General features: G+C 43.1%; 2 protein-coding genes across 3 annotated transcripts; both read left to right on the forward strand.

The window, feature by feature from the left end:
- Positions 1-13,567: 13,567 nt before the first annotated feature.
- Positions 13,568-33,002, forward strand: GMEB1 (glucocorticoid modulatory element binding protein 1; the record flags this gene model as incomplete). Of its 2 annotated transcripts, none has more annotated exons than XM_084242015.1 (9): positions 13,568-13,695; positions 19,441-19,553; positions 20,245-20,369; positions 21,356-21,459; positions 24,878-25,035; positions 26,663-26,794; positions 27,762-27,899; positions 29,682-29,804; positions 32,302-33,002. In XM_084242015.1, 9 exons carry the CDS (start codon positions 13,568-13,570, stop codon positions 33,000-33,002), a joined length of 1,722 nt encoding a protein of 573 aa, XP_084098141.1. The 2 variants fall into 2 exon arrangements, with proteins under 2 accessions (XP_084098141.1, XP_084098142.1); XM_084242016.1 differs by having other exon boundaries at positions 19,471-19,553.
- Positions 33,003-50,522: 17,520 nt separating this feature from the next.
- YTHDF2 (YTH N6-methyladenosine RNA binding protein F2) lies at positions 50,523-56,193 on the forward strand (the record flags this gene model as incomplete). Its single annotated transcript, XM_084242253.1, has 4 exons — positions 50,523-50,549; positions 51,021-51,045; positions 51,623-51,702; positions 54,529-56,193. The coding sequence occupies 4 exons, from the start codon at positions 50,523-50,525 to the stop codon at positions 56,191-56,193; spliced, it is 1,797 nt and encodes a 598-aa protein (XP_084098379.1).
- Between the last annotated feature and the right edge of the window lie 15,716 nt (positions 56,194-71,909).

Below are 71,909 nucleotides of genomic sequence, written 5' to 3' on the forward strand. Positions count from 1 at the left end.
AATTGAGAAGCAGCTAGTCTCAGGAGACTGGGGAGGTCAGGCGATAGCATTTACCAGCATTTACCTCCACGCCTAGCCCCTACCATGTGGGCAGTGAAGAAAGCTAACACTTAAAAAGTTTAGAGACATGGGCCTCCCCAGTGGCGCAGCGGTTGAGCGCTGGGTTACAAAGCTGCCCGCAGCCTCTGCAGCGCCAGTTCGATCCCCGGCTGCTCCCCGGCCACCGGAGGAGGGTCCCACATGGCGCACAGACCTCTCCTGCCACCCGCTGCTCCCCTCAGCAGTGTACTTCGGTCCTTCTGCCTGCTCTGCTCCCCGCTCTGGCTCTGGTGAATTCTCTCACCCTCCCGCGCTTCTGACTGTACCCGTTTAGAGATAGTCTGGCCCTCAGTTGGCTTAGCTGTGTCTGCTGCCCTGCTGCTGTCACCTGGCAAGGGGTAAATGCACTCAGGAGCGCGCAGAGATGTGGTTCTCACACGGCTGGTCATGACAGTTATCGCAGGGCAGTGTAGAAAAGATTCATGTCTAGGTTCTGCCCTTCTGAGATCCCACCTGAGTTCATCTGGCTGATATGGATTTTTTTTAAAAAAAGATTTATTTGTTTGTTTGTTTTAACGATTTATTTATTTATTTATATAAGCACTGGGTACAGTCAGAAGTGCGGGAGGGTGAGAGAATTCACCAGAGCCAGAGCAGGGAACAGAACAGGCAGACGATGAAGTACACTGCTGAGGGGAGCAGAGGGCGCAGCAGGAGAGATCTGTGCACCATGTGGGACCCTCGCCTGAGGCCGAGGATCGAACAAGCGCTGCAGAGGCTACGGGCAGCTTCGCAACCCAGCGCTCAACCGCTGCGCCAACGGGGAGGCCCTAAAGATTTATTTATGCATACAAGAACTGGGGTGCAGGCCAGAGGTGCGGGGGTGGGAGGATTCACCAGAGACAGAGTGGGGAGCAGAACAGGCAGATTGACTGAAATACACTGCTGAGGGGAGCAGTGGGCAAGACAGGAGATGTCTGCTGTGCCATGTGAGTAGCTCCCTAGCTGGGGATCAAACCTGCTACAGTGGCTGCTGTCAGCTTCATAGTGCTGATACTTACCCCTTGCGCCACCAGGGAGGCCCATGGTATGGGTATTTTTATAAAATCTCTCCTAGTCTTTTTGTATGCAGCCAGGAGAAGGAGCTGCACAGTGCAGCAGAAATGAGGAGCACGGGCCCTGCAACACAACCGCCTATGTTCAAATCCAGCAGCCTCTAAGCAGATGTGAGGACTTGGGAGCTAATAACAGGACCTGGGAGGCGGTACAGATGCAAAGGGCGTAGCACAATCCTGTGCAGTAACCTGCTATCAGCAGGCCTGGGCATCACCACTCATTTCTCCGCAGTTTCCAAATCGAGTGCAGCCACCGTGAGCCCATGTCCTGTTCACACCCACACTCTCCCCCAAGGGGCCTGGATGCCTTGAACACCCCACATTGAGGCCTCGCCTAACTCTGCCAGCTGCCCCCAAAGTTATTTTTGGACCTTCTGCTCTTCAGCTGTTTTACTCACCCAAATGACTAGAATTATCTCCCAAACAAAATTGTCTTCAGGAATCACAGAGACCCTAAGAATGCTATAGGGGAGGATAGAAACAGACTGTCCATTTCACTCTCATTTAAAAAGGAGGAGGTGGAGGAGCAAGGAGAAGAAGGGAGACTGGTGGCAGAGGGAGATAAGGGAAGGAAGGGAAGAAAGAAGATGAATTGGGCCTCCCTGGTGGCACTGGAGGTTAAGGCACAGCCTATGAAGCTGTCCACAGCCGCTGCAGCAAGAGTTCAAACCCCGGCCAGGGAGATACCCACATGGCGCAGCAGACGTGCCCGCTGCTCCCCTTAGCAGTGCTTTTCAGTCAATCTGCCTGTTCTGTTCCCCGCTCTGTCTCTGGTGAATCCTCTCACCCCCCACACCTCTGCCTGGACCCCAGTTCTTGTATGCATAAGTAAAAAAATCTTTAAACAAAAAAAAAAAAGAAGAGGAAGAAGGAAAAATTCTTTTTAATGTTTAGTGGGGGTAAAAATATAACAAGGAATTGTATATTCAAGATAATTCATCCAGGTAAAGGAAAGAAAAAATGCATAGAAAAAAGATTGGGAGGAAATATGCCAGATGTTAAATAGAAGTGTTCCCCCCCTCAGCTTCTCCATTCTTTTATACGTGTTACAGTTTTCTACAGTAAACGTGTAATTACAGGAAAAATAATTAAGTGGAGAAAAAGTCTTCGTGACTTTTTCGCCTCCTAAAATAATCACCTTATTGCCTTATGCCTTAGTTCCTTTTTTTTGGATGAAAACATTTTAAAGAATTGTCTCTACTCACTGTGTCTGCTACTTCACTTTCTGTTTACTATTTGATCCACTACAATTTGGCCTCCTTTCTCACTCATGAAGGATTGGCAATGACCTCTTCGCTGCCAAGTCTAGTGGCTTCTTCTTTTTCCTTGCGAGCATGCTCTGTAGTGTCTGATGTTGTTGGTACCATTCCCTCCTTCTAGAACTTCTCTGCCTGCAATCTGGATTTTCTCTTTCCCCTCTGTCTAGGGGCCTAGCCCTTCCGATTACTTCCAGTGGCCCCTAAATTTTCCTCAAGGCTTCATGTTCACCAGGGCTGGGCCTGTAGCTCCTTCCCTCTGTACACTCTCCTTGGGTAACATCATCTACGACTGGCCTCTGTGGTTCTAACTACAGGACAGGGCTCACAATCCAGCCTTGGCCTCTTGTCTGATACAGGTCAATCCAGTTCCTTTCACTACACTTTCATTTGGATGACTCTGAAACACCTCAGATTCAATAAGCCCAAACCAAATTGTTTCTACTTTCCCTCAACCCCCCGCCAGTTCTTTCTGCTTGTTCTTCACTGGGGTCAACCTCAGCTCTTTCTTTCTCACCCTCCACATTCAGCTGGTCACTAATGCCCCCAGGTTCCAGTTCGGAACTATGTTTGCTGCCTTTGCCGACATGCTGTGGCTCTGCTCTACCTGAGGCCCTCCATCTGCCTGGATAATCATAGAGCGTCCCCCACATGGTTTTCTTTCTCTGGCCTTTCTCTTTCCAGTCCATATTTTATAATTTTTCAGATCATTCATTCATTCAACAATCATTTGCTCTACATATGAAACTCTGCTCCAAGTACTATGTATGTAAATGAAAGACCGGCACAAAATAGCTAAATGAATAATATTTTTTTATTTTTACATAGAAGAACTGGGGTATAGGCCAGAGGTACAGGGGTAAGAGGATTCACCAGAGACAGAGTGGGGAATCGAGCGGGCGGCTTTACTGAAATAGACTACTGAGGGGAGCAGCAGGCGAGACAGGAGAGGTCTGCTGAGCCATGTGGGTCAGGTCCCTGGTCAGGATCCAACGCGGGTCATAGTGGTGATAGAGCAGAGACTTAACCCCTAGGCTACCAGGGAAGTCCTAAATAAATAATTTAAAGGGTTTCAAATTGTGGGGATTGTTAGGAAGGTAAACAGGGGGACATAAAAAGTAAGTAGGGCATGAGAAGTAGAGTTTTCTCAGATGTGGTATTTGCTCTGAAATAGTTCCCCAAGTGAACTGACAGGTGCCCTGATGGCACAGGAGCACCGATGATATGAAGAATGTGGCTGGTCACCGATTTTAGGTTGGGAGCCAGGAAAGGCCAGTGAGGAATGAAGAATGAGAATGAATTCTGAATACCTAAGGAAGGAACTTTCCAGATATAGGAAGAACAACTAGTGGCAAGGCCCTGGGGGGCGGGGGGTGCCTTATGGTCTTACAAACTGGCCCCAGGCATGTGGAACGCTATGAGGAAGGGACAGAGGAGGGCAGAGGGAGATTATGCATGGTGGCCCAGATGAGAGGTCTGGGTTTTATTGTAGGAGTAAAGGAGGCTATTAAAGGATTTTTTTTTTTAAAGGATTTATTTATTTACACAAGCACTGGGTATAGTCAGAAGCGTAGGAGGGTGAGAGAATTCATCAGAGCCAGAGGTGGGAACAGAACAGGCAGACCGATGAAATACACTGCTGAGGGGAGCAGTGGGTGGCTGGAGAGGTGTGCTCACCGTGTGGGACCCCCGCCCGTCCGGCAGCCGGGGATCGAACTAGCGCTGCAGAGGCTGCGGGCAGCTTTGAAACCCAGCGCTCAACCGCTGCACCACTGGGGAGGCCCTATTAAAGGATTTTTTAAAAAAAAGATTTATTTTTATTTATACAAGAGCTGGGGTACAGGTCAGAGCTGTGGGAGGATGAGAGGATTCACCAGAGACAGAGTGGGGAGCAGAACAGACAGATGGACCAAAGCAGCGGGTGAGACAGGAGAGGTCTGCCTCGCCATGCGGGATTCTCCCTGGCTGGCCGGGAATCGAATCGGTGCTGCAGAGGCTGCGGACAGCTTCACGGCGTTGCGCTCAACCTGCTGCACTACCAGGGAGGCCCAGGATTTATTTTTTTTAAGATTTATTTATTTTTATACAGAGCTGGGGTACAGGCCAGAGGCATGGGAGGGTGAGAGGATTCACCAGAGACAGAGCAGGGAGCAGAACAGGCAGACGATGGAAATACACTGCAGAGGGGAGCAATGGGCAAGACAGGAGAGGTCTGCCAAGCCATGTGGGAATCTCCCTGGCCGGCCGGGGGGGATCTAACCCGCTCTGCAGTCTATGAACAGCTTCACAGAGCTGCACTCAACCCGCTGCGCCACCAGGGAGGTCCTATTAAAGGATTTTTAATAAGGAAGTCACAGGGTTCGACTTTACCTATTTAAAAAATTACTAGTTATGGGCCTCCCTGGTGGCACAAGGGGTTAAGCACAGCACTGTGAAGCAATCTGCAGCCTCTGCAGCACAAATTCGATCCTTGGCTGGCCAGTGAGCAACCCACATGGGGCAGCAGACTTCTCTTGCCTCGACTGCTGTTCCCCTCAGCAGCGTACTTCGGTCGATTTGCCTGTTCTGTTCCCCATTCTGTCTCTGGTGGCTCCTCTCACCCCCCACACCTGTGGCCTGTACCCCAGTTCTTGTATTCATAAATAAATAAATAAATAAATAAATCTTTAAAAAAAAAAGATGTGGTATACGTACACAAAAAGGAATACTACTTAGCTATAAAGAAGATGTAATTCTTTCATTTGCAATGACAACGATGGACCTAGAGGGTATTATGCTTAGTGAAATAAAACAGATGTAGAAAGACAAACACTGTATAATTTCACTCATATGTGGCACGTAAGGAAAAGAACAAAGAAATGAGCTAAAGGAAACAAAAATAAATCTTTAGACTGTAAGACCAAATTAGTGGTTATCAGAATGAAAGGGGGAAGAGGTGTGGGTCAACTGGGTAAAAGGGGTAAATTTTATGGTAAAGGATAGAATTAGACATGTAGTGATAAGTTGTATGTAGTACAAACATTAATTTCTAATTAATGAAACTTATGTAATGCAATCTTACTTCAATAAAAAATGAAAAACAACAACAAAAAACAATGTATGTCCTGAATATAATTCTGAAGAAATGAATGGAGAGCTTCTTCAAGGCAGGGACAGGGTTTTGGGAAGTGTTCAGTGTATGATGTGTAATTAAAAGACACAGATGCCCCCACTGCAGAATAGTTCACGTGTCGAGTCCAATTCTGACCTGCGCCATTATATTCAGAATTATCTGAACAGACACTACATGAGTATTGACTCTCCTCGTTTCATCCTGGAAATATCCCTGAGAGGTGGGCACAATGGGAAAATCATTTCTATTTAAAAAAAAAAAACCGAGAAAATCAAGGCTTATGGGAGGTGTGCCGTGGCCAACATCCTCAAGTGCCAATGCCAAGCCTGGAATCCAAATTGTCTCCCCCACCATCCCTCATCCAGTTCATTGTTTACTCTGGCCTGTCCTTGAACCAAGAGAACTTCCTGTCCCTTCTTCATCACAGAGTGGGTAGAGAGCAGAGATGTGAGTCACAGGAGGAGCCAAGATGGGGAAGACAGTCTCCTTCGCCTTAAAACTGCTGTCATTTGTTCTTAATAACAATGCCCACCATCCTACTAGTTATAACCATGGACACTGGAGAAAGAAAGGCCTCAGTTTAAATCCTAGTTACAGGTTATGTGATGTTGAGGGATTAGTTAACTTTTTTTGGCTTTTTTTTAAGATTTATTTTTTATTCATGCATACAAGAATGGGGGTACAGGCCAGATGCGTGGGAGGGTGAGGATTCACCAGTGACAGAGCAGGGAACAGAACAGGCAGACTGACGAAATACACTGCTGAGGGGAGCAGCAGGCGAGACAGGAGCGATTTGCCGCGCCATGTGGGTCTCTCCCTGGCCTGCTGGGAATCGAACTGGCGCTGCAGAGGCTGTGGACAGCTTCACAGCGCTGTGCTCAACCGCCTGTGCCACTAGGGGAGGCCCCTCTTCGTGTTTTTTTTAATCCATAAAAGGATATGAAAATAAGCTACTTAGAAGAGTCACCTTGATTGCAGAACACAAAAGCATCGTAAGGCCTGACCATAGAAAGATTTTGCTGATTATTATAAAATGGTTCAGGAACTTTCCTAAACACTTTTCCTGTACCACCTCTTTTAACACAACATCATGCCTTAGGCGGAAACAGGGGCTTAGAGCTGTCAAATAGCCCCCAGGGAAGTTGCCCCTGGAACTGGGAACCTCACTACCAAAAGGCTTGGCAAACAACCGAGGATCAGAGAATGGCAGCAGCTTGCTCAAGGACTTGACCAGTTACTGACGCCACACAACCAGGTCTTTTCATTCAAAATGGACAGTTGGGTCATAACTTAGCAAGGTCTGACAAGATGTAAGTTTCATAAAACAGCATTTGGAGAGGGAAAAGCGACTCCTGAGGAGCCACAAGACCTGCCTGTGCCTCCCATTGAGGATATTGGGCCTCATTTTCCTCATCCACGAGGCGGAGGAAGTGGAGTTATTGGGAGTTTAGCGTCCTTTCCAACACTGATTTTCCAGGGCGCCAGACCCAAGCTAAAGTAAAGGCCTAAGTCCCGCGGTTCAGGTTAGTCCTCCAGCGGGCCGGCAATAGGGACGCGTCCCCTTTAAGGCGCCAGCTCGCTGGCGGCGGCGGCCGGAAGTGTTGAAGCCCGGCCAGGCGGCGGCGGTGGCGGTAGCTGCCGTGGCGGCCTCTGCGCATGCTCCGTCGCCCGCCCGCCCTGGCCGCTCGCCGCCCGCCCGCCCGACGGAGACGGTGAGGAGGGGGAGGGGTGGGCGCGCGGCGCGGGCGCGGGGTGGGGGGGCGGGCGCGGGGGCCGCGAGGCGGCCGGCGAGGGCGGGCGGGCGCGCAGGGGGCGGGGGGCTGCTGCCTCCGCGGGCGCCTCCCCACGCCCTGTGCGTGCCGCCGCCGCCGCCGGGGAGCGAGCGGACGTCGCGGCGCCGCGGGGGGGGTGGGGGGACGCTGCCGCTGGGTCCGCCCGAGCAGCCGGGCCGCCCCCAGCGCGGCCGGCCGCGCTGCCCGGGCTGGGTCCGCGGCTGAGGGCGGCGGGGGCCTGCGGGCCCGGTACTGAGGGCCCCCGTCGCCCCCGGACCGTGGGGCCCGGAAGTCCTCGGCTGAGGGCCCAGGAGGGGCTGGAGCGACTCTGGACTGAGAGGCCCGGACTCCCTGAACCCCGAGGAGGGATGTTGGGATCCTGGGGTATCCCCAAAGGCGGGGTCGGGGGAGCACCAGGCCCTTCTCTGAGGAGCTGGGGAGAGGCCTGGGTCCCTCTCAGGGCAGAGGGGGGTGAAAGGTGAGGGAAGCCTGGATGCCCACCCAGGAGGAGACCCTCAGAGACTTGACTGGGGAGGGCTGGGGTAGGGCGAGCAAGAGCAGAGGGGGACCTTGCCGAGAAAAGGAGGGTCCTAGCTACACCTGAGAGGCGCGTTAGAGGCCTCGGCCATTGAGTTGGGGGGGGAGAAGAAGCAGGTGCTTTTCCCAAGGCGTGGTGACAGGTCTGGGCAGTGAGATCAGGGAACAAGGAATAAAGCGCAGGGAGAGCTGAAAAGGCCCCAGCCTTCTCATAGATGGCTGGGGGGAGGTGCCTCCTCGGGTAGGAGTGAGAAGGGTCTAAATCTGTCAGGGAATGAAAGATACTTGCGTGCTCCCTGATATATAGGCCGAAAACAGGGTAATCTAGTATGTCAGGGAATGGGGAAACCCATGTTTTTGAGGGCTTTAGAGAAGATAATTGAAGGGGAGAAGCTTTAAGTACCCCTCCTTTTTTGAAATCACAGGGGAATTGGCCAGGTACCTCATAATTGAGGAGCAGGAGAGATGTGGGCAGAATCTTAACCGAGGGACCTGGAGAGAGATCCCCCCAAACTAAGATGTTGCCAAACTGTCCCGGGAAGCCCTGAATTTTCTCAAAATGTGAGATACCTCAACATCATTACCTAGCTGACAGGCCTTGATTGGTGTCCTTTTAGGCGAACCAAGAAACGGGGTTTCCTCCTTAGAGAAAGAATTTGGGAAAGGAATGATCAGGTACTTCTAGTCTCACAGCGGGGCTCTTTCCTCCCCCCTTGCCTCTGCTAATGGTTACCAAAGTGCTTTTGGAGGAGACTTCCTCCTTAAAAATTCGAACTGTTTCCCCAAAGATGTCACCCTTTTATCAGTTTTAAAGTCTACTGACTTGATGACCTCTTCATTAGTTGTTAGCCACTTAATCATTTATTTCCACAAACACATTGAATTGCTAACTTGTGTTCAAGTTAGTTTGGGGTCTGTCTGGGTCTTATCCTGAGATGAAATTCCCTAAACTCTATCTAGTAGGATGATCCTTCAAATATTTTCTTTTTCCTTTGCTGCCCCAAACACCTACATAGTCTCCAGTTCCCAACTTCATTCCCTGCCTGTTTCCCTCACTGTGGTCCTTTGTAGCCTTGTTAACTTCATTACATCTGGTAATACTCCAGATCACTTACTAAATGCATGAGAAGGAGTAAAGAAGAAAAAGGAGTTTTGCTTCAATAATAAAATTTTAACTTGGAAATTGCTTAATAGGGTGCACAGTGTACAAAAATTACAATGGAATAAAATACATTTGGAGTTAGAAAATTTCAGCACATCTAGTATTTCCTTCTCACCTACAAACTCTGATATGTTTGCAATCATGTGATGCTAATGTTTACATCTTGCAATGTTTTAAACAGCTTCCTGGACCAAATCTCGAGTAGGTCAGATGTCATTTGTTAGTTTTCCAGTAGTTTATGTGAGCAGTCATATGCTTACTTTCAAGGTGTCTTTGTCTTTGAAAATAACTACAAAGTTATTTTAATATATATTATCCTTTATGTGTCTTCCTCTAGAATTACAGAGTGTTGTGTGATTCCACAAGGAATACTCTAAGGCCCCTTCCATGAAATACCCAAAGGATCAACTCACTCATCTTGCCTCAGGGGTTTTTGTTGCTATAAACAAGAGTCACTTTTCAGTTTACAGTCAGCTCAAAGAGATGATCTTGCATTTAACCAGTATAGTCTGTAGAGCTGGTTTCTGGTTACCAGCTAGGAAAATGGTATTTAGGGTAATAAGAGATACTCGACCCAAACTTGCTTTTCTAAAGAAAGTAAAAATTACTATGTTGAATCAGACCTGTGTATCTGACACTGAGGAATATATTGTGTATGATTATAATTGTCTTCTCTGATAAACTCTTAGAAGGTTAAAGAACAAACCAGAACATTCTGCCTGAGTTCCAAGGAGTAGGAGTAGGGTAAAGAGTAAAATATGAGTTCCCTTTGAAAGTTTTAAATTGATAGTCAACCACTTACTCAAAGTGTAGAGAGTACTCAACCTGTGAGTAGAAGGTCGAAATACAAGTATTCTCCTATTTCTGGTTCTCTAACCACTAATTTCGGCTATTTAAAAAAAATTAAATCATCTTTTGGGAATAATTTCTATAAGTTTGTTAAGTGCTAAAGTATTACTTTTAAAAATTAAATATGTATTATTGTAGTAAGAGAATAGTGCTTGACAGTAAATAAGTGTCCAACAAATGTTGGCTGCAATTATTTTAATTTACCCTACATTTTTATGGTTCAAGCTTTGAAGCTATCCATTGATTCATTTATTCTAGGATTTATTGGTGATTATATGCTTCGTCATGTCCCTTTTTGACTTTTTCTACCTCAGGAGTCCTGCTTGTTTCGGTTTTCAGAGGTCCTAATTTGTTTTGTTTTTTTTTTTTTCTTTCTAGTTTTAAACCTTTAATTTACAGAAGTCCGTATTATATACTATGATTGCTTGCAATTACTTTTCCCTTCTAGTGAGTGCCAATGCTAGGCATCTCTTTCCCATTAGTAGTTCCTTACAAGCAGATACTGTCCCTATTTCTTTCCAAGGAACCTAACTTTGTGTCCAACTTTGTGTGGAGTAGAGACTAGTAAATATTTGTTGAACTGATTATAATTATGGACCATAAAGCAAGGCAGCTGAGCATAGCTGCCCAATCAAATTTATATCCCCTAAATTAGAAAAGTATAAACTTCTAGAAGTCTTTTAGGGCAGGGCGAGTCACTCATTGCATAAAAGTTGGTTACATACCTGCTATATACCAGCTTTCCTGAGAAAATTTTAGGTAGCAGTTTTGTAGATAGAAGTCTGATATCTGAAAACTGTTTATTACACTCCCACGTCCTGGATGCTAATCTAGACACGGGAAAGCTGTTGAAAGAGAAAAGCAATCCTTGTTCTCCCAGGATGTAGCCTGGTGGGGATAGATTGAAAGTGGGATGATGGTCTGACCGGGGTGCTGCAGGTATGAAGGAGCAAGAACACAAAGCTCAAAACCCATCAAGGAAGTCACAAAAGGAAGTGATGTTTTTATTAAGTCACACAACTTTACCACTGACTAGTCAAAGAAGAAGGAAAAGAATTCCAGGTAGAAGAAACCATTCTGAAAGGCCAGGTGAGGAAAATGGCATGTTTGAGAAATGGGAATAAATCAGTGACAGGAGCCCACAGTGTGAAATGAGATTAATAGGGTGGGTGAGGTACAGATTTGGAAAATTTTGTAAGCCCTGGAAAGGGTTTACATGTTGTAAAGAGAACATGTTGTAAAGAGAATCTACTGAGGATTTTTAAGTGGGGAAATGGCCTTTAATAAGACACTTTGCTCTGTAGAGAACGGATTGGAGAGCAGGACCAGAGATTAGGCTACTGATGAGAAACAGCTGGGAAAATCTAGGTGGTGGCATGTGTGGCTCAGAATATGGTGGTGGTAGTACAGATGGAGACTGGGGTGGGGGATGTTTTCAAGAGATATATAACTGGTCAGATGGATAGGATTTGGTGTTGATTGGATTTAGAAAGAGAAGAGAGCAGTCAAAAATATCTTCCAAGTGTCTGAGTTGAGAAAATAGGAAGGTATCATTTACCTAAGTAGGAAGTAGGAATAGGTTTGAAAGGGATCATAAGCTCAGTCTAAGGTGCCCACAACATATTTTAAGAGATTTTTGGATATAGAAAGTGTAAAGTTCAGGAAAGAAGTTTGAATTTGAGAATCAAAAAACATAAGTTAGACATGAATTTTAACTAGGTCAAATATAAGCAAACCAGTTGAACCAATACTTGTCAGTGCCCATGGTGAGCAGGACTGTGGGAGATAAAAAGTTTTTTAGGTAATTAGCACCTAACGTGATGGAGATAGGTATCTATTTAGTTAACTGCAGGACACAGTGCAATAAACACTGGAGAGCTGCAAACCAAGTACTGGGCAACCACAGAAAAGAAAATGATTTGTGAGTGGCTCCCTGGAGGAGTGGGCTTTGAACTGGGCCTTAACATGAGAAGATGGGCCTTCCTGGTGGTTTGGGAGTTAAGTCTCAGTGCTATCACCACTATGGCCTGAGTTCTATCCCAGCCAGGGAGCTAACTCACATGACAAAGCAGGGCGCTCCTGTCTCGCAGCTGCTCCCCTTGGCAGTGTATTTCAGTAAATCTGCCTGATCTGCTAACCACTCTGTCTCTTATGAATCCTCTCACCCTCCCTACCCCCACCCACCACCTTTGGCTTACACCCTGGTTCTTCTATGCAAGAAAAAAAAGAAACGAGAAGATGAAAAAGAAGGGCATTTGGGGCTTAGGGTATAACAAAGGTACAGTACCTGAAAGTACATATATGTTCAGAGTACTGTGGGTTGTTGATGTGGCTGGAGTGTGGCTTATATCGCACAATCTAGTTATGCTTTAAGGTATTATAGTTGCAGATAAGTATTTTGGTGTCAAATGAAGGAGACATTCAGTGCTATGTATGTTATAGGCAAACAACTGCTGTGGCAGAGCTGAGATGTGGATTTGGTGGTCTGACATCAGTTACATTTTCAAACATGCATCCTTGCATGTCTGCTCTGTTCAGCACAGTCTAGTCATAGGTCTAAGTAAATACAGTGTTCTTACCTATACTTTTTTTTTTCAAGATTTATTTTATTTATTTTTGCATAGAAGAACTGGGATGTAGGCCAAAGGTGTAGGGGGTGAGAGGATTCACCAGAGACAGAGTGAGGAGCAGAACAGGCAGATCTACTGAAATACACTGCTAAGGGGAGTAGCAGGTGAGACAGGAGAGGTCTGCTGTGCCATGTGGGTCAGCTCCCTGGCCTGGGATCGAACTTGTGCTGCGGTGGCTGCTGATAGCTTCACAGTCCTGAGACTTAACCCCCTGCGCCACCATGGAGGCCCACCTATATACTCTCTTAAGTGGCTCTCCTTTTCAGCTGTGAAGACTAATAGCAGCAGAATATCCTGGGGCTCCCTGGGTTTTCATTAAATTTGGACAATGCTTTAGTGGCTTTAGAGTCTGGGAGCATATGGTGCTAGATACTGGTTTCCCTAATAGCTCTGCAAGGGAGATGTCAGGCGAGATCATCTTTTCCATTCAACCTGCGGGATAGAGTTACTAGGACGTTCCTAGAGGTCACATAATTGGATTTATTAAACTGCACAGTGAAAGTGACCTTTCTCTTCCTGCACAGTTTAGTCCTGTTAACCAGTAGATACTTATTAAGTACTCAGAAAGGACAGAGCAGTGGGTGCGGTATAATGACTGGTCACAAAGCAAATAGACTTGACTCCTACTTTCTAGGCGCTTACTATTTGGAATGGAGTGAGTGGTGTGCTATAAACCAGCTCTTCTAGAAAAAAAAAAATACCCCGACTTGTGGTGCTTGTCAATACTCTCGCCGTCACTCATTTCAAGCTATGAATTTGATGTCACTAAACTTGGAGTTGGGAAGAGATGTGCACAGTGGGTTCTTGGGAGCTGGTAGAGCTGGCTCCAGCACACCATGGGATGAATCATACATACTGAGAAAGCCTACAATAGCAAGTTGAGTACTAAGGCATTTCTGGAAAGATCAGAGCCTCTCTCAATGCCTTTTCGCTTCCCATCCTTTTCAGAGGGCAGTGATCCTCCAGGGTGCCCTGGGAATGGGTGGTCATTATCTTGTTCTTCCTTTCTTATGGTTGCCATCCTTTCAAACAAGTGAAGTTACTGGTGTTTTTTATTTCTGACAGCAGCCCCAGCTATCTGACTTCATGTGAAAGATGGCTAATGCGGAAGTGAGTGTCCCAGTGGGGGATGTGGTTGTGGTACCCACTGAAGGAAATGAAGGGGAGAACCCTGAAGACACTAAAACCCAAGTGATCTTGCAGTTACAGCCTGTGCAACAAGGGTAAGTGACTAGAGATTTGGATATTTTACAAAATTTGGGAGGTTTAAAGGGTGGAGAAATTACAACATTATGGTTGCTCAGCACTATGAAGCATTCGACATCAATCTCAGCTGGTAGTTTTTATCTCTGTAATGTATTGTGTGCTATATTCATAATTTTATTATTAGCCGTTTCCCTCTTCTCCCTATTCTCTGCTGTGAGCTCCTTGGGGGTAAGTTACATAGTTCCCACATCTTATTTGCCTGCACTGTCTAGCACAGGGCTTGGTACATGTTTAGCAAATGACATTGTAGTTAGAGTCAGAGGAGATTAGGCAAGGTAACTATAAATAGTGCTACCAGAAACTCCTTGGACCCTCATGGATGGGCAAATTATCAAGTTTAGTCAAAAAAAAATATATCAACCACCTACTATTATACAGTGTATTATAAAAGTGTTGAGTGAAATATAACACATGGGTCCCACCACCATGGAACTTACTGTCTAATTGTGCAAACCCAAAATATATACATGTAAATAAAGAAATTGCTTATATTGCATGATCTGGGTGTGCTGTGTGGTATGGGTAGGAAGCACTTTTGAATTCAAATGAACACGATGAGTTTGAAAGGAGAGATATGGCTTAAGAAGTGGTCTTGAAGGTTCAGTAAGATTAGAGCTACAGAGAGAATGGGGAGTAGTTGTTTGTATTGGGGAATCTGTAAAAGATTTTTCACAGGCTTAGAAATGTTCTTGGACAAAAATAATTCCATCCTAGTCTAATAATGTAACCTGTGTTAAATACTCTGGAGAAAGACATTTAACATCTCAGTAATTTTTTTAAAAGATTTTTATTTATTTAGGTATACAAGAAACCAGGGTATAGGCCAAAAGTGTGGGGATGAGAGGATTCACCAGAGACAGTGTGGGGAACAGAATAGGTGGATCTACTGAAATACACTGCTGAGGGGAGCAGTGGGCAAGACATGTGGGTAGCTCCCAGGCTGGCCCAGGGTCGAACTCATGCTGCAGAGGCTGTGGATAGCTTCACAGTGCTGTGCTTAACCCCTAGCACCACCAGGGAGGCCCCGCAGTAATTTTAAAGCCTTTTTAGTATGGAAAGTTTCAAATATATGCAACAATAAAGAAAAACTGTAATGAACCCCATAAAAGCACCCATCAACCAGCTTCAACAATTACCAACGCATGACTCGTCCTGTTTCTTTTCTACATCTTCCCACTCCTGATGTTTTTTGAAGCAAATTTCAGACATTAGTATATATCTGTAAAAGACAAGAAATTTTTAGTTGTTAAAATATTACCCATAGTTTGCTGATATTCTGAATATTAAGTATGAAGGAAATATTCTAAGACCTATAAGGGACAGTTGTTGCAAATAATCCTTCACATATAATTAATAGAAATTTTTTTTTTTTTTTTAGTATTTACAGATTATGCATACTTATTCAAATTCATTTGTTTGGAAATGTCACTTGTTATACATACATGTACTTGAAAGTTGTTACCACAAGGTGCATGAGGAAGAATCTAGTTCTCAGCAGTTTTATTTCCTCATGGAGTCATTTCTATCTTTCCTAAAGTGCTCCAGTGGTCACTTTTTTAAAAAACATTTATTTTATTTACTTATGCATTCAAGAGCTCTGGTGTAGGCCAGAGGGGCGGGGGGGGGGGGGCGGGGGCGGGTGAGAGGATTCACCAGAGACAGAGTGGGGAGCAGAACAGGCGGATCTACTGAAATACACTGCTGAGGGGAGTAGCAGGGGAGACAGGAGAGGTCTGCTGTGTCATGTGGGTTCAGTTCCTGGCTGGGGATCGAATTCAGACCACTGCTGTGGACTGTAACAGTGATAAGGATGAGACTTAACTCCTAGGCCACCAAGGAGGCCCCATTTTACAGTTTTTTAAGTGTTATGTACATGTTTTCAGAAATACATTACGAAGCAAAAGTAGTCTTTGGTAATGGTCTCCCCATATGACCACACAGAACCTGAAACAGGGCCTCCCTGGTGGCACAAGGGGTTAAGATGCAACCTATGAAGCAATCCATAGTCACTGCAGCACAAGTTCAATCCCTGGCCAGGGAGCTACCCATATGGTGCAGCAGATCTCTGTTATCTCGCTGGCTGCTCCCCTTAGCAGTGTATTTCCATAGATCTGCCTGTTTTGTTCTCCACTCTGTCTCTAGTGAATCCTTTCACACCCCCATACCTCTGGCCTGTATCCCAGTTCTTGTATGCATAAATAAATAAATCTTAAAAAAACAAACCTGAAACATTGTATCAGCTATTTTCATAATAACACTAAATTGACTTTAAAATATATACACATTTAATTTTTTTAAGACTTAGATACTAAGGTATCTAGAAGGCTATTAATTCTAGGAACTCAATATAGAAGATTTGTTTAGCATGTGCTTCCTTAAAAAGGAAAAAAAGAAATAGTTATTAACTTTTTCAAGTGGGCGCTTATAGAAAGTTCTCAAGGGGAGTGAAGGAACTAGGATTCCATCATCATTCTTGACTTTCCAATTCATTTTGTATTCTTAAGCATTTTTAGCATAACAGGATAGGGACTGGTGATTTTATTTACCACATAAATTTTCTCACTGTGCTGACTTTATGCTTTTTCTTTAGAGGACATTCAGTCCGCATGTAACAGAATAGTTGAGTTTGAGTAGTGGCCCTACTTCTTCTTTTATGTTCATTCCCCCTCCTTAGCAGAAAGTTTAAAGTCTTAAGGGGGGTATATAACCTTTTTCAGATAATTAGGATACCCCTTGCTTTATGTTATAATCTTATGCAACTTTGTGTAAATCAGACTCTTTCCTTAACATGCTGGTTAAAAAATATCTTAACCTGTGAATTTTCAGTTTTCAGAGCAGAGAATTAGAATACAATAATGGAGATTTAATGTTACAGTTCTAATAAAAATAATTTTACTTTCTTTTGATAATTCATAGACATGTATCTTATAGTGCTTTAACATTTTGAACCTATATTATGATTTTTTACTATAGTTGTAGGTATAGCGAATTAGGCCTAGTCCTTCACTATTCTGGGTTGCTTTAGAAATTTTTTCCTTCACAAAAAACTTGTTTACTAATTAAAAATATAGACTCTGCCCCCTACTTCACACCCCAAGTGCAATTTACTAGTTGTTGAAATTATGTACAAACAAAAATATATTTTTTAAAGAGATTTGGTCACCTTAGAATGTTTACTAATCTTAACTTGAAGTAGTGGTTTCTCATGTTTATCATAGTCCTCATTCATTCAACATTGTCGTGTTCCACTTACTGTACACATAACAGTCATGAAATTAAATAAATTAATAAGACAGTCTCTGCATTCCAGGCCCTCTTAGACTATGTCCAAGGGAGACAGTTAAACAGAATATAGTATTAAGCAGTATAGGTGTTGTGACAAAAACCCCAAGTAAAATTAGGTCACAAAGGAGAAAGTGGGTGAGTATACTAGAGGGATTGAGATGGAAGGAGGACCATCATAGAGGCTACTTATTTAAAAAAGAAATAAATGGGAAAAGGGCCTCCCCGGTGGCACGGCGGTTGAGCGCTGGGTTGCGAAGCTGCCCGCAGCCTCTGTAGTGCCGGTTCGATCCCCGGCTGCTCCCCGGAGGGTCCCACATGACGCGCAGACCTCTCCTGCCGCCCACTGCTCCCCTCAGCAGTTTACTTCGGTCTTTCTGCCTGCTCTGCTCCCCGCTCTGGCTCTGGTGAATTCTCTCACCCTCCTGCGCTTCTGACTGTACCCAGTGCTTGTATAAATAAATAAATCTTAAAAAAAAAAAAAAAGAAAAGAAAGAAGTGGGAAGGGATGTTTTTAGAAAAAGAGAGCAAGATAGAAAATAGTAAAATAAGATGGCAATTTTGGGAGCCACAAATAGTTTGGTGTGACTGATGTTTAGATTATAAGATACCGGGGAGAGTTGAAATCGGGCTTGTCTCAGAGAGATAAGTATCATATTTAGGATTTGCACTTTTTTTTTAACAGGAGGGAGAGGATTCTTGAAGGGTTTTAAGAAGGAAGTGACATGAACACTCTGGGGGGAATACAGAAGATCAGGTAGATAAAAAGGGCTAGTTCAGACTAGAGATCTAGAGATGACTTAGTCTGAATTAAGCTGGTAGCAGAGGAAATACAGACAGGGAGAGTGGCTGGTTTTAAAGAGGTACATCTGGTAAGATTTGGTGACTGAGTGTGTGGGAGTTGAGGAGGAGGAAAAGGGAGAAATTGAGTGTAATTTCCTGGCTTCTGTCTTAGGCTACAGTGTGCTGGATGATGCCATTGGCAAGGATGAGGATTATAGGAAGAAGGGTAACTTGGGAGGTGGGAGAGAGAAGACAACTTGGTTATTTTAGACATAATGAATTCAACAAAGTCCTGAGGGACATCCAAATGTATTTATTAATTTAGCCGTTAACTGTGTCCCGGTGTGAAATACAGAAGGGAAGTTGTGTTAGGGGTGTCAGCATGGGGATGGGTAGTCATCTATGTAAAGGAGATTATTCAGGCAGTGCTTTCAGACAACAAATTGTAAAAATTAACATTAGATCTATTATAGAAATTAAAGAATATCAGTGTATCTTATTAGGTTGTGTGAGCCCATTTTTAGAAGGTAGAAACATTTTAGTGACACATTTTCCCTAAGTAGTACCTCTAGTTATTGCTAGTTACTTTGTGCAGTTTCTCTCTTGCATTTTCTGATGAGACTATGCTTGTGTCAGTAGTTTCATCATAGTACCTTCAAAATGCTATCATTTCTTAGGGCCTCCTTGGTTGCCCAGAGGTTAAAGTCTCAGGGCTCTCAAGCTGCTGTGCCACTACGGCATGAGTTCAATCCTTGGCCAGGGAGCTAACCCACATATGGTACAGAAGACCTCTCCTGTTTCTCCGCTGCTCCCCTACACAGTAAGATCTGCCCACTCTGTCTCTGGTGAATCCTCTCAACCCCTGGACCTCTGGCCTACACCCCAGTTCTTGTATGTACAAATAAATAAAAATAAATCTTTTTTTTAAAAAAGTGCTATTAAGCCTCCCTGGTAGCACAGGGGTGAAAGACAGCACTATCAAGCTATCGCCAGCCACTGCAGCACCAGTTCAATCCCCCACCAGCCAGGAGCAACCCACATGGCGCAGCAGACTTCTGTCTCCACTGCTGCTCCCCTCAGCAATGTATTTCAATAGATCTGCCTCTTTTGCTCCCCACTCTGTCTCTAGTGAATCCTTTCCTCCCCTGTACCTCTGGTCTGTACCCCAGTTCTTGTATGCCTAAATAAATATAGCTTAAAAAAAAAAGTGCCTAGATTCCAACAAGGGACATCAGTTTCTATGACCAAGTCCTCCCTGCCTTGAATTGGCCAGTGGTATTTTAGTTTCATCAGGATAATTCTAGAATGTGACTTAATCTTATACTTGAAGGAACACTTTATGTCATGAACTTTTGAAGTTCTGAAAGTTATGAAAATTCTGATGTAAAACAATAACAAGTGTGGTGTAAATACAATAGCAAGAAGATCTTTCCTTTAAGATGAGGAAAGTTGTTGATTCATTTCTATGGTTGTAGCTCTGAACAGCCTTGGGTAGCTTGGAATATAAATACAATGGGGAACTAATCAAAGCACAAACATAGATTTGTAAAGATATTTATTTTATTCCTTTTGCGATAGATTAAAATAAATTTCTTAACCCCATGCTGTGAATATTAATTTTTTCATGATTTATATAGTTTGTTTTTCGATGGACACTTTTACAACAGGATTTATGAAGCTGGGTCGGAGAACAACACAGCAGTTGTGGCAGTAGAAACTCACACGATACACAAAATTGAAGAAGGGATTGGTAAGTTTTTCTGTGTTATTCCAGTACCTTTGACCTTAGCTTCCTTGGTTGAGATTTCTTGCTTTTTGTCCCTACCAAGTGTGTTCTACTAATGCTGTAGTCATCATTTAGAATGACTACTGACTAAGATGCTAGGGCTGTCAGTTAATTCTTTAATATCAGTTTGCTAGGGTTACTGAAAGATTTTTCATCTCTAAAAACCATGCAAAGAAATTGGACCCTCAAGGTTGATTGTTGTTGTCAAGGAAGTTGCTGATGAGGACGAGGACTGATAGGTATTAACTGAAAGAAGTCACTGGAAAGATATTGAAAAGAAACTCTGAAATGAGATAAACCTGAATTTTAATCTTGCTTTATCTCTTTTTATTGATAGTTGTATGCCCTCAGGAAAGTCGGTTCACCTTCTGAGTCCTACTTATATGCATGTAATACATAGGCAGCAGGCACTCCTTCGATAGATTCTTGTAAGACTAAATATGTAAAAGCATACAGCAGTGTCTGGTGTAAGAGTAAGCAGTGTCTTGCTAAGAGAGCTGTTATGCCAGACTTCTTCCAAAGGATCTCTGAACAATCTTAGTCTTTATGAAGCAGTTTATATAGCCCCTCAGAGGACTCTGAACACTAGAGATACTGAATTTAAGCCTTGGGGAAGATATTTCAATAAATAACTGGTATTTTTTTCCATTTTCAGATGCAAGCACTATAGAAGCAAATGAGGATATGGAAATTGCTTACCCCATAACTTGTGGGGAAAGCAAAGCCATTCTCCTCTGGAAGAAGTTTGTGTGTCCAGGAATTAATGTAAAATGTGTTAAGGTAATTGTCTTCTCTCTTTGCTAGGGCCTATTTGGGGACTCCTTGTTTTTAACAGGGTGTGGTTTCTGGGCCTCCTCTCTCTTTCACCACATCAATGTTTCCAATTTTGTGGCTATACTCTCATTGTGTCACAGCAGAAAAAAATAAAAACTTTGGAGTGAAATTGGCCCGGATTCAAGTCCCAACAGAATATAAATTCTGAGAACTGAGAACTTTTGTGTCTTGTTCTTCAGTGTATCCCCAGCATGTAGAGTGATGCTTGGTGTATTTATCAATAAATCTTTGTTGAATGAATGAATGAATGGGGTCCCATCTTTATCTCTGACTAGTTGGGTCATCTTATGCAAGTTATTTAATATTTCAGAGCCTCATGTCAAAATACAAATAATCATTTACATACATTGTAAGATTGCTAGAATATAAGATGAGATACCTTATACTGGTGGAGTTTATTGAAAATTATTACTGATAATAATAAATAATCTCACGATGAAGAAATAATTATTTATAGTCTCTCCTTTGGGAGCCACAGCTGTACCCATGGATAGTTGTGTCATTGAAGTGGCATCACCCTAGAATTTGTCAGGATTATAGAATTTTGGGGCTCTTTAGTGCTTTTGGTTTCTACCATACTTATTCTTTCTGCCACAGCCTGAATCTTGACATAAGGGCTGGATAGATTACTTCAGTTTAAACAGGTAGTTGCACCTAATTGCCTGGCTAAGAGCATACATGGACTTTAGGTGCTAATCAATATACTAATCACTGATCCTCCTAATGTGTTCTGTAGGTTTTTACCAGAACAGGGTACTGTGTTCAGAGATGGGTCATCTTCTTTGGCACAACAGGGCAGGAGACTGTATCATATAAAACTGTGACAAGATGTTGGCTGGCTACTTTTTGTACATAACGAGTTACTGTTTTCTTTCTTTCTTGGCCTGCCTAAATTTACATTGCATTATTTTGGACTTTTCTTTTTACTTTAGTTCAATGATCAATTGATTAGCCCCAAGCATTTTGTTCATCTGGCTGGCAAGTCCACCCTAAAGGACTGGAAGAGAGCCATTCGTCTGGGTGGAATTATGCTCAGGTGAGCTCAAATAGTAAGCACCTTTCAACAGATTTTGGGATACTCAATCATGATAGGTTCCAGAGAATCCAGTCTTTTCTTTTTTTTAATTTTAAGTTTTTATTCTGTCTGAAGGATTAGCTTGAGCAATCCATGCATGATTATCCTGGCAAGCATAGTGTAGGCTGACTGACAAAGCCTGGTAATCTGGTAAAGTAGAAGTGCGCTATGATAAGTAACACTTAGACAAGTGAATACAATCCTTGCCATCATTATGCCACAAAATAAATTTCAGTATTTGCAATATCCCTCATCCCTTCTTTGCAGGTTGGTTTGCTATTGTAATATTTTTCCCATCTGGTAAAGATTAACATTAGTTGGTATTCCTTGAGTACATACCTTTTTTTTTTTTTTAATACAAGCACTGGGTACAGTCAGAAGCGCAGGAGGGTGAGATAATTCACCAGAGCCAGAGCAGGGAACAGAAAAGGCAGAGTGGGGGTATAGCTCAGGGGCAGAGCATTTGACTGCAGAATAGGCAGAGTGATGAAATACACTGTTGAGGGGAGCAGCGGGCGCAACAGGAGAGGTTTGCGTGCCATGTGGGACCCTCGCCGGGGATCGAACCAGCGCTGCAGAGGCTGTGGGCAGCTTCACAGCCCAGCACTCAACTGCTGCGCCACCAGGGGAGGCCCTAAAATTTATTTATTTATACAAGAACTGGAGTAAAGACCAGAAGTGTGGAGGGTGAGAGAATTGGCCAGAGATAGAGCGGGGAGCAGAACAGGCAGATGGACCAAAGACACTGCTGAAGGAAGCAGCAGGTGAGACAGGAGAGGTCTGCTGTGCCATGTGGGTTATCTCCCTGGCTGGCCAGAATCGAACCTGTGCTCCAGAGGCTGCAGACAGCTTCACAGCGCAGCGCTTAACCCACTGCACCACCGGGGAGGCCCTAGTACTTACCTGTTGATCGAAAATTTGAAAATTGGTCAAGAATTAAAACTTTTGGGCCCCCTGATGGCCTAGTGGTTAAAGTCTCAGCACTACCACTGCATTGGTTGGTCCAAGTGACCTGAGTTTGATCCCTGGCCAGGAAGCTAACGCATATGGCACAGCAAACCTCTTCTGTCTAGCCCACTGCTCCCCTCAACAGTGTATTTCAGTAGATCTGCCTGTTCTGTTCCCTATTCTGACTCTGGTGAATCCTCTTACCCCCTGCACCTCTGGCCTATACCCTAGTTCTATGTAAATAAAATAAATAAAAATCTTCTAATAAAATTATTCTTTCAAAAAAAAGAATTAAAGCTTTTTCTATAGACATATTCTTAAAATATTTTAAAAACATCTTACCCTTTGTCTTTAATTTAAGGAACCTGTCTTAAGAAAACTCCTTTGTGCCTGTGGAGATCAAACATAAAACTGTTCCTTGCAACATAATTTATTATGTTATAAATTGCTGTCTGCTTTAATATCCAATCAAGGGCTATCTAAAGTGAATTATGACTTTTCTAAATATTCCTGAGTATATACTCTGGGTGTTATGCAATCATTAAAATATTTCTGAAGGGTTTTTACCTGGAAAAAATGCTTGTAATGAAATGTGAAGGAAAAAATATATAAAGTTAATTGAGTAGTGTGATTTTAGCCATGTTAAAAATATACATATGTTAGTATAATTTAGTAGAAGAAAATATGCCAAAATGTTGACTTTATCTCTATGTAGTGGGATTTTTTTACAGGGTTGTTTTCTGTATTTTCCATGGAAAATGTTATTTTTTTTTTTCTGCACATACTATTTTTATAGCCAGAGACACATAATTAAAAAAAATTTGTTCCAGATGATTTGTTTGTAGAAATCAGTAGTTGAAATTGGGAATACATCTAACTTTCATTTTTTGTTGTTTTTGGCCTGTTTTACTTGCCCAGGAAAAACAAACACGGGCCAACTTTTCCCAAATATGTAAAGGAACCAGAATGTCTAAAAGATCTTTACTAAAAGTCAAGTAACATTATAACATAGACTTTACTGTAATTACAATACTCCTTGGTTTGCTTATGGGCTATAATAACAATGTCTTGTGGATCCCATTATAAGGATATTTTATAGTGGGGGTGTAGTATAATCAACTTTGCTCAGAATTTATAGGAGAGTTGTTATCAGTTTTTTTTTTTTTCTTAAGGGAAAATTTGCTGACTTTTTTGTCTTCAAAAGTGGCAATAAATCTTGCTGCTCTAGGAGTACTAATACATCAGAATGTCATCTCTATAGTCTCACTCCCCTATAGCATTTCTGTTTTGCTTTTTTTTTTTTTAAAGATTTATTTATTTATGCATAGAAGAACTGGGTGTAGGCCAGAGGTGCTTCACCAGAGTCAGAGTGGAGAACAGAACAGGTAGATCCACTGAAATACACTGCTAAGTGGAGCAGTGGGTGAGACAGGAGAGGTGTTCTGTGCCAAGTGGGTTAGCCCCTGTCTGGGGATTGAATTCAGGCCATGGAGATGACAGCGCTGAGACTTAACCCCCTATGCCACCAGGGAGGCCCCACCCCCTACAGCATTTCTCAGTTTTGCTGGACTGTGAGTTAGTCTTTCTCCCTTTAGGTTTGGTTTCAATGAGACTCTGTGGGGAAACTTACTTTTTTTGTCAGGGATATATAACTAAAGCTCAGTGGTAACTGAAAAATGCTCATAATGAGTAGACTAGAGGTGAAAGAGGAGCATTTTTTTTGTTTTAAGATTTATTTATTCATGCATACAAGAACAGGGTACAGGCCAGATGCATGGGAGGGTAAGAGGATTCACCAGAGACAGACTGGGGAACAGAACAGGCAGACTGACTGAAATACACTGCTGAGGGGAGCAGTGGGCAAGACAGAAGAGGTCTGCTGCGCCATGTGGGATTCTTGCTGGCTGGCCGGGATCGAACCCGTGCTGTAGAGGCTGTGGACAGCTTCACAGTGTGGCGCTTGTCAACCGCCTGCGCCACCAGGGGAGGCCCTAGAGAAGTATTTTTTTATTTTTATTTTTTTATTTTTAGAGATTGATTGATTTATACATACAAGAGCTAGAGTACAGGTCAGAGATGCGGGGGGTGAGAGGATTTACCAGAGACAGAGTGGGGAACAGAACAGGCAGATTGACTGAAATACACTGCTGAGGGTAGCAGCGGGCGAGACAGGAGAGGTCTGCTGCGCCATGTGGGTTTCTTCCCAACTGGCTGGGATCAAACCCACGCAACAGAGGCTGCGGACAGCTTCACAGTGTGGCGCTCAACTGCCTGCGCCACCAGGGAGGCCCAACCTAATGACTTTTAATGCTAGTAGGTTTCACTAATCTACAGAAAAGACTAAGCAATTTTTTCTCTATTTGTTCCTGAGGCTGGTTTTCTCTAGATGGAGTACAGTCTAAACTGCTACTTCTTGTCTCCCTTTGCATAGAAAAATGATGGACTCCGGACAGATTGATTTCTATCAGCATGACAAGGTTTGCTCTAATACCTGCAGAAGCACCAAATTTGATCTTCTGATCAGCAGTGCAAGAGCACCAGTGCCGGGACAGCAGACAAGTGTGGTGCAGACACCCACTTCGGCTGATGGTAGGGGGTAGGAAACCACCTGACAACCCACTGTGTTTTTCAGTAGCACTTCCCCCTCACTTCTTATTTGTGTTTCTTAATTTCACTATTCATGAGCATTGATGTCCTGTAAGCTATGGTAATCTTTGATGGGGTTCTTCTATACTTTAGAAAGTGATCTGTGTTTTCTCCCAAATGATTCCTATTGACCAAACCTCCTTCCTGTTTCTTTCTTAAAATGCATTTTCTTTAGAAAACTTTAGTAAACATTAGAAGATAGTTCAGTAGTTATAGTGCTTATGCAGAGTCTCATATTAATGCCTCTTGGAATCTCTAGGCTGAAATTAGACTGTTTTGAAAATCATTTCTTCTCTTAGTGATCAAGGCAGGAATGTGGATTAAATGATGAATGGTTTTAGCCCTTGAACTGAGATGTATCAAAGACAAAGTGTTGCTGGCTGGGATAGGCTCTGGAGACTATGCTGTAAGGATCAAAGAGCTTTACTTGAAAGGGATCCAGATAACCAAGCTGAGCCTTCCTCACCAACGAGACAGAGTGGCCACACACTTACAGCAGTATTGCTGAGTTTGGGACTAAGGATCCTAGCCATGCAGGAAAGATAAAGCCACATGATATTATTATAATGGATTCAGTTAGTCCAGTTATATAGAATGTATGTCAGTTGCTTCTGGAAGACGTCTAAATATGCCTTACAGAGTTGCAAGAAGGCTAAAGAAAATAAAGGGTTAGGGAAGTGCTGTGCTTTAAAAATGACTTCTTGAGGTTCATTTTGGTCAGCCCTAATATTCTGTGAGTAACTACTGGGTGAGTAGAAGCCAAATTTCTTGAAGCCTAAGTCCTTTTCAGGAAAATATAAAATATCTAGTAGTTTGAATTTTCCATTATGTGGCTCTTTCACATAATGAAAAGTAAAAAATAATATGAATTATTTACATCTTTTTTATTTGGCCCAAACTCCTTTACTTGATCATCTGTATTGATATTTCTTTTTTTATTTGATTATTGATATCTTCCTGTATGTAGCACCCAGAGTTATCTGTATTTCTGTCTTTATTGGTTTGATTTTTCTCAATTCTTTAATAATCCCAATGTACAACTGATAGGAAAGGCTTTTTTCTTCTGTGAATCTGCTGTCCATGGATCTCTTCTAAGCTGATTTTTTTTTTTTTTAAATCTCATTTTTCTTACATAGGCTGACAAATAAGCTACAACTTCAGATATCCTAGATGCTGAATATCAAACATACTGGTAGTAGAGCTCTTGGCTAAGCACCATACTTTTCTCTTAAATTACTTCAGATCAGACAGCCTGGCAATCATGTACATCTTCAGTCTCTCAAAATCATACCCACTCTGGAAGCAGATTGATCTTTTATAATTTTATAAATTATTTCTCACTTTCTGTTTGGAGGAAGATGAAAGCATTGTCTTTTGAAAGGCAAGTTTTCTTTAGAAAATCCAATATTTATCTTGGCCTACCTTGGATTCTAGTGTTTAATATATGAACCTGAAGGCAAAAGGCTAGATTGCTAAAATAACAAGGTTTCTTTGGCAGTGAGTATGTGATAGAGAATAGTTATGACTTCTTCATAAAACCATTGGTCTGACTTTAATGGGCTGATTTCAGGTAGCATCACACAGATTGCCATCTCTGAAGAGAGCATGGAAGAGGCAGGGCTGGAATGGAACTCAGCTCTCACTGCTGCTGTCACAATGGCTACAGAGGAGGGTGTAAAGAAAGACTCAGAGGAAATTTCAGGTATTTTTCTGTGGGTTTCAGATATCTTGCAGGGGTTTGTGACTCTTATCACCATTATGATTAGGGACATAGAAGTCCTCTTAATTATGTTTGCTGGCTGTTCTTAGGCTTAGTAATTACTAATTATGGATGTGCACATCTTATTTTAATCCGCGGGCAATCCTTCAAAGTCACATTTTACGTGTGAAGAAATTGAGATTTAGAAAGGTTCAGCATCTCACCATAAACCTGTAATATAACAAGTGTCAGAGCTGAATCAGCTGTTTGATTCTATAGTCCATGCTTTTCATCTGTTAAACTGCCTTCAACTTCAGCACATTTCTGAGATAAACTAAACTGCAAGATGTAGAAGAAAAAGTTAGGTAGCAAGTGGTGTAGAGGATGGTGATTAATGTTGAAAGAACAGAGAGGCTTCATGTCATCCTTCATTCATTAATTTATATAAAAAATATTTATTGCTGCCTGTTTTTAGTTGTCAGGGTTCCTAGATGCTAAATAGACAGATGAAAAGCCTCTGCCCTCAAGGAATTTATAACACCACCTGTTCAATTGTTGGTTTTAAGTATAGAACTGGGGAGGGAGGGGGCTGTATATTTAATGTATTTATTATTTAACTTTTAAAATAGTTATATTATTAAAAATATTGAATATTAAATTTTAAGTTAAATTATTTAAAGAGTATTTAATATCTTTATTAGAGGAATATTCTTGTTCCTTATAACCAAAGCCATGACAAGTTGAGGTCATGCTAAAACAACCAAGACTCTATGCTTCTGAAGAAGCCAAATCATTATGTACCAACCAATGTAGCAGTCAGTTTGTGTTCCAAGAACTTCTTCCCTTTTCCTTGAAATGACCCAATATGAAATCCTTTTGAAATGAAATTATTTTGAATTTAACACATTGTACAGATGTGCCTCAGTATATATAACATCCCTAGTTTTTTGTCTTATTCCTTTTGTGCCAGAGGACACGTTGATGTTCTGGAAGGGAATAGCTGATGTAGGACTGATGGAAGAGGTTGTCTGCAATATACAGAAGGAAATAGAGGAGCTACTCAGGGGGGTTCAGCAGCGGCTCATTCAGGCTCCCTTCCAGGTCACAGGTAAGTACACAAACCCTAACAGTAACCATCATTTATTAAACACTAACAATTATTGCCAGATCCTATTAGCTTCATGAAAACACTGTAGTATAGGTATTATTATTTCTATTGTACAGTTTAGGAAATGTAGGCTTATAAGAGTTAAGTCCAAAATTCATAACTGGATTTTGAACTCAGGCCTGGCCATACTTTCTTTTCCACAGCTAATTTTTGCTTTATGCCCAAGAATGCTCTGTGTGTGTGTGTGTGTATATGTGTGTGTGTGTGTGAATAAAACCTGAAAATTGGAGAAGTACATGTACACCTGGGTTTGGAAAACTCTTTTTTTAAGATCTACTCTATTAGGAAAGCTTCTAGAACCATTGTTTGTTGTCTTCACTTATAGCTGTTTCTGAATACTTATGGGGTGCTTGCTTCTATGCAGAAGGTAAAAGGATGTTCTAATCATCTGATAGAAATGGGGTTATGATCAAATTTCATAACCTAATGTTCAGTGAGTTCTTCTTAGAACTTATACATTATGTGAATATACTTAAAGTGTACAACAAAATCATTTTACATGCATGGAGTTTAAAAAAGGCAAATTATATAGAAAGCAGGGGTGACTATTTTGGTATTGGTCAAGGAGGGTCTCTCTAAGGAGGTCATTTAACAAGAGACCCAAATGGAAGGAGCTATCCATGTGATGTACTGAGAAGGAACATTCCAGACTGAGGGAATAAAGATCTTGAAGGGGCAATGTACCTGCTGAGTTCAAAGAATTACAGAAGCACTCATATGACTACAGTGAAAGGTATAAGGAGAATGATAGATGATCAGGTTAGAGAGGAAAAGAAGGGACAGTTTGGATAAGTGTTGGTCAGAACTTTGGATTTTATTTTATGGTGGTAGTAAGCCATCTTAGTGATTTCGAGCAGGGAAGTAAAGTGATAAGAATTATTTAAATTTTTTTTTAAAAGAATGTGTAGAGAGTAGACTCTATGGGGCAAAAGTGGAAATAAGAAAACCTTTTGGGAGACTCTTGAAGGAATTAGTCCAGACAAGAGACGGTGGTTACGTGGATTCAAGCGGGTTATGGCAGAACCGGGAAGAAGTGATTTTAAAAATTTTTAAATGCGGGTCTTCTTGGTGGCGCAAGGGGTTAAGATGCAACCTATGAAGCAATCCGCAGCCACTGCAGCACGAGTTCGATCCCCAGCCAGGGAACAACCCACATGGCACAGCAGACCTCTCCTGACTCGCCCGCTGCTCCCCTGGGCAGTGTATTTCAGTGGATCTGCCTGTTCTGTTCCTCACTCTGTCTCTGGTGGATCCTCCCACCCCCCACGCCTCTGGCCTGTACCCCAGTTCTTGTATGCATAGATAAATAAATCTTTAAAAAAAATTTTTTTTTTAAATGTGGGCTGGGCCCTCTCTGGTGGTGTAGGGGTTAAAGTCTCAGTGCTATCAAGCTTTCTCAGCATGAGTTTGATCCCTACCAGGGAGCTACCCACATGGCACAGCAGACTTCTCCTGTCTCACCTGGTGCTTTCCTCAGCAGTGTATTTCAGTCAATCCACCTGTTCTGTTCCCTACTCTGTCTCTGGTGAATTTTCTCACCTCCCTGCACTTCTGGCCTATATCCCAGTTCTTGTATGCATAAATAAATAAAATAAATCTTAAAAACATTTTGTTTTACATACAATGAGAATAGTCCTATCATTTCTAGGTTTATTAGCAACATAACAGGTAGCTGGTAAATATTTGTTTTGATTTGACAGGCATGTGTTTTGTTTTAAATAGACGCCGCTGTTCTCAACAATGTAGCACATACATTTGGCCTAATGGACACAATCAAGAAGGTTTTGGACAACAGAAGGAGCCAAGTAGAGCAGGGAGAAGAGCAATTTCTCTATACTCTAACAGGTGTGTGTGCATAACTTCTCTCTCTTCTTAGGTGATATCATACCAAAACCCTTGAGTCTTTTCATTTCTTTGTTGATTTCTGTTAGAACTTCAGAACTGTCTATTTCTTCCTTTTTTTCAATTCACGTAGAATCAGATTTTGCTTTTTTTTTTTGTATCCAGATCCAGGTGAGGTAGAGTAGTGGGAAGCAGAGGAAAAACAAAGGAAAACAGAAAGAAGCCAATAGCAGGGCCCTTTATCCCTTTCACATTACTGATACTGCATCTTTTGATAGATATAAATTTAGCACTTTATCCATTGTTTGCAGTAATAAAGAATTATGATATACACGGATAATTTAACTCTTTTTATCAAGCACTTACTTTTGTGCCATTGTCGAAACTTTCCGAAATATGATATTGAATAAGACAGTCCCAGTCTTTTCAGAGGTTTCAAGCAACTCAAGGGAAAGCAGACAGAAATAAGTGCAAAGGGCCTCCCTGGTGGTGCAAGGGGTAGAGATGCAGGACTATGAAGCTATCCTTAGCCACTGTGGCATGAGTTTGATCCCTGGCCAGGGAGGTGACCCACATGGTGCAGTGAGCCTCTCCTGTCTTGCCTACTGCTCTCCTCAGCAGTGTATTTCAGTGGATCTGCCTGTTCTGCTCCTACTCTGTATCTGGTGAATCCTCACACACATCTCAGGCCTGCACCCCAGCTCTTATATGCATAAATAAATAAATCTTAAAAAAAGAGAGAGAGAAGCTGTAGAGGAGGTAAGGCCGATGAAAGATATAAATCAAAGGTGGTAAGTGGGCCTCCCCTGGAGCGCAGGCAGTTGAACGCTGCGCTGTGAAACTGTCCGCAGCCTATGCAGTGCCGGTTCAATCCCAGCCGACCAGCGAGGGTCCCACATGGCGTGGCAGACCTCTCCTGTTGCGCCCGCTGCTCCCCTCAGCAGTGTATTTCATCAGTCTGCCTGTTCTGTTCCCCACTCTGTCTCTGGTGAATCCTTTCACCCTCCCGTGCATCTGGCCTGTACCCCAGTTCTTGAATAAATAATTAAATCTTTAAAAAAAGAAAAAAGGTGGTGAGTGTCAGCTTTTGAGTGATATGAGAAATATTATAGTCAGTCATGAAGCCAAGAAGTAAGAACAATTTAGGTTGTTTTTAACTTATTTTTATATCAAATTTATATTTTAAAATTTAGATACCTGCGTATTCTTAGTAATGGCCCTTTTTTTTTTTTTAAAGATTTATTTATTGGGCCTCCCCGGTGGCGCAGCGGTTGAGCGCTGGGTTGCGAAGCTGCCCGCAGCCTCTGCGGCGCCGGTTCGATCCCCGGCTGCTCCCCAGCCACCGGAGGAGGGTCCCACATGGCGCGCAGACCTCTCCTGCTGCCGCCCGCTGCTCCCCTCAGCAGTGTACTTCGGTCCTTCTGCCTGTTCTGCTCCCCGCTCTGGCTCTGGTGAATTCTCTCACCCTCTCGCGCTTCTGACTGTACCCAGTGCATGTATAAACAAAAAACCAAATAAATAAATAAATAAATAAATAAACATGCCTCTATTAAAAAAAAAAAAAGACTTTAAAAAAAAGATTTATTTATTTATTGTATTTATTTATACAAGCACTGGGTACAGTCAGAAGCGCGGGAGGGTGAGAGAATTCAGCAGAGCCAGAGCGGGGAGCAGAGCAGGCAGAAGGACCGAAGTACACTGCTGAGGGGAGCAGCGGGCGGCAGCAGGAGAGGTCTGCGCGCCATGTGGGACCCTCCTCTGGTGGCCAGGGAGCAGCCGGGGATCGAACTGGCGCTGCATAGGCTGCGGGCAGCTTCGCAACCCACCACTCAACCGCTGCGCCACCAGGGAGGCCCAGTAATGGCCCTTTTTTATTTGTTCCTCTTGAGAATGTTGGGATAGATCCCTATAAAGTGGATGTATTAGAACTCTCATTTTTGTAATTCTTAGGGATTTCCCCTATAACTTTCTGTAGACTTCTCTGGTTGCTGATGGCACATTAGCAAGGGCCATTTGGGTCACCAGCAAGGTAATCCTCTTTGTAGGACCGTTTGAGAATCACTGCTTTTCAGAGTGCCCACTATAACTTCATTGTAGTTTCATGGCAGTTCCAGGGAGATTGTGCAGCTATTATTTTTATCTGTCGACCCGGGCAGGGCATATAATGTTTCTAGACCAACTGGAGACTTTTGGTGATAGAGTGTGAGTCACTTTTGGTGACAGAATACCACAGAGGCTTTTAAAACGTTGAACGTAGTAGAATCACAACCTGAAAAAGGCACCTGTGTTTTTGCCATGGCTATTATCTCAGAAAGAAATGTAATTGCTGGAGGGATTTTAAAAATCATCTAGTCTATGTTATTCATTTAGAAACAACTAAGTGACTTGCCTGAGGCTACATAGTAGCAAAACTAGGACAAGACCCTAAGTCTGCTGATTCCCAGTTTACTCTTCCCAGTATTATATTTTCTTCCACACAAAGTCTGTTTTTTTTCCATAGATTTAGAACGCCAATTAGAAGAGCAGAAGAAGCAAGCTCAGGATCACAGGCTGAAATCACAGACGGTTCAAAATGTGGTACTGATGCCTGTGAGCACTCCTAAACCTCCAAAGAGGCCCCGGCTCCAGCGGCCAGCCTCCACCACCGTCCTGAGTCCTTCTCCTCCTGTCCAGCAGCCTCAGTTCACGGTCATCTCACCCATCACCATCACCCCAGTGGGTCAATCATTTTCCATGGGCAATATTCCAGTGGCCACCCTCAGCCAGGGCTCCAGTCCTGTGACTGTCCACACACTGCCTTCTGGGCCTCAGCTCTTCCGCTATGCCACAGTGGTCTCCTCTGCCAAGAGCAGTTCACCAGACACAGTGACCATTCACCCTTCGTCTAGCCTGGCCCTGCTAAGCTCCCCTGCTGTGCCGGATGGGAGTACCCTGGGCAACATGACCACCATGGTAAGCCCTATGGAGTTGGTGACCATGGAGTCTGGCCTGACCTCAGCAATCCAGGCTGTTGAAAGCACCTCAGAGGACGGGCAGACCATCATTGAGATTGATCCAGCCCCAGACCCAGAGGCTGAGGATACTGAGGGCAAAGCCGTCATTTTGGAGACAGAGCTGAGGACTGAGGAGAAAGTGGTGGCTGAGATGGAAGAACACCAGCATCAAGTCCACAATGTGGAGATTGTGGTCTTAGAGGATTAACGGGGGATCTTGGGGCCAGGAGATATGTTTTGGTTTGGAATTTTAATTATTTGTTTATTTTTATCATTGTCCTGCTCATTTCCATATAGGGTCCCCCCCCCTTTTTTTAAAAAAAAAAAAAGAAGCAAAATCTCATTGTTGTAACTGAAATGTTGGGTCTCTCCCACCCCATCATTGAAAAATGGACAAAAACAAGCTGCCCTACCGGAAGTTGAGAGTAGGTCACTCAATGTCTTAACCCTTTTACACCAAGAAAGTTATTTCTTTTAGGGGAGGCATTAAGATAACCAGAAATCCCATCCAGAAAGCTGTTTTCAGACTAGTCTGTGTGCGCATGTTGTTTTATTCTTGTAAAGATGCATTGACCAAACTCTGGAACACACATCTGACACTGGAAGGCAACCCATTCACATGTGGATGCAGAAGGATACTTTATTTTGTATCCTGGAAAGGGCCCTCAGAGGCCAGTACAAAACTCTGAAACAAAAGGAAATTGAACTCTGCTTGGAGGGAAAGGTGGCATACCAGCTTAAAAAGGGAAGTGCTTTGACCAGGATGGGGCAGGAAATTATCTTCCAGAAGTGCAACTGATGCCTCTTAAGATCTCTGAGGGATGTTACCCTGGGTGCCAGGAGAGGCCAGTGATAAGTGGAAAGGTGCATCTCCACAGAGCAAGTGGCACCAGGAACCAGTGGCTTTATAGAAGCAGACATCCAGGAGGTCACAGCTATGCTTTGGGATTTGAGATGGTAACCCAACTTGTCCTCCGCTTTGTCAAAGCACTTACTCTCCTAAACTAGGATCAGTCCATTCATTTGCAAACTGTTATGTGGTATAAATTGCTCTGGTTCTTGGACTGTGGCTGTCGTGGGGGTGGGGCTCCAAGGCCATCATCTGTGTTGCATGACTCTAGGAGCCGTGGAGTTCCTCATCCAGATCAGCTGCCTTTTTTTGGTGGGGCCCTTTTTTGGCTTTGGAACCAAAAGCATCCACTCATTTGGTGCTTCCTCTTGTTCATCCTCCTCCCCTCAACTGTTAATGGCATCTGTCTTCTGGATCCCACGCTCTTCAGCTTTCTGGCTGATTTGGAGAACAGTGACAGGTGCCTGCCTGCCTTCATCCCCTTTTAGATTCATTTATACCACAGATGTTTCCGTGAAATATTGAGCTCATAAAAAAGCCTTAGGCTTGGCAGGAAGACTCAACACCCCCAGCCTATCCTGAGGCACCGAGTAGATGTCTCCTCCTGAGTGAGCTGGACTCCCTGGGAAAGAAGCATTGTCTGCAACATTATATTATAGGAAATGTACCAGGAATGTTAATAATAATGTCTTTGGGGGTGAGGGGGCTTTCTTTTATTTCTTTTTCTTTTCAAATATTGTTTGTATATTTAGAGCTGGGCCATTTTTCATGCTGTGATTCCCTCTCTGACCATTTTCAGTGTTTGGGGGAAGAGTGGATCTGTTTTGTTGGTTTTTTTTTTTCCTTTGATTGCATTGTTTATTGCACTAGTAAAAATATAGGGAAACTTAAAGGATAATTAGGTCCAAAAAAAAAAAAAAAGAAAAAAAAAAACCTTAGAAGTGGGAGGTCTTTTTTCTTTTTCTTTTTTTTAATTAAAAGCAAAACTTTGATCTGTAGCTTCCCCTTTTTTTTTCAAAGGCACCCACCTGAAGCCATGTTTCTTCCAACAGGTGTTGGAAAGCCTCTTGTCAAGCAAGTGGAACCCATGCTGCCATCCCTGGATGGCTGTGTATCGCTAGAGGAGCCTTCTGACTTGGGAGGGATAATCTGGAAAACTTTAGAGTGACATTTCTGAATCCCACACAGTTGTGGTTTTCATCCTTGAAAGTTTTCTGGGTTGTTTGTTTGTTTCCCTTTTCAAAATATCTGATGTGGCAATCATCTTAGAACAAACCTTTGGCCCTTTATATATCTCTAGTAAGGAAGGTGGCTTTTATTTCTTGCTTTCTTTAGGTTTTCTGTTGGTACATTAACAGAGAAAATTTTATCTAAGCCTAAAACTACTACTTAAACGTAGAAAGGCATGTGTCATCTCAACTGTGGTTTTTAGGGATACTTCTAAAAGTGACTCTTTTCCAGAGACGAAAGGCTCAATTCAGGACAGAAGAGCCCTAGAGAACACCTTCAGGCTAGCTCAGGTTCCTTTCTTTCCTCCGTCAGAGCTGTTGCTAGTGTTTTCAAGTAGCATGAGCATCATGCTTCCAAAACCAAGAGATGTTCTTCTAAAGGCTGAGTCTGTTTACTCTCACTATTTGATTATTCTGGTTGGTTAAAATACATGAGCTTTGTTTTCCTGGTCTTCCAATAGCCTGTCATTATTGCTAGACACTACGGCACATGTTGTTCTATGTGGGTTCCCTTACAGCACTGGTTTAGAAGAACTCAGATGGGGCAAAACCTATGCAAGCCATTGGATATATACATGAGGTTGCAATGAATCGTTCCTCAGACTGGCTTAGCAATAGCCATATACCTTTCTGTTCATTAATTTAATAAACATTTATTAGTATCCTCTATGTGCCAGGCTTTATGCTAGGCACGGGCAGTATAGAGACAACACAGCCCCTGCTCTCAAGGAATTCATACTGTAGAGTTTGTCTCGAGTTAAGAACTATATTTCAATATAATTGGTCTCAGTTGTAATCCTATATATTTTCCCATTCATTGAAAATCATTATCCCAAGAATTAGTCCATAGGTTTCAGCACACTACCAAAGGCACAAAGAGGTTTAGCCCTTCTCTGGTGAGATACTGGAAGGTGTCATCATATTGGGGTAAGTGCAGTGATAGTACTATTGTCTGGGAGTTGAGAGAACAAAAGGATGAAGCAGTTAACCCAGGCTGGGAGCAAATGGTCAGCAAATATGGGAGTACTTCCTGGAGTGCTTCTGCTTGAGTGGAGAAGGGCATGTGCCATCAGCACTTAAGCTGATGTTGGAGACCATTTTTTTGGTATTCCATTTTTAAGTAATTGGGCTTGTTGATATCAGAAGGAAAAGATTCTCAGTCTCCCACTGCTTCTGCCCCAGAGCTAGGCAGAGAACAGTACTGGCAATCTCTCCTGAGAGTATCACAGTAAAAAACACAAGTCACTTTCCAAGTTTCCGTTAGATGAATACAATGCAGGAGTGGAGTTTAACTGGTGGAGGATAGATGCTCCAAACCTTCTTGACGTGGTTTCCTCAAAGGCCTCAAACCACTGTACAACTCCTTGCCCATGTCCTTACCCCCACCCTTTTTACTCCCCCTTTTTAGCTTCCAGATTCCTTCTCTGCCCACCCCCAAACAAAACAAAACTCCCAGTCATTCTAAATTAAAAAATGGACAATAGACTATTCAGTCACTTCATGTGAAGTTTCTTTCACACCTCTATCCACCTTAGGGAAAGAGGACCGATGATAATCCAAATACCTTGGAAATTAATATTCAGTCAGGTAGTCTGATACCATTCAGTAGTGGTATTTTATGTCCTTTTCCTGAAAGGCACTAAAGGTAAGTCTATATGATGGGAAGTATTGGTTTTAATAACATTTGATTATAAAGAAAGTAAAATCAAGCAGAGATAGTAGAATTACTAGTTCGTTGAGTTATGACAGGTCCAGGTTTTAGGACTATAAAGAAGGTAGAAAGGATAAAGGAAAGACTGGATTCTGAAAATAGACTTAAAGTTGTGATTCATTCTGGGCAACACTCCTAAGGAGTTGGTCCCCTGAGACAAAAAGATAGTTGGTTAGCTCCTGCATTTTCAGATAACCTATTAACAGTTGATCACTGATCCCTCACACCTAGGTTAACTCCTCCCTGGGAAATCCTTGCATTCTGTAATGTATCACAATAACAAGAGGTGGTTACATGAGACAAGGGATCGGTTCTGCTAGATTTGGATTCTTTGCTTCTGGAATTTCTTCTTAGGACATTTTCTTCTTGGGACATTTTCTTAGTCCTGAGCTATGTAATGACTTCTTTAGAAAGTTCTACCCTCTTCAAAATTCCTATCCATATTTCTACTTCTCTAGCCCTTGCTAGAGAAATAAGATTTAGTTCCCAAAGACTACCCACTTAGTAACTCTACTTTCTGCCCTAACAGTAACTTTAAGCTCTTTAATCATCTCTTGTCAAGGTACCCCAACACCCAAACCTTAGCATACACTAGAGACTGAATTAAAGCACATTTGGGATATGTTTAGGCCATGACTATATGTAAGCTCCACAAACACATGGAGTCTAAAATCTAGTTGTTTTTTTTTTAAAGATTTATTATGCATAGAAGAACTGGGGTGTAGGCCAGAGGTGTGTGTGTGTGGTGGTGGTGAGAGGATTCACCAGAGACGGAGTAGGGGCCAGAAGAGGCAGATCTACCGAAACACACTAATGAGGGGAGCAGCGGGCAAGATAGAAGAGATCTGCCATGAGGGTCAGCTCCCTGGCCAGCAAGTGAATTCATGCGGCAGTAGCTGGCAATAGCTTGATAGTGCTGAGACTTTAATCCCTGCACCCATCAGGGAGGCCCCTAAAATCTAGCTTTTGTACCCAGTTGATTCTCTACCTGTGGTCAGTGGTGTAGGCTAAGACATTCCTGTTTCCTGGATAAATTATTTCAGGAAATATTGTGATTCCCACAAATACCTGAAATTTCTTTTAGTCTTAGGTGGCTTCTTAACCTAAGGACTTCTGATGCCCACTCAACCTTACAGGACACACGTGCTTTGAAATTGCTCCGGGTTCTCCTACATCTTTGGTTTCCAATTCAGTATCTTTACCAATAGTTATGGCTTGGAATATGGTATATATATGGTTTCATTTTTCGAGTTTGAGAACAAGAATGAACAATAGTATTGGATCACATATAAAGGTAAATGTTAAGCTGGGTTAAGACCCAGAAGGATGGCCTCCCCTGGTGGCACAGCGGTTGAGCGCTGGGCTGCGAGGCTGCCTCTGCAGTGCCAGTTCATTCCCCGGCCTGCAGGTGAGGGTCCCACAAAAAAAAAAAAAAAAAAAAAAAACAGAGGGAAAGACAGTCCTTGTCATTGGCCTTTGTCAGGGCTTCTCTAAGGAATGCATATACAGAAGGCGTTTACCTACATTCCAAGGTATGGTTTTCTATTTTTCTCTGAAGAAATATATGTGTCGGGTCTCTGTGGCGCAAGGGGTTAAGCGCAACACTGTGAAGCTATCTGCAGCCTCTGCAGCAGGAGTTTGATCCCTGGTGGCCGGTGGCCGGCCAGGGAACTACCCACACGTGCAGCAGACCTCTCCTCTCTTGTCTGCTGCTCCCCTCAGCAGGGTATTTCAGTCTGCCTGTTCTGTTCCCCACTCTCTCTGGTGAATCCTCTCACACACAACCCCCACCCCCCGTACCTCTGACCTGTACCCTGGTTCTTGTGTGCATAAATAAATTAAAAAAAAAAAAAGAAATATGTGTCATCATGCAAATTGGAAGTTCACACCCATGACTCACTTGGACATTTATCCTTATTTTTGTTTCATTTTAACTTTTTATTGAGGTATAAAAGCATATAGGAAAGTACTCAAATCATAATTGTACCACTTAATAAATTTAATAGACTGAATACCTGTGAAATCAACTTCCCAGATCGAGGGGAAAAAAACAGACTAGCAGCTCACCCAGCCAAGGTACCCCCTATCTACCTCTCTAATTACCATAGCTTAATTTTGCCTTTTTTCCAAAAGGGCAGGTTTACTATAAAACAGGAAGATAAAGGATGCTTTCACAGTCACAAGTGGGCAGAAAGTGCTACCCCTGAAAGGGACGGGTTTGGTAAGAGAGGTCTGCTTAGTCACAGGCAGGCAGCCTTGGGAGGAAGCTGTCTCTGCTGCTTTGCAAAGGGAGAAGGTTGGTGAAGAGAAGCATCTGCACAGGCACAGGCAGGCAGGAGAGCAGCCAGCTTTACCTTTTTGAACTCTAGCAACTGGCTGTTTTTCCTTCAACATTCTGTTCACCTATAGTTGTGAAGCTGTAGCTGGTTCTTCTCACTGCAGTACAGAAGCTGACTGTCGCAGCTCACTCATTCTAATGATGGGGCTATCATGAATAATGCCCCCAACATTCTTGCACATGTCTTCTGATGAACGTTTGTATACATTTATGCCCGTATAGAGTTGCAGACCTTAGGACAGTTCACATGAAATACTCAAGGTACGTTTTTTTCTTAAAACATCTATTAGTGGACCTCCCTGGTGGCGCAGGGGTTAAGCACAGCCTCTGCAGCAAGAGTTTGATAACCAGTGGGTGGTCAGGGAGCAACCCACATGGCACAGCAGACCTCTCCTGTCTTGCCCACTGCTCCCCTCAGCAGTGTATTCAGTCTGCCTGTTCTGCTCCCCACTCTGTCTCTGGTGAATCCTCTCACCCCCCACACTTCTGGCCTGTACCCCAGTTCTTGTATGCATAAATAAATAAATCTTAGAAAAAACAACATCTATTTGACAACACTGGACCACATTTCCTCAAAGCATCACCTGACTGGAACTGAGGCCTGCCCGAGATGGGGCAAGGCAGCTTCACAATCTCTGCAAGTCCCCATTACAAATGGAGACCTACTTATTTTGGTAGCTTTATTCAATCGTCTTAGAATACTCTTCCCCCAAGTAACTACAAAGCTTATTTCCTCACTTCCTTCAAGTCTGTTCACATATTACCTTATCAGAGAGGGTTTCCTTGACCATCAACCTCATAAAAAATGTCAACTTCCCCCAGTGTTGTTTCCTATTTTCCTTTGCCTTGCTTTATTTTCTCTATTTTACTGACATACATTTATTTTCTCCCCCAAATAGAAGGGAAGCTCCAAGAGAGAAGGTGCCTTTACTCTCTTAGCCACTGCTGTTTCTACAGTCTCTGCAACAGTGCCTGCATGTAGATGCTCTATAGATACTTGATGCATGGATAATAATACTAGCCTGTACTTATGGAGGAATAACTATTTATGAAACATTGTTTTAAGCACTTTGCATGTGTTAATCCATTTGATCTTCACAGCAATCCTATGTGATAGATGGCATTAATCTCTCCATTTTCCAATGAGGAAACAGTTAAATTCTACTCCAAATAATAGCTACACTTGACATATAGTGTAATGAATTCATTAAACAGTCTTGAATGTACTTAGAGGGACTTGATACCTAAGAGAAACTTTCAACAAATCATTTTATAATGATGGTATTTTATTTGGTAATATGTTTAGTTGCTCCTTAAGTTATTTTTTTTAACATTCAACTTTTAGAATTTTTATTTAAAGATTTATTTATGCATACAAGAACTAGGGTACAGGCCAGAGGCGAAGGTGGGGATGAGAGGATTCACCAGAGACAGAGTGGGGAGTAGAACAGATGGATCTACTGAAATATTTTGCTGAGGGGAGCAGCAGGTGAGACAGGAGAGGTCTGCTGTGCCATGTGGAACAGCTCCCTGGCTGGGGATCAAACTTTGCTGCAGTGGCTGCAGATTGCTTCATGGTGCTGAGACTTAACCCCTTGCCCACCAGGGAGACCCTAGAATTTTCAGTTGTAGCTGGGCCTAGATTGGGATGCAACCAACTTACCTGGAATTTCAGAAATCTGGGGCAGCGGTAGCCGATAGGTCTTGCTCTCTGTGATGGGCAGGGAGTCCCGTTCACCACTACTCAGAGTCCTGGTAAGGGGATACTGGAGGAAATGAAAGTCTACTTACCTAACCCAGCTCATCTGTTCATCACAGGAAGTACAGATTTATTCCTTTGCTAGTGATTTTGTTTGAGATGAAACTGATGTAGGGCCCTTGTTAGAACTCCTTCATTTCTTTGCTAAGCTCCTACTATGTAGACTCCTACTGTTCAGGGTTTTACACATGGAGCCTCCTCCGAGAACATTGCTAGTATGGCAAGACCTTTGTCAATTGAGTAAAAGGCAAATATTAACACCTCCCCCCTCCCCACTACCATGTTCCAGAAACAAAAATGGAACTTCTATGATTCAGAAAAACGCCAAGTTAATACTTGTATTGACTAAGGTCAGCTTAAGGACCACAAATAGCCTAAGCACACATTTATTGGTTTAACTATTTTTCCTTGGCACAGATTTAAAATCAAACTAGTCTTTCCAGTTATATTCTTCATTTTCCCCTTGAGACTATTTCCAGAAATTTTTTTGTGTGTTCTTTTTTTCTCTCCAGCCCATTGTCTTAGCCTGAGACCTTAAACATTTCCCTAGCACAGTGCTTCACAGAATTTTAGAATACATGTATCAATAAAGAAGATCAAAAGAAAGAAAGAAACAACCTGGGGTTCTCCACATATTTTACCAAATAAGGATTTTTTTTAAGTGGCCAACTCATTGGAATCATTTGAAAAGAAGGCATTTTTACATAAAAAAGGTAAGCAAGAGTGGGCTTCCCTGGTGGTGTGAGGGGTTATGACACAACCTATGAAGCTGTCTGCAGCCACTGCAGCAGGAGTTTGATCCCCAGCCAGGGAGATACCCTCATGGTGCAGCAAACCTCTCCTAACTTGCCCACTGCTCCCCTCAGCAGTAGATTTCAGCAGATCTGCCTGTTCTGCTCCCCACTCTATCTCTGGTGAATCCTCTCGCCCCTCACACCTCTGGCCTGTACCCCGTTCTTGTATGCATAAATAAATCAATTTAAAAAAAAAAAAGGTACGTGAGAAATAACCTCAGAATAACCAATCTCCTATATTGAATAAGTTTAGCTTTATGAAAAACTCATTACATTATCATTACCTTTTTCACTTCCTAGAGAACTGGTGAAAATGTCTGCTTTCACTTCTAAACTCAGTTGAATCTTGAAGGCTCATTTACTGCCAGCTCCTTCTTGGTTCTTGTTCTGTTCTGCACTGTGTCTCTAACAGCAGCTCTTGAATATACACAGCTGTGAATTGCTAGTGTTCTAAAGCCACCTGGCCCAGCTGAAGTTCTTTTCTTCCTTGAACCTCTTTCTCACATTGCTCTTTTCATACCTCCATTCAGCCATTTAAAAAACACACCTGCCTGTTAAAAGCCAGTTATCATTTTATCTTGGGATTTTCAATGTCTTTATCATTCAATTAAGCTAGTTAAGTCTGCACATCTAATATTTTAATACAAATGTTGGCCCTATCAAGGTTTCATTAATAAAATGGGTGTTGACATTAGAAGAGAGAATTTTGAAAATGAGTAGGAAAAATTAATCAAATATTAATTTAGTTTTGGATTATGAAGATTATAATATAGACTGTCCTATAAACAGTCATAGATTTATTAGAGAGACAAAAGTCAAGCTAGTGATTGGTTTTCTTTTTTTTTTTCCTTCTTCTTTTATTTAATACAAGCACTGGGTACAGTTAGAAGCGCAGGAGGGTGAGAGAATTCACCAGAGCCAGAGCGGAAAGCAGAGCAGGCAGAAGGACCGAAGTACACTGCTGAGGGGAGCAGCGGGCGGCAGGAGAGGTCTGCGCGCCATGTGGGACCCTCCTCTGGTGGCCGGGCAGCAGCCGGGGATCGAACCGGCGCTGCAGAGACTGCAGGCAGCTTTGCAACCCAGCGCTCAACCGCTGCGCCACCGGGGAGACCCCCGTGATTGGTTTTCTTAATCTGGGGTCCATGGGAGGGATGGGCTTGGGGTTAGGGGTGTTTCATGAGATAGTAGGTACAAACTTGGATGTGTGGGCATTGTTCTGAGAAGATTCATTTTTCTTCACTAGATTCTCAACTAAATCCAAGATTTCCAAAAGAAATTTTGATGTAAATAGTTTTAGTACACTGAAATAAGTTACCATAAGGAAATACACCCAATAGTCTGAGAAATTATTATGAGATTATGGTGAACCAAGAATAAAGCAGCTTCTTTCTTTTAAGGGGAAGAAATAAGTTGATCAGAATCTTGAGAGACAGGAGTTGAGTGGGGGAGATGACAAGGGAATTTGAGGCAGAAAGAAATGCATATGCAAAATCATGGGTTCCGGAAAAACAGATGTATACATGGGAAGATGTTTGGTGTGACTCCAACATGGAGTGCAGGGCAAGAAACATAAAGGGTTAGAGAGAAGCAGACTTTGTACATCTTGTGGACTACAACAAATAAGCAGAAATCTTTAAAAATAAAATGTTTACTCTCAGTTGTATGAAGTATATAAGCATTTCTCATGGCAGGTCTTTTCTATTCCTGCCTTACTTTCTATTGCCTGACTTGGGCAATGAGGTCTACTGTGCCTGAAGGCTGGGTAGCTTGAAACTAGAGCTCTAGGACCCAGTTCAGCCTATGGCAAAATTCTGAAGAATATGCACAAGTATCTTCCTCTCCTATTTCTGGTCCTGTTTTTCTCACCCCTCCTTCGTATGTCCAGAAGGATCTCTTTGAATTCCACCTTCCAGAGGGCTAAAATGATGGAACTAGAAAGGACTTCAGAGGTTATTTTGGTCCCACTTCCTCATTTTGCAGTATTGAAATGGACTCCCAGTGAAGAAATCATTGATGTTACTACTTGTCTCTCTTTTAGTCTCTCTGGTTAGATGCTGGGCCTTTTGCTATCTTCTTTTCTGAGAAAAAAATCAGATTCCTTTGGCTTTATCTAACATCCTTATACCAAAGTCTGCAAAATTTGTGTTCCCAGCCTTTAAAATATTTTTAAAATTTTTAAAATTGAGGTAACATTAGTTTACATCTCTTCTGAGCAAATCTCCCTGTCTTCTGAGGAAGTTTCAGACTTCTTTGGCTTTAGCTAACATCCCTATACCAGAGACTGCTAAATTTGTATTTTTTTTAATTTTAAAAAAGATTTATTTATTTATGCATACAAGAACTGAGGTACAAGCCAGAGGTGTGGGGGTTGAGAGGATTCACCAGAGACAGAGTGGGGACCAGAACAGGCAGATTGACTGAAATATACTGCTGAGGGGAGCAGCGGGTGAGACAGGAGAGGTCTGCTGCACCATTTGGGTAGCTCCCTGGCTGGGGATCGAACTCATGCTGCAGTGGCTGCAGATAGCCTCATAGGTTGTGTCTCAACCCCCTTGCGCCACAGGGAGGCCCTCCCTCTCCACTTTGTGCTCACCCATCTTCCTTCCCTCCCCCTCTGAATGGCTCAGTCTTATAGTCTGCTTTCCAGGGCTAGTTTTTGAGTTTGGCTTTATCTGAACTTTTTTTTTTTTTTTTAAAGATTTATTTATTTATTTATTTCTACAAGCACTGGGTACAGTCAGAAGCGTGGGAGGGTGAGAGAATTCACCAGAGCCAGAGCGGAGAACAGAACAGGCAGAAGGACGAAATACACTGCTGAGGGGAGCAGCGGGCATGGCAGGAGAGGTCTGCGCGCCATGTGGGACCCTCGCCGGTGGCCGGGGATGGAACCGGTGCTGCAGAGGCTGCAGGCAGCTTCGCAGCCCAACGCTCAACAGCTGCGCCACCAGGGGAGGCCCTTTATCTGAGCTTTTGTCTAATTACCCAGTCCTTTTTTTTTCCCCCTCTCTTGCCATCCATTTAATTGTCTACAGAACACTTCTGATATTTTATGTTCTGAAGTCCAGTATGTCCAAAGATATATATATGATTTTTCCCCACCCCCATAAATCTCATATTCCAGTATTATCTGTATTAGAAAATAACTTCTCATCCACCCAGTTGCTCATTTGAGTATCATCCTTGATACCTCTTTGTCTTTTAGTGCCTTTTCCCCAATTTTTTTTTTTTAAGATTTATTTTTATTTATACAAGAGCTGGGGTACAGGCCACAGTCGTGGGAGGGTGAGAGGATTCACCAGAGACAGAGCGGGGAGCAGAACAGACAGATGGACCAAAGCAGTGCGTGAGACAGGAGAGGTTTGCCTCACCATGTGGGATTCTCCTTGGCTGGCCGGGAATCGAACTGGCGCTGTGGAGGCTGTGGACAGCTTCACAGTGCTGTGCTCAACCTGCTGTGCCAATGGGGAGGCCCCTTTCCCCCAATTTACACAATCACAGAAACTTCTCATTTTGTCCATTTCTCACTGTCTTCACTGCCACTGTATTAGACCATTACTTTATTTTTTTAAAGATTTATCTATTTAGGGCCTCCCCTGGTGGCGCAGCGGTTGAGCGCTGGGCTGCGAAGCTGCCCGCAGCTTCTGCAGCGCTCGTTTGATCCCTGGCCACTGGCGAGGGTCCCACATGGAGAGAAAGACCTCTCCTGCCGCCGGCTGCTCCCCTCAGCAGTGTATTTCTTCGTCAGTCTGCCTGTTCTGTTCCCCGCTCTGGCTCTGGTGAATTCTCTCACTCCCCTGCGCTTCTGAGTGTACCCAGTGCTTGTATAAATAAATAAATAAATCTTAAAAAAAATATTTATCGGGCCTCCACGGTGGCGCAGCAGTTGAGCGCTGGGTTGCGAAGGTGCCCGCAGCCTCTGCAGCACCGGTTCAATCCCCGGCTGCTCCCCGGCCACCAGCGAGGGTCCCACATGGCGCGCAGACCTCTCCTGCCGCCCGCTGCTCCCCTCAGCAGTGTACTTCAGTCCTCCTGCCTGCTCTGCTCTCCGCTCTGGCTCTGGTGAATTCTCTCACCCTCCCACACTTCTGACTGTACCCAGTGCTTGTATAAATAAATAAATAAATCTTTAAAAGAAAAATATTTATGTATTTATGCATACAAGAACTGGGGTGTAAGCCAGAGGTGTGGTGGGTGAGAGGATTCACCAGAAACAGAGTGGGGACCAGAACAGGCAGATCTACTGAAATACACTGCTTGAGGGGAGCAGGGGGCGAGACAGGAGAGGTCTGCTGTGCCATGTGGATTAGCGACCTGATCAGAACTCATGCTACAGTGGCTGGCAATAGCTTGACAGCTCTGTGTCTTTAACCCCTGCGCCACCAGGGCAGCCCTAGACCAGAACTTTTTGCCAGAACTTTCTGCATATTCTTCTAACTCCTAATATACACGTTTCTCCCTAAATTTACTTCCCAGACTGCAACCAGAACAAACTCCTTGAAACATAAACCTGGGCCTCCCCTGGTGGCGCAGGTGGTTGAGCGCTGCGCTGTGAAGCTGTCCGCAGCCTCTGCAGCACCGGTTCGAACCCGGCCAGCCGGCGAGTGTCCCACATGTCTTGGCAGACCTCTCCTGTCTTGCCCTCTGCTCCCCTCAGCAGTGTATTTCGTCACTCTGCCTGTTCTGTTCCCCGCTCTGTCTCTGGTGAATCCTCTCACCCTCCCGTGCATCTGGACTGTACCCCAGTTCTTGTATAAAATAAATAAATAAATAAATCTTTAAAAAAAAAAACACATAAACCTGAGGATGTTATGCTTCTATTAACCTTTATTGGTGCTTGTCATTTATAGTGCCACTTTTCTTTCTACCCAATTATTTGGTCGTATCTGGTGCCACCCTCTCATGTGCCAGTCATCCTGGCCTTTCAGTTCCTCACCAGTGCCAAGCTCCTTTGCCCTTGGGGTCTTTATAGGCATTGTCCCCTGGCTTCCCTTTCTTGTCTGGTCAATTTCTGGCCATCCTTCAGGTCTTAGCTGAAGTTCAGGGAAAAATTTCCTTGGCCCCCTGACTAAGTCTGTGCTTTCTCATTGCATTTTGCACAGCTGTAGTTGAATAATTATTTGAATAACTAGTTGCTTATTGTCAGTTTCCCTGACTTGTCTATTCAGGAGGAGGTGAACTCCTAAGACTTTTTCCCCAGCACACTGCTTGGCCCTCAAAAAGTCTACTTCAAAGAGCGATTGAATGCTTTTTCATATACCCAGAGCTGAAACTAGAAGCCAAACCATTTCCAGTACAGTATTCTTTTCTCCAAACCGTGAGGGGTTTCTCCCCAGAAGATGGCACTTCACATTCCAGACTTCTCTCCTTTCCCAGTGAATATATAAATCGTGGATGTTCTATTTCTTCAGTGACCTGTTAAAGTCAATCTAGTGAGCTAGTTCAGGTTCAGAGATTACTCTTCCAACACGGATATTTATATATTAACCAGGATCTCCAGGAGGACAGAAGGTAATCCCAAAGGAACTAATAAAAATTTCATGCACTAAGAAGATATTTTGGAAGGAGGTAGTTTTTACTATCATCCATAATGGGATTATAGGAAAAGAACCTCTAATGTACTAGCCCTACTTTATTTTTTATTTTATTTTTTTAAAGATTTATTTATTTATGTACACAAGCACTGGGTACAGTCAGAAGTGCGGGAGGGTGAGAGAATTCACCAGAGACAGAGCCAGGAACAGAATAGGCAGACGGACGAAATACACTGCTGAGGGGAGCAGCGGGCGGCAGGAGAGGTCTGTCACGCTATGTGGGACCCTTGCCGGCAGCCGGGGATTGAACCAGCGCTGCAGAGGCTGCGGGCAGCTTCGCAGCCCAGTGCTCAACCGCTACGCCACCAGGGGAGGCCCGCTCTGCTTTATTTTTTAAGATTTATTTTTATTTATTTATGCATACAAGAACTGAGGTGTAGGCCAGAGGTGCTGGGGGTGGGGGGTGTGTGAGAGGATACAGCAGAGATAGAGTGGGGAGCAGAACAGTGGATCCACTGAAATACACTGCTGAGGGGAGAAGCGGGTGAGGCAGGAGAGGTCTGCTGTGCCATGTGGGTAGCTCCCTGGCCGGGGATGGAACTCATGCTGCAGTTGCTGGTGATAGCTTCATAGCGCTGATTTTAACCCTGTGCTTTAATGTCTGTATTTTTTTTTTATAGAGGCATGTTTTATTTATTTGTTTGTTTGTTTGTTTGTTTGTTTGTTTTGTTTATACATGCACTGGGTACAGTCAGAAGCGCGGGAGGGTGACAGAATTCACCAGAGGCAGAGCGGGGAGCAGAGCAGGCAGAAGGACCGACGTACACTGCTGAGGCGAGCAGTGGGCGGCAGGAGAGGTCTGCGCGCCATGTGGGTCCCTCCTCTGGTGGCCGGGGAGCAGCTGGGGATCGAACCAGTGCTGCAGGGGCCGCGGGCAGCTTCGCAACCCAGCGCTCAACAGCTGTGCCACCAGGGAGGCCCCCTATTCTTTTTTTTAAAAAAGATTTATTTATTTATGCATATGAGAACTGGGGTACAGGCCAGAGGTGTAAGGGGTAAGAGGATTCACCAGAGACAGAGCGGGGAGCGGAACAAGCAGACTGACTGAAATCCCATTGCTGAGTGGAGCAGCGGGTGAGACAGGAGAGGTCTGCTGTGCCATATGGGTAGCTCTTTGGCCAGTCGGGGATCAAACTAGTGCTGCAGTGGCTGCGGATACCTTCATAGTGCTGTGCTTAACTCTTTGTGTCACCAGGGAGGTCCCGAGGTTAAATTTCTGATCTCTAAAATATTATGTTGTTTGGTCTCCCTTGAAAGTCATAACCTCCATGCTCACAATTTTGAAATAAAATGATAGTGTCTTTGATGCTTATTATTGTCAAGTGGCCAAGTCTATGGATAAGACATGGGGCGGAGGTCTGAGTGCTGTCCCCATGACTGCTTCTTTGAAGTCCCGTTCCACGTCCTGGCTGGCAGCCTGAAGGGCAGATGGCACAGTGTGACTGGTTAGGTGTCCTTGGCCTGGGGCCTCTGGCTCAGTGCCCCAGCTCTACCACTGATTTAGGTTTCCTGGAGTCACTTATAGGCCACCAGTTAGATCCACCGTGGTGCTGCCATTGGCTGCTGTTCCATGCAGTTGCTCTGGTTCTTGGTTAATGCTCCAGGTTGCAGTGGCAGAATTTTGGCTCTGGACACCAGAGGTTTGAGTCCCATCTAGGAGCTTCATCGTGTGCATCGTTCACAACAGCACTGAGAAAAAGTCTTCTCCAGGCTCCCTGCAGGTCTGACTCATGCAGAGATGGTTCAGGGTTATCTCACAATCCTCCTCTAAACCATCTGTACCTGCACGATTCCACACCATGACTTAGAGGCGTCTGGCTGAGTATCTTTTAAAAAGTATTACTGGATTTCTTTTTACTGTCTGCTGGAAGCCCATCACTTTTGGTATCTGAACTTATTCCTTCCAACCGTAAGTGTGATTTGGGTAGAAAAGAATAAGCACTTTGAGCAAAATCATGATGTAAAATCCAAGATGCCCTGTTACCATTTATTTTACTACTGAGTTCACCAATGCCTCCTGTATCGAGGGAGTGGATAGTATCAGGTTGACACCTAATAGTGCATTATTTATCTGTTTGCTACTATTTACAACCAGGAAAGCTCTAGGAAATGTGCTGTCTTAGGATCAAATACCAACACATGAGTTGGGTTTGCTTTTACCCATTCTTTAAATCTCTGGATTCTGGTTCCTGTATACAGAATTTCTCTTTTAGAGGTGGAGGTGACCATTATGCTCCTTCCTGTTAATGTCAGCTACACCTGGCTATTTAATCTTTGTGACATCGGGTACATAATTGAACCAGTGTTCCCTAATGTGGAACAGAGAGACTGATAGCTATTTTGAAGATGTTGAAAATCTTTTAGCTTTTGGAAGCATCAATAACAAAGCTTAACCCACAGCAGGTATTCAAATAGTCTTAATTTCCTTCGTTCTCCAGTTAAGGACACTCCCTTTTGAGGTCTATAGATTTATAGAGTCTCTGGATTACTGGAAGGTACAAGTAAAATTTTATGAAGGCGTGAGGTGTGTTTTTCTTGTAAATGAGGTCCACAGTTTAACGGATTATCACAGGGACAAGCGAAGTCCCTAAAAAAAGAATTGTAGATTCTCTATTTTTCGTCCACATTCTCCCTGAAAAGCTAAAGGATAAATCTTTAGCAGGGCACCAGATATTTTGTGTATGTTTTTGTTCTCAGGGCACTCTTTTTTGCAGTCTGCTAACAGGGCCAGGCCCCTGGGGCGGGAGGTTCTCGAGATAGGAGCCCCCTCTCCCTCCACCGCGGCCCCACGAAGTTTCCCTGCGACCCTGCTTTGGGGTTTCCTTCCAGAGACTGGTGGGGTGCCATTTGCAGCTGAAATCAGGTTATTTTAATCTCTCTCCTGCTTCAAAGGTCTCTTCCTCGAAGAAATCGCTTTTGGTGGGGTTTCGCAAGCTAAGGCTAGTCTCCCGAGCTGCCACCCAAAACCTAAAGGTACGACCCTAGCCGCCCCCACCCTCCTAGGCCCCAATCTCGAGGCGTTGGGGGCGGGGAGGCCCCACGCGCCGCTTCCGCTCCTCCAGCCCGCCAGAGGGCGCTGGGGCCCCGCCTCTTCCTTCCCGGGGTGCTTCGCGCCAGGCCCCTTCCGCGTGGGTGAGTGAATGTGAGAGTCAGCGTCGCGCCGCGCGCGCCGTTCGCCTCCGCCGCTCGGCTCCCTTATTTCGGCTGCGAGGGGCGGGCGCGCGCGTAAAAGCATAGAGACGGGCGTTGAGCTCTGGGGCTAGAGCGTCGCTGAGTCGGAGCCGGAGCCCGAGCCGCGCGCTGAGTCTCCGCTGCGTCCGCCGAGGCCCCCGAGTGTCAGGGACAAAAGCCGCCGCCGCCGCCGCGCCGCCTGCTCCCGCCGCCGGGGCTCATCCGCCGCCGCCTCCGCCCTGAGGGGAGACCGCCTCCGCCGCCACCCGCGAGGATCCGAGAGCCATGTCGGCCAGCAGCCTCTTGGAGCAGGTACAGGCCCGGCCCGCATGCCTCGGCCATTGTGTGAGGCGAGAGGGAGCCCGACTAGGCCCGGGCCCGCCGCCCCCGGTCGGGCCGAGCTGAGGCGGCGCCTCTGGCGGGCCGGGTTTCGGGCCTCTCGGGCCGGCCGCGCCCAGCACCTCGCCCTCAGCCCGCTCTGCCCGGGCCTCGGCGCCCACCGGCCGCGCCGCGCCTGCCTCGTTTTCCTTCCTTGTTTCCTTCCTCTTCCTTGACGCCCTGGGCTCCTCGCGCTGCCTCAGGCGCGTCCCCCGCTTTTCCCCCGCGGGCCCGCCGGCCTAGCGTTTTTCCCCGCCTCCCGTTTTCAGCCTCCCCCTCACCACCATTCCTGACGCCTCCCCTCAGGCCGCTCCTTTCTTCCCTCCCCGGGCCCGGCTTTAATTTGTCCTTTTCCATTTCTTCCTCCGAATGCTTGCTGCCCGGCGACGTTTCCTCCGCCCGCAGAGACCAAAAGGTCAAGGAAACAAAGGTGAGCCCAGCTTCGCGGGTGGCCCGGGGTCGGGAGTGGGGCGCCGAGCGGTGGGGGCGGGGTCTCCGGGAAGCGCCCCGGGGAGAGGACCTTTCGGAAGCCGCTTAGTTCGCAGGTGGTGCTCACTTTAAGCGTTTGACCCTTTCAGTGTGTTCTTGCAGCTGGCGGACAGCTTTTTCGTGAACAAGGAGTAATTCATTAAGGGTGGGGGTGGATTCGGTTTTGAAATGTCCCAGGTCCTTAGTTTCCTGTAGGTCTTAGAAGGCCTTTGTTTTTCATCCTCGTGGATCACACTCTGGAAGTACTCACATGTGATGGGGGAGGGGAAGCGGGAGGGAATAGAAATCTAGAGGAGCCAATAAAATGACCTTTTTAGATCAACTCGCTCTGGGTGGAAGGAGACATTTTCACTGACGAATGTTGCTCAGCATTCACGCTTTGTTCTTTTGAAATGAAAACTTTGTTCGGTAAAATTTTTCTCTGCTGAGGGTACATTTATTTGATTCATTGGTGCTGGGGTGGGGGGAGACTGTAGGACTGAGACACTCCTAATTTGAATATTTTTTTTCCCCTTTAGTACAAAATGGATCTGTGCATCAAAAGGATGGATTAAATGATGATGATTTTGAACCATACTTGAGCCCACAGGCAAGGCCCGTGAGTAGTTAACCATTTACATGCCTGATCAAAGGGTGTAGTATACCAATTATTCTTTCTCTGCCCTATCAATAAATCTCATTTTCAGGAGATGACTGTCTTAATACAGGTCAATATGTTATAAAAACAGTTATTACAAGTTTATGGACTCGGATTCTCATGTCTGTTGTCAACCTTATATTTCTAGACTTGTGTTGATAATGTTTTAGAGTGTAGGAACAATAACATTTATTTGAATAATTGTTCTTCCTTACCAAAAATATAGTGGTGTAAAGTTTAAGAATACTTTCTAGTGTTAAATATCTGAATTTTCACCTCCCCCAATTTTTTCTTTTAGAAATTGGATTCATATGTGATGGAAAAACTAATAGAAAGTAACCTGAACTTTATTCAGTGCTGTAGAACTGGGTGTCTTCCTTTCTTCCACTCACTAGTTAGTGGATTCTTAGATTCTGAGAACTGTATTGGAGTTAGGTACATCTTTCTTGAGTTGAGCTTGATCTGTATCTATAGAGACCAACTTTATATACTTCTGGCTTCTCACTTAAAGGAGCTGTAGGATTTACAAAATGGTTCAAAGGAGGTGAAAATACTGCTTAAGAGCAAGAATGACGTTTTGGCAGTGTAACCTGTCTTCTAATGTGAAGATTAGTTGTATATAAGGTTCATAAAATAATAAGTGTATGTAAAAGCTTGTTTCAGCAGTTCTTTTGTATTGACAGCTTGGGTTCCAAAGACAGAGTTGTAACTAATAAATGTTTCTCCCTTGATTAATAAGCCAAAAGGAAAGTGGACAGTAACTCATCTAAGATATCCTAAAAGAGGAAGAACCTTATGAAAGGGGCATCTGTGTATATGAATATATGCTATCTTATTTGTATTGTAGTCTTGAATAATGACATGTTAATACATGCCCATATTTGAACCTAATTCTCACATAAAACTTTTATGTTACTTAAAATTTTATGCATTGTAAGTATAGAAACCACTTAAGCAAGTGATTGGAAAAAAGTTTTTGCAGAAGACAACCAGTTAATCAGGAAAAGTAGGGAAGGAAGTAGAGGAATGAACTATTAATAGGTTCCTGCTATTGAAGTAGTTTGCTTATATAATCATTATAACAGGGAGAGTGGGAGCATTTGGAAACATAATTCTAGGTAGTTCTTGTGAAACATTGTGTAATTCAGATTTTTGAGCTCGGGGGCATGTGGGAACCTGCCAGTTCAGGTGTAGGCATTCAGCTATATAATGGTATAGCCTGTGATATTAAATGTGTTTGTTTTTTCCTTTCTTGAATAAGCTCAAGCTTAAATGTCTAGTTAAGAAATTTTGAGGAAAATAACAAATCTTGGTTGAATGGAGGAATAACTTGAGAATCTTTGTTCTCTGTAGTTTATAGTCGCGTTGTTTCATTTGCTTTTAAACCAGTTCTGTATTGCCTTAAATAGGCTTATTCTGAGTTGAGTATAGACTGAATTTTTACACATAGTGATTTTGGTTTGTTAATATCTTAACACTCTTTAAAAAATAGACTTTAACTTGAGGATATGTGTGAAAAGATTGAGCTTTTTTTCTAAGGAAAAATTTTAATTGGCAGATAAAAATACCAGCATTTTTTTCAACCATGTTAACTGAAATATTTAATTTCGATGTGTTGTAGTGACTAGGGAGAACCTCTATTTGCTTTGATAATACAGACTTAAGCACAATATACTTTATGGTTTTCTAAGTGTCTTAAGAACAAAACTACTTATTGACTGGTTATTGGTTGTACAGTTAACCAGTATAGGCCAGAGCTATTTTGGAGCTAGGGCAAAATATTCTTGATTTCCATTTGAGCTGTGTATCTATAGTTAGAGATCAATTTGTGTATCTCTGACTCCACATTTAAGGGATTATTTTGTGAGTGATAGGATTCATAAAAAGTATTAAAGTGATATTCTGCATAAACTAAAGTTGGTCAAGAATGAGGTTTTTGCACTGTAATCTTCAATGTGTGCAGTGGTTAATGTGAAGACTATTTGCATTTAAATTTATATTCCTGGTTCTTTTTTTACAATGATTCCTTTTTTAAAGGTATACATTATATAAAATCATACTCCTGCTTTTAATGGAAAGGTTAGGTGTGAGTTTCCCTTGCAGTCACTTTATAGGTCAAGTAAAACAGGTAGCAATCTTTTTCTAGTTTTAAATTCTCTGGAAACCACTTTACTTTCTAGATTTTTTTTTTTTTTTTTTAATAGTAGCATCTATTTCTTCTCAGGTGATTTGCTAAGAGGCCAAAGCTGTAAACTAGATGTAGTGAGTTCTATGTTTTGGTGTATGGATGAGGGATGACTGCACAGATTTTTGGGATAGAATTTCAAATACCCCCGTTCTGTTATAGTACGGTTTTAATAGGAAATTCCTTTAAATACTGTTCAAACTATTGAACACTTTGAAACTCTGTTATGTCAAAATTCCTACTCCTTAATCCAGAGATGGTTGGTGGCTTTAGTAAAAATATCATCTGAACACTTCTATAGAGCAAGACTTAAACTGTTGATGAAGTACTGGGTTTGCCCTTTGCTGAATTGAAGTGCTAAAGTTAAGGCCCACGTTCATTATATGTTTAACTTTAAACATTGCAGTGATTAAATAAAAAAAACTTATATTATGAAAATACCAGCAGGTTTATGGGAAGAAACCATCTGAAATAGTCATTCCTTTTTTATGGTAATGACTGAAATACTTAAGTTGTGAATAAGTGGAAGAGGAAATGTCCTGATTGCTTTGTTTATTTTTGTATTTAATCTTGATTTATTTGCTTTTTTTCTCCTTCCACAGAATAATGCATATACTGCCATGTCAGATTCCTATTTACCCAGTTACTACAGTCCCTCCATTGGCTTCTCCTATTCTCTGGGTGAAGCTGCTTGGTCTACTGGAGGCGACACAGCCATGCCCTATCTAACTTCTTATGGACAGCTGAGCAACGGAGAGCCTCACTTTCTACCAGATGCAATGTTTGGACAACCAGGAGCCCTAGGTAGCACTCCATTTCTTGGTCAGCATGGTTTTAATTTCTTTCCCAGTGGGATTGACTTCTCTGCTTGGGGAAATAACAGTTCTCAGGGACAGTCTACTCAGAGCTCTGGATATAGTAGCAATTATGCTTATGCACCTAGCTCCTTAGGTGGAGCCATGATTGATGGACAGTCAGCTTTTGCCAGTGAGACTCTCAATAAGGCTCCTGGCATGAATACTATAGACCAAGGGATGGCAGCATTGAAGTTGGGTAGCACTGAAGTTGCAAGCAGTGTTCCAAAAGTTGTAGGCTCTGCTGTTGGTAGTGGGTCCATTACTAGTAACATCGTCGCTTCCAATAGTTTGCCTCCTGCTACCATTGCTCCTCCGAAACCAGCATCTTGGGCTGATATTGCTAGCAAGCCTGCAAAACAGCAACCTAAGTTGAAGACCAAGAATGGGATTGCAGGGTCAAGTCTTCCGCCACCCCCAATAAAGCATAACATGGATATTGGAACTTGGGATAACAAGGGTCCTGTGGCAAAAGCACCCTCACAGGCTTTGGTCCAGAATATAGGTCAGCAGCCAACCCAGGGGTCTCCCCAGCCTGTCGGTCAGCAGGCTAACAACAGCCCACCAGTGGCTCAGGCATCCGTAGGGCAACAAACACAACCATTGCCCCCACCTCCTCCACAGCCTACCCAGCTCTCAGTCCAGCAACAGGCAGCTCAGCCAACCCGCTGGGTAGCACCTCGGAACCGTGGCAGTGGGTTCGGTCATAATGGGGTGGATGGTAATGGAGTAGGACAGTCTCAGGCCGGATCTGGATCTACTCCTTCAGAACCTCACCCAGTGCTGGAGAAGCTGCGGTCCATTAATAACTATAACCCCAAGGATTTTGACTGGAATCTGAAACATGGCCGGGTTTTCATCATTAAGAGCTACTCTGAGGACGATATCCACCGTTCCATTAAGTATAATATCTGGTGCAGCACAGAGCATGGTAACAAGAGACTGGATGCTGCTTATCGCTCCATGAACGGGAAAGGCCCCGTTTACTTACTTTTCAGTGTCAACGGCAGTGGACACTTCTGTGGCGTTGCAGAAATGAAATCCGCTGTGGACTACAACACATGTGCAGGTGTGTGGTCCCAGGACAAATGGAAGGGTCGTTTTGATGTCAGGTGGATTTTTGTGAAGGACGTTCCCAATAGCCAACTGCGACACATTCGCCTAGAGAACAACGAGAATAAACCAGTGACCAACTCCAGGGACACTCAGGAAGTGCCTCTGGAAAAGGCTAAGCAGGTGTTGAAAATCATAGCCAGCTACAAGCACACCACTTCCATTTTTGATGACTTCTCACACTATGAGAAACGCCAAGAGGAAGAAGAAAGTGTTAAAAAGGTAACCAGTTTATTACCATTCTTAAGACTTTCAGGGAAGGAGAAGGAACTAGGGAGAACAGGAGAGGTATTATACTGAACCATAAATAAAAGCTCTGAATAACTCAAGTATCACTTATTAGTTCAAACCTTTATGGAAGTGTAGTTGGTCTTACTATTTGAACCTTAGTGTGAAGGATAATGGAGGAAAGAAATGTGGCTTAAAGGAAAGCAGAAACTATGTAAGGAAAGGGGATTTACATGATGCCGAAAGATGTGAAGAATGAGTTGAAAGAAATGTAAAGGGGATGATTGTAGTGATAGAACCATGGAAAAGGTTAAAGCTGTAATGGGGCACAGAAGAAGGTTGGGTACTGTGGTTATTTTCAAGAGCTGGTGAGTTACCAAGCACTGAAACTGTTTTCTGCCTGCCTTCTAGAATTGGTGGTGTTAAGAGGGTGTTTTTCAGAACTTTTTTCCTAGCTCCTATCCTTCATAGTGTTTTGCCTTTTTCCCAAGACCTTTTTCTTGGTAGAACAGTCAGTATTTATTATATAAAATGTCAAAAAAAAAAAAAAATCCAACATAACCAGAAAAAGGGTGACCTCTTTTAACATTTTTGTATTTGTGAGGAGTGACTTTTCTCTGTAACAGTTGGGAATCTTGGGAAGAGCGATGGAGGATAGGTTCATACTAAAGAGTTGAATTTATTTTAAAGAGTTGGTAATCCTTATTGAGAGAATGTAAATATTTAGGACTGTAAGAGAAAGAAAATGCTAATTGGGGTGGATTGTCATACATTATCCAGGACTCAGACACTATTTAATGTAGTATGGTGGAAAAAGTAAGAGTGAAAGGAGAAATGTTCTTTAAGAGATATACATATTATTGATTGAGAGAAACCTGAGTACTTAGCCTCAAATATAAAATAAATTATATAAATGCCTTTCCTTAAGTTTGTCATGAATTCATGGGGATTTTATATTTGTTCTAGGACCTGAGACACCTGTTAGGTTTTCAGTATAAAAACATTCTTTTAGTGGTGTGAGGAGGGCTCTTTGGTATCAGGTGCCCAGTTTAAAGCAGAATGGTTGCCATCTTCTAGAGTGTACAGATGAATGAGAAAGTGATATACTTGCCAGTGATGTTAAATAATCGGGAATATAGAGCCAGAATACTGAGAAGTTGATTGTCAGACAAAACACAGCAAAATTTAGTCTTTTAAACCCCTCCACAGTGTAACAAAAATCTATCATAAATCTTGTAGAAAGAAGGTAGTTTACTGATTATTTTTGCTAGATAGCGGAAAGACTAAATCGTCACAGGCTTCTGTTTCTAGAGAAACAAAAAGGAGCCTGACCTTTTTGCATCACATGGTGGCATAGCAGATTATTAACTTACATGAGGGACACCTTGGTTTAACCACTGAAACATGCTTAATCACTACACTATATTATGAATCTGCTTTCTTCCATCTGCAGAATGCTCTCTTACATCTCATGATTAAAAGCAGAAAGGCAGAGATAGGAATATTTTTAGGAATGTATAGTATAAGATGCTAAGATGAACTTGAATGTGTTAGAATCAGTGTGGAAACTTGGATTTAAAAATGAGGTAGTGAATTTGAGGACTGCTAATTTATGTAAACTTCTAATCAAGTATGTATCTATTAAATTCACAAGTCACTTGGTGAACTTTTGGAATAGATGGAAGAGTCATATGTTGGGATTGACTACCCTTATGATGTTTTCATAGTGTGAGTGTAATAATAAAGCTTTAAGGTCTTGATTAGTGAATGGTTCTTTGGTAAAACCATTCCATAATGACTTGATGGTTGAGTATCCCAGTTATTCTCAGGTTAGTAAATAAACATCAAAAATAAACAAAAGCTTCGATTATTCTTGTCATTACTTTTTAGTTTACCTGCTAAAGTTTATAGGAACGTTCCTGTGGTTGCTTCTAAATCCAGTTACCGCTTCAGTCAATATTGCCTTATTCCTGTTGCCAACTGTTAACTCTGAACATCCTTACACAATTGACTATAAATTGTTTTTCCAGACTTTATTAGTCTTCCAAGACAAAACAAGTTTCATGAAGAATGGGACTGATACCTCACTGAGCAGTAGATTCTCTTAGATGGGGTGTTTGTGTGTGTGCTTTGTATTTACAAGATTGCAGAAAATCTTCACGCCAAATTGGCATGGTAACTCAATAAATTGAAGGAATACTTAAACTTCATTCTGAAAATGATGTTGCAAAACTTCTAAAGTTTTGTGATTGGGTACATTTCTTGGCAGAATAAACTGAAGGAGAACGCAAGCCATTTTTGCTTGGTATTCTTACTGACTTGTTTGCCACAGGATCTATTTAATATCTTAGAACCTTCAACCTGTGAAACGTAAAGCATATTTAGTGACATCATCCATGTGTGGTTTACTTCATTTTATACCTCAAGTACTATTGTGTAATTGGCTTTCTGCATTTTAGAAGCTTTCCCTAATCATTATGCAATCTTCTGTGACATCACTTTTGATGACTTTATAGTGTTGTCATAGATTATAATTTACCATTCTCTTTATTTGTTGAATATGTCAGCTTAATACTTTTTTTTTTCAGGTAAAGTAATATGGTAGTGAACATTTTTTAATATATATTGATTCACTTCTTTATTAATGGACCAAAGGATGTTTTACATGTTTTATAAGATTTTCGCCATGCTGTATAATTGCGTATGACTTTTTTTTTTCCCTAGTAAATTCTTTTTAAAGATTTATTTATTTATGCATACAAGAGCTAGGGTATAGGCCAGAAGTGTGGGGGGTGAGAGAATTCACCAGAGACAGAGTGGGGAGCAGAACAGGCAGATTGACCGAAGTACGCTGCTGAGGGGAGCAGCAGTCAAGTCAGGAGAGGTCTGCTGCACCATGTCGGTTGCTCCCTGGCTGGCCGGGGATTGAACTCATGCTTCAGAGTCTGCGAATTGCTTCATAGTGTGGTGCTCAACCCCTTGTGCCACCAGGGAGCCCCCCCCCCCCAGTAATTTTTGATTGAAATTACTTAGCTGTCAGCCATTCTGAAGAAGTGAGTTAACTTTTCCTTTGGGCTCAACTTTGGAGTAGTCTGGCATAAGGAAAGATAATTTTTTTTTTTTTTAAGATTTATTTATTCATGTATACAAGAATCGGGGTATAGGCCAGATGTGCGGGAGGGTGAGGGGATTCACCAGAGACAGAGCGGGGAGCAGAACAGGCAGACTGCCCATGAACACTGCTGAGGGGAGCAGCAGGCGAGACAGGAGAGGTCTGCCATGCCATGTGGGTATCTCTCTGGCTGGCCCAGATCGAACCCCCGTTGCAGAGGCTATGGACAGCTTCATAGCGCTGTGCTCAACTGCCTGCGCCACCTGGGAGGCCCAGAAAGATACTTGTTAATAAGCCTCACAAAATGATTTAAGTTTTGTCTTATGTCTTTAGTTCTTTAACTCTAGGTAAAAATAAGAGTAGCGAGGACTGAGGACTGTGTAATTCTCTTAAGAGTCTGGCCTATCATTAGACTCTAATCAGGCACTTGGGTAAATTATTTTTCTGAGTAACTGGAAAGCTAATGGGGAGTGGGGTGAGGGGCATGTAGAGAAGATACGATTATAGTAATACTAAGTTAAGGCTTACATCCTTTAGAATTTCCTTGCTATTGAGAATGGCAAGATTTCTTAAATACCGGGCCTCCCCTGGTGGCGCAGGTGGTTGAGCACTGTGCTGTGAAGCTGTCCCGCAGCCTCTGCAGTGCTGGTTCGATCCCTGCCGGCCTGTGAGGGTTCCACATGGTGCGGCAGACCTCTCCTGTCGCGCCCGCTGCTCCCCTCAGCAGTGTATTTCATCAGTCTGCCTGTTCTGTTCCCCTCTCTGTCTCTGGTGAATCCTCTCACCCTCTTGCGAATCTGGCCTATACCCTGGTTCTTGTATAAAAAAATCTTTAAAAAAAAAAAATTTCTTATATACTTCTAGAATTATTCCTGTTTTCAAGTAAAACCAAAAAATGGTGAATTACTGTTTTAAGAACTAAGATGAAGTTGCTTGTATTTTCATTGTGCAACTTTACTGTGTGCTAGAACCTACAAAGAAACTCAGGAGTATATTTTCAGGGAACCTTACATTAGTGACAGATAACAGTACAAACTAGGAAGTGTTTTTTCAAGGTATGCACAAGGTGCCAATTTGGAAGCTTTAAGATTGCTTAAACCAGCCTTCAGTGTGGGTGGATTGATCATGGAAGAACTATGGAAGAAGTAATTGCTGAGCTGAACCTTGAAAGATGCATAGAAGATAGCTAGAGGTGTTTTGGGAAGAGTAAATGTGGTACCTTATAGATAATAACTTGAAACAGGGATTTTCCTGTATAGGTCTAATTGATATGTGGATTGGATTTCCCCAAAGGAAAATTTGGTGATTAGATTAGGAAAAGGAAGTTGAATGAAATGTTTATGCAATTAGTTTGATATAGGAGTGTTGGGACAGGTATAGAGTTGACTTTAAAAAATGTGTGTGTTTAGAAGATCAAGGAGTAAGGTCTTACTTGAATCAGGGTGGTGGAGTTCCTTGCTGTAGTATGTATTTGGAAAGCAGTGGGTTGCTTGTAGATGTAGAGGTGAAACTCATTTTCTGCTGTGCAATATTTGGTGTAAAACATTTAGTTTGTAAGTGGTGATTTCAGAGGGACATGTATGATAAGGGAATAGATGGCTTTGCAGAATACATGATAACTTATGATGATCAAGTGTTTTTATCATTCTAGTAGGTTTATTCTCTGTCAAAAGATAGCACTACAGCCAGTGGTTATAGGGAAAAGATTTTTTGTAAACAAAAGGGAGAACTTTCTAAAAATGGAGTTCTTAGTTACAGGAGAGTTTCCAAGAAGAGACTAACAGAACATTTATTATATATTATAGAGAGGATTCTTATGGGATAGTCTAGACCAGAGAAACAAAGCATCAGGTAGGGTTAGTTGGCGCAGGATAACATCAGATGTGCATGGAGAGGAATTGATACTACATACACGTCTTTTTACTCTTTTGTTCTACAATTTCTGATCTAAATGCTTATTACATACAAAAAAAAGGGACTGAAGCGGAAGGACATGAATGATAAAATAAGGGGATTCCCAGTGAATCTTAGTACATATGAGGTGTATGTGTAGCTTTTTAAAAAATATGGGGGGGCCTCCCTGGTGGCACAGGGTTTAAAGGCAGCGCTATCAGTCTGTCAGCAGCCACTGCAGCATGGTCCCCCCGCTGGCCAGGGCCCTAATCCACATGGTGCAGCAGACCTCTTCTGTTTTGCCAACTGCTGCCCTCAGCAGTGTATTTCAGTAGATCTGCCTTTTCTGCTCCCCAACTCTGTCTCTGGTGAATTTTCTCACCTCTCCTATACCGCTAGCCTACACCCCAGTTCTTGTATGCATAAATAAATCTTAAAAAAAATATGTATTATGCCTTAATGTCAAAGAGAAATGGTTACCTAAAATGTATACCAAAGAATTATTTTAAGAATATTTTATTTTCCTTACAGCTTTTCTCTTTTAACCCTTTAATGTGGGCATTTAACTTCTTGTTAAGAAATAATTTGAAGTAATCACCTTGGTTCCATTTTCTTTTTTTTTTTTTAATTTTTTTTTTTTTTTAATAGAGGCATGTTTTATTTATTTATTTGTTTTGTTTATACATGCACTGGGTACAGTCAGAAGCGCGGGAGGGTGAGAGAATTCACCAGAGCCAGAGCAGGGAGCAGAGCAGGCAGAAGGACTGAAGTACACTGCTGAGGGGAGCAGCGGGTGGCAGGAGAGGTCTGCGCACCATGTGGGACCCTCCTCTGGTGGCCGGGGAGCAGCCAGGGATCGAACCAGCGCCGCAGAGGCCACGGGCAGCTTCGCAACCCAGCGCTCAACCACTGCGCCACTGGGGAGGCCCCCACCTTGGTTCCATTTTCAACTTTAGAAAAAATTATATCCAAGTTTTACAATATAAAAGTCAAAGGAAGAAAACATCACTTTAGCCAAATGTATTGTTTTCTTATTAAATCCTTAGGAAATAACCAGTGGGGTATTGTTCTTTTCTGTTTGGGTATTGTTCTTTTCTATTTGCTTGAAACTGCCTCTGTAGAACTAGTGAGTAGGTATCCTGTTTAAATCAGGATGATAAAGATGAACTTCAAGTAAAATTCTAAGGCCTTCTGTGTCTCTTGCTGATAAGTTAACTTGTGTCTGCCAAAAAGATTGAGGGAATTCTGTGTGTATTAATCATCACCTTCTATGCTTTGCGCATAGATAAAAAGCCTTTCTGCAGCCTCTTTAATGTTGGACTAGAAGAAAATATGACACTGAATTTGGAATTTTTTGAACCAAATCCTTTGTATTGACTTTTTTTTTTTTTTAAAAGATTTATTTATTTATGCATCCAAGAACTGGGGTGTGTAGGCCAGAGGAGCAAGGGGTGAGAGGATTCTCCAGAGACAGAATGGGGGAGCAGAACAGAGAGATCCACTGAAATACACTGTTGAGGGGAGCAGCGGGCGAGACAGGAGAGGTCTGCTGTGCCATGTGGATTAGGCCCCTGGCCTGGGATCGAACTCATGCTACAGAGGCTGTGGGTAGCTTCACAGTGCTGTTCTTAACCCCTTGTACCACCAGGGAGGCCCTGACATGTCTTTGTTATTTCACTTTTGCCTTAGTGAATAAATGAAAATATGTTGGGACTACATCCAAAGAGTCACTGTAAATCTCTTAGGCCTGTAAAACCCATGGACCACTGTGTGATAAATGGAGTTTGCCAGGTAGAAAAGAGGGGGGAAGGACACAGTATGTTCAAAAGCCTGGTCTTACATTTTTATTTTTTTTTTATTATTATTTTTTTTAATGTAGATTGAATGATTGACTTTATTGTTTTATTTATTTGTTTGTTTGTTTTGTTTATACATGCACTGGGTACAGTCAGAAGCGTGGGATGGTGAGAGAATTCACCAGAGCCAGAGCAGGGAGCAGAGCAGGCAGAAGCGAAGTACACTGCTGAGGGGAGCAGCGGGCGGCAGGAGAGGTCTGCGCGCCATGTGGGACCCTCCTCCGGTGGCCGGGGAGCAGCTGGGTATTGAACTGTTGCTGCAGAGGCCGCAGGCAGCTTCGCAACCCAGCGCTCAACCACTGCGCCACCGGGGAGGCCCTGATCTTACATTTTTAGAGTGGGAAGGAATGGTAAGAAAAGCTGGAGAGGTTGGCTGGGCGCTCAGTATTTGGGGGATTTTGGATTTTTATTTTGTACTTTCATTTTAGTTAGATTGTAAGGATAGTTAAAACGGATTGACAGTTTGGAGGATGGAAAGGAAATATTTAGTGAACACTGACTTTGTTAGAATTCAGGGGTTTTTAGCCCTCAGTATAGGTTAAAGGCATGGAAGAGTTTAAGATTATTCCAGAATAGCAGCAATAAAAATGATGGTTGAGTTATTTAGCTTTCTGTAGCGTCTAGTGCTTAGTGGTCCTGAGTACGTTTTTACGTTGTTTCATTTAGTTCTATCATTGTGAAGTTGGTACAGTTATTTCAGTTTTACATGTGAACACTCGGAAGCACAGAAAAGAGTAAATAACTTCTGCAAGGTCACGTAGCTAAGAAAGCAGATTTGGTGTGTTCTACTTAGGCAGTGTGGTTTTAGAGCTTAACATAGTGTGAGAAGAGGACCAAAGACATAATTGAGAAATAACAAAATTTAAAGGATGGGTTAGAAAGAGCAAGTGAGGGCCTCTCCTGGTGGTGCAGCGGTTAAGCGCTGGGCTGCGAACTGCCCGCAGCCTCTGCAGTGCCGGTTCGATCCCCCGGCAGCCCGTGAGGGTCCCACATGGCGCGACAGACCTCTCCTGCCACGCCTGCTGCTCCCCTCAGCTGTGTATTTCGTCACTCTGCTTGTTCTGTTCCCCACTCTGGCTCTGGTGAATTCTCTCACCCTCCTGCGCTTCTGACTGTACCCAGTGCTTGTATAAGAAAAGAAAAGAAATAACAAGTGAAAGAGATGGAGGGAGGGAATAGCCTGAACTTTTGGACCAACGTGGAAAGACCTAGGTCCTTTTTCTTTCTTTCTTTCTTTTTTTTTTTTTTAAAGATTTAATTATTTATGCATACCAGAACTGGGGTACAGGCCAGAGATGCGGAGGGTGAGAGGATTCACTAGAGACAGAGTGGGGAACAAAACAGGCAGACTGAAAACACTGCTGAGGGGAGCAGTGGGTGAGTCAGGAGAGGTCTGTTGCACCATGTGGGTTGCTCCCTGGCCGGGGCTCGAACTGCAGTGGCTGTGGATAGCTTCATAGGTTGCGTCTTAACCCCTTGCGCCACCAGGGAGGCCCAAGACCTATGTCTTGAATAGAATTTCAAGCAGTGGATATAATTCACATATTCAGGAACTGCAGAGAGAGGTGACAGATGACTACCAATGCCTACTTCTATCTGTTGAATAAAAATAACCAGAGAGTGCTTTGCTATTATGGGTTTGTGTGAAGGTTTTAGTTTCCACACATCCAGCAGACTGCATTTGTGTTTGTACATTGTTCTAATTCCCCACCCACCTCACCTTCCCCAACCCCCAGACAATTTTACAAGCTGTCTGTTCTGAGCCTTGAAGAGATTGAGTGAAGACCAGCTTTTATTTAGTTATAGTTAGTAGGTCAGTTTTGGTAAATTAGACCATGTAAAAATGCCTGAAATACAATTGGGTATTAAGAATTCTAGCTGGGGGCCTCCCCGGTGGCGCAGCGGTTGAGTGCTGGGTTGCAAAGCTACCCGCGGCCTCTGCGGCGCCGGTTCGATCCCCGGCTGTTTCCCGGCCACCGGAGGAGGGTCCCCACATGGCGCGCAGACCTCTCCTGCCGCCCGCTGCTCCCCTCAGCAGTGTGCTTCGGTCCTTCTGCCTGCTCTGCTCCCCGCTCTGGCTCTGGTGAATTCTCTCACCCTCCCGCGCTTCTGACTATACCCAGTGCATGTATAAACAAAACAAACAAATAAATAAATAAAACATGCCTCTATTAAAAAAAAAAAAAAGAATTCTAGCTGGGACTAGTTCAATAAATAGTGCTTTAATGCTTTTCATCCCTTGCTGAATAAGTAGTTATACCCCTCATTGAACTGACTTAACTCTGATTAGCCATAGTGAGAAGATACCAAATAATTATCAGATAATATAGAACACACTATAAGACAGTATATATTGTGAAGTGCTAATAGCAAAGAACACAGTATAGGATAATACATACTGTGGAGTGCCAATAGCAAGAACAGTTAGCACTGAAGTCATTAGGACAGTTTTATGGGAGACTGGATTTCAAGGTGGGACTAGACATGTAGATAAGAAAAGAAATAATGGAGCCTCCCCGGTGGCGAAGCTGGTTGGGTGCTGTGCTGTGAGGCCATCCACAGCCTTTGCAGCACTGTTTTGATTCCTTGCTGGCTGGGGAGATTCCCACCCACATGGTGCAGCAGACCTCTCCTGTTGTGCCCACTCCTCCCCTCAGCAGTGCTTTCGGCCTGTCTGCCTGTTCTGCTCCCTGCTCTGTCTCTGGTGAATCCTCTCACCCTCCCGCGTCTCTGGCCTGTACCCCAGCTATTGTGTAAATAAAAAAATCTTTTAAAAAAAAATGGAAAGCTGGGCCTCCCCGGTGGCGCAGCAGTTGAGCGCTGGGTTGTGAAGCTGCCTGCGGCCTCTGCAGCGCTGGTTCGATCCCCGGCTGCTCCCCTGCCACCGGAGGAGGGTCCCACATGGCGCGCGGACCTCTCCTGCCGCCCGCTGCTCCCCTCAGCAGTGTACTTCGGTCCTTCTGCCTGCTCTGCTCCCCGCTCTGGCTCTGGTGAATTCTCTCACCCTCCCGTGCTTCTGACTGTACCCAGTGCATGTATAAACAAAACACACAAATAAATAAATAAATAAATAAATAAATAAATAAATAAATAAATAAATAAATAAATAAAGCATGCCTCTATTAAAAAAAATTTTAAAAAAATGGAAAGATTAAGGAAGAAAATGGCTATGTTGGGTGTGGAGGGGAAAAAGAAGAGGCAGTTGATTTTCTTTCCAATGCATTTACACTGTACTGCTTTTGTAGTATTTGGTGGCTCTTAGGAGATACTTGTGTCACAGTTAAAACTATGTCCATATCATTTGTGGAATACATGAAACCATTTAGAAAAGGTAGACTTCCTGTGTGCTTCTTGGGTAATCAGGGTCTGGAGATTAAAAATAAATTTTTTTTTTAAAGATTTATTTATTTTATACAAGAGCTGGGGTACAGGCCAGATTCGCGGGAGGGTGAGATGATTCACCAGAGACAGAGCAGGGAACAGAACAGGTAGACTGACGAAATACACTGCTGAGGGGAGCAGGCGGCGAGACAGGAGAGGTCTGCTGCACCATGTGGGACCCTCACTGGCTGGCCGGGATCGAACCAGCACTGCAGAAGCTGCGGACATCTTCACAGCATGGCTCTCAACCACCTGCGCCACCAGGGGAGGCCCATATTATAAAGAAGTTTTAAAGCCTGCATGTAAAACACTATTGTGAAAATTTTATATTTATACATTTTTGCCTTTGTATTTGTTGTAAAATATAACCACATTATAAAAAGTTAGAGAATTGAAAGAAAATTCACCCATGCTACTCTGACAAAAAAAGTCATCATTTTGGCATTTTTGTTTACCTACAAATTTGCTTGCTGGTTTTTTTTTTTTAAAAGATCTATATATGCATGCAAGAGCTGGGGTGGAGGTCAGAGGTGTGTCTGTGTGGAGGGGAGGTGGGGTGAGAGTATTCACCAGAGACGGAGTGGGAAGCAGAACAAGAGGATTGACTGAAACACACTACTGAGGGGAGCAGCAGGCAAGACGAATGGTCTGGTGCCCCAAGTGGGCTGGCACTCTTGCCAGAATCAAACTGGTGCTGTAGTGGCTGCCAATAAAATAGCTTCATAGTCTGAGACTTAACCCTTTGTGCCAACAGGGAGGCCCCTACCTACAAATTTGTTTTAGAATTTATGTGATATCTACTTTATCTTTTTCCCCTTTGACACTTATGGTATAAACCCATGTTTTGTCCTATTTTTGACATCTGTAGAGCCCTTTTCATCTCTTATCTCTGATCCTTGTAATTATCCTATAGAATAGTGAAGATTAGCTTCATTTTATAGTTAGGGAATTGAGATTCAAAAAGAACAACTTTCTCAAGATCACTAGGTAGGAAGTAGAAGAACTGGAATTATTCTGCCCCAAAGCTTATTCCTTAATGATTTGCTGCATTTTCACATTTATCATTTAAAATTGCTAATAACAATGTTGTATATTACCTGTTGATCTCTGTAGCCAGTTACTTCTTTGTGGCTATATTGGGAGACCATAATTAATTGAAACTTACGCCTGAATTTAAGTACTCAGGTGTAATCTTCACAAGCATCAAAATGGGGATGAGTTGCATCCATTCCACCATATTTTGTGAAACTTGCTCCTAATTATAGGCATTCGGAATAAGGGGGCAGGGGATGCATGTGATTCTGTATAAATCACTCTGAAAGGTTATAAAATTGAGTGGGGAGGTTTTAGTCTATCCTCTCATGTTTATAAATTGCAAGGTTACCTCACTTTATTGATAAATCTAAAACTGGAATCCAGGCAAATTCTGGGCTAATTCATATTCATTTATGACAAATGTTACTTGGAGTGTATTGGTCTTCCTACAGAGGTGTGGGAAGGGGGATTAGAAGGGTAGACTTGGGTGAGAGGTTCAGAATGTAAACTCAAAAATATATGGTAATGATTTAAAACAATCTGCCCCACATAATAAACTGGAAATTTTTATTTAGTCAACTCACTAGGAATAACAGGATTCAAAATGACTGAAGAGAAGTTTCTGTTTGTAGAAGTTAACCATCTGGGAGTATTTAACAGTGCAGATTCTTGTCCTCCCTCATCTTCTTAATGAGTGTATTTGGAATCTGCATTTTATCAGTGTTCTATATGATTCTCTTGTGTTTCAGTGTTTGAAAACTGGATTATGTCTCTTAGTAATGTTTTTTTTTCCAAATTAGAGTTATTTTTTTTTAAGATTTTATGTATTTATTTATACAAGCACTGGCTACAGTCAGAAGTGCGGGAGGGTGAGAGAATTCACCAGAGCCAGAGCAGGGAGCAGAGCAGGCAGACTGACAAAGTACACTGCTGAGGGGAGCAGCAGGCGGCAGAGAGGTCTGTGCGCCATGTGGGACCCTCACCCAGTGGTCGGGGATCGAACTGGCGCTACAGAGGCTACGGGCAGCTTCGCAACCCAGCGCTCAACCACTGCGCCACCGGAGAGGCCCTCTTAGTAATGTTTTGTATACTCCCCCCCTCCCCATTTTCCCTCCTGAAATTCCTCATGGTTTTCCTGCAGTTTCTTCATGGGTTCTGTAGTTTCTCCCCAATCCTTAAGTCTATTTTACCAGCTAGTCTCCAAATTCATCATTAGAAGCAATGTTAGAATTCATCTGAGTTTCAGAAGCTTGGCTGTACTTTACAATGCTGTGGCCTAACTTAAGACTTAACTCATTTTTTTTTTTTTAAAGGTTTATTTATTTATACAAGCACTGGGTACAGTCAGAAGTGCGGGAGGGTGAGAGAATTCACCAGAGCCAGAGCGGGGAACAGAACAGGCAGACTGATGAAATATACTGCTGAGGGGAGCAGCGGGTGCATCAGGAGAGGTCTGTTGTGCCATGTGGGACCCTCACCGGTGACCAGGGATCGAACCGGCACTGCAGAGGCTGCCGACAGCTTCGCAGCCCAGTGCTCAACTGCTGCGCCGCCAGGGGAGGCCCTGGTTTTGATATTTTTGAAGGTGGAGCTGGAGGAGAATGTCTTGCATCAGATAGCTGGAAAGAATATACTGATGATTGCTTCATTCTTTCTGAACTTTGTCAGAGAGTGGGATATGCTTATGTTTGGAATAGGGGGATTTGACAAGCTATTAAAACCTTCACTGTATTCTGAAATGTCTTAAGAAATGGGTTTTATTTTGAAATTAGTTTTGGTTCAAATGTTTTTACAAGAGAGTTGAGTAATTCAGAGAATAATAAAGCCTGGAAAAATGTTTTGTTTAGAGTTAGTAGTTTTCTAATTTTATTTTGTTACATTGAAAAATTAATGTAGCTATCTTACCCTTTGTCCTTACTTGAGAAGTTACTAGTCAGATACATTCTGGGTCAAAGAAGTGACACCCAGAAGTGACTGACCTTTTTGGTGAAATGTATATTGGAGTTCAGCTACTAATTATTAGCAGTCTTGGAAAGAATTTGATGGTAGGAAATATGATTAGTTAATGCATGTACTTCATTTTTTGGTACCTAGTACCCAGAAATTTAGTTCATCGAAATTTCCATTCTGCACCCTAGATAAACTCTTAAAAGGGGACAGAAGATATTTTTATTTATTTGCCTGTTTCCCCCAAAGATAGATATATATATATATATATTTTTAAAGATTATTTATTTATTTATTCATTTATTCATTTATTTATTTATTTATCCAAGCACTGGGTACAGTCAGAAGCGCGGGAGGGTGAGAGAATTCACCAGAACCAGAGCGGGGAGCAGAGCAGGCAGAAGGACCGAAGCACACTGCTGAGGGGAGCAGCGGGCGGCAGGAGAGGTCTGCGCGCCATGTGGGACCCTCCTCCAGTGGCCGGGGAGCAGCCGGGGATCGAACCGGCGCCGCAGAGGCCGCGGGCAGCTTCGCAACCCAGCGCTCAACCGCTGCGCCACCAGGGAGGCCCCCCCCAAAGATATTTTTAATACAGTATTATAATCCTGCTTTAAGTTGGAAAATACTTTTGTTCCCTTCCCTATGGAAGGCAGAATATTAGAATTCTTTTGCCATTAGATTCATTTAACTTTTTTTTTAAAGGTTTGTTTATGCATACAAGAACCGGGGTACAGGTCAGCAGTGTTGGGGGGTAAGAGGCTTCACCAGAGACAGAGTGGGAAACAGAACAGGTGGATTGACTGAAATACACTGCTGAGGGGAGCAGTGGGCGAGTCAGGAAGCGGTCTGCTGTGCCATGTGGGTTGCTCCCTGGCCAGGATTTGAAGTGCACTGGCTGTGGATAGTTTCATAGGTTGCGTCTTAACCCCTTGCGCCACCAGGGAGGACCCAGATTCATTTAACTCACAGAATTGCAAACTATAAAGATTGATTCCATAAACCATATAGAGCAATGAAAGTGTTCTTAGTATAGTTCCATTTTTTTCTCATTTTAGCTTATCTAAGCATTCTGTCACTTTCAGCCCAAAGCACTGAAATTTATGTTCTGTCAACGCCCATGGGGACATTGGAAAAATTAGTTGAGGGCTATAGATGTAAAATTAACTTGGGAGTGGATTAATATCAGATTTTGAAGTTAAATACGATATCCAACACAGAGATAATGAATTTGCTTAAGTTGTGTTTTATGGTTCACTTGAAAGTGTAGAAGGGGGCCCTCCTTTGGTGGCTCTGGGGTTAACATCTAAGTGCTGTCATACTATGGCCAGCCACCCTGGCATGAGTTCTGTCCGGCCAGGGAGCTAACTCATAAGGCGCAGCAGACCTCTCCTGTCTTCCCCGCTGCTCCCCTCAGTGGTGTATTTCAGTAGATCTACCTGCTTTGCTCCCCACTCTGTCTCTGGTGACTTCTCTCACCCCCTGCACTGGCCTATGCCCCAGCTCTTGTATTCATAGATAAATAAAAATAAATTTTAAAAAGTGTAGAAGGGTGGTGATGGAAATGAGAAAGGCTGTTAGCTAAATAGAGGGAAAAAGCCAGCGAGATTTCAAGTGTAGATTTTTAAGTAACATTGCCACCTTGTGGTTTTTAGGATATTTTCTCTATAGACAAAGTTTTGTATTTTATAATCAGATACAAAGTTGTAAGTGGGGTAGAGGAGCATGGGATGAGTAGTGTGTGTGGATATTACTTCAAGTTATGTACATGACAGACCAGATATTGAAAATTAATGTCTTTTGTAGTTAATGTCTTTAAAGATTTATTATTTTTTTTATGCATACCAGAACTGAGGTGTAGGTCAGAGGTGTGGTGGGTGAGAGAATTCACCAGAGACAGAGCGGGTAGCAGAACAGGCGATCTACTGAAATACAGTGCTGAAGGGAGCAGAGGGCCTGACAGGAGAGGTCTGCTGAAACATGTGGGTCAGCTCCCTGGCCGGGGATCAAGCTCATGCTGCAGTGGCTGGTGATAGCTTGATAGCCCTGAGACCTTTAACCCCTGTGCGACCAGGGAGGCCCTTGTAGTTAATGTCTTTAAAGTTTGTCTTTTTAAGATAGTTTCTTTCCTCTCGTTATTTTCTGAGATTGTCATTGATTTAAAGATTAGGATGAAAGTCTTAGTGGGAATTTGAGGCTGGAGTGCGAATTCAGTAAAATCCTGCTCTGCTGTTATTCTCTACTCTTCATTGTTTACCATTAGACTATTCTCAAACCTTAGCATTTTCTTCTCTTTAGCATTTGGACTTTTTTTCCTGGTTAACTGGCATTTTATGGTTTTGTGTTTGGACTTTTTTTTTTTAAATTTTTTAAAATATTTATTCTTACAAGAGCTAGCGTACAGGCCAGAGATGTTGGGGGTGCGGTGAGAGGATTCACCAGAGTCAGAGTGGGGAACAGAACAGGCAGACTGACTGAAACACACTGCTGAGGGGAGCAGCGGGTGAGCCAGGAGAGGTCTGCTGCGCCATGTGGGTCACTTCCCTGGCCGGGGATCGAACTTGTGC

The sequence above is a fragment of the Talpa europaea genome (assembly GCF_964194135.1).
Source record: "Talpa europaea genome assembly, chromosome: 9".
In the NCBI taxonomy this organism is placed as follows: Eukaryota; Metazoa; Chordata; class Mammalia; order Eulipotyphla; family Talpidae; genus Talpa; species Talpa europaea.